This window comes from Aythya marila (genome assembly GCF_965140915.1).
Source record: "Aythya marila genome assembly, chromosome: 3".
In the NCBI taxonomy this organism is placed as follows: domain Eukaryota; kingdom Metazoa; phylum Chordata; class Aves; order Anseriformes; family Anatidae; genus Aythya; species Aythya marila.
Window position 1 is genome coordinate 8155048 of NC_139044.1, and position 69762 is coordinate 8224809.

The 69762-nt window shown below is 49.9% G+C and overlaps 3 protein-coding genes across 7 annotated transcripts; 1 reads left to right on the forward strand and 2 right to left on the reverse strand.

Annotated features, from left to right (window-relative positions):
- Positions 1–2378: 2378 nt before the first annotated feature.
- Positions 2379–14483, forward strand: NAPB (NSF attachment protein beta; the record flags this gene model as incomplete). 3 transcript variants are annotated; one of them, XR_014317144.1, is made up of 12 exons in its annotated part: positions 2379–2476; positions 5104–5183; positions 5876–5992; positions 7341–7387; positions 7540–7617; positions 8437–8492; positions 8992–9076; positions 10025–10129; positions 10744–10812; positions 11192–11242; positions 11768–13569; positions 13724–13750. XR_014317144.1 is itself a non-coding variant. In XM_082756391.1 (11 exons), 11 exons carry the CDS (start codon positions 2379–2381, stop codon positions 11870–11872), a joined length of 891 nt encoding a protein of 296 aa, XP_082612517.1. In that variant the 3' UTR covers positions 11873–14483. The 3 variants fall into 3 exon arrangements, 2 of the variants coding, with proteins under 2 accessions (XP_082612517.1, XP_082612518.1); XM_082756391.1 differs by having other exon boundaries at positions 11768–14483; XM_082756392.1 differs by having other exon boundaries at positions 5882–5992; positions 11768–14483.
- A 9668-nt stretch (positions 14484–24151) lies between these two features.
- Positions 24152–41887, reverse strand: LOC309876289 (GDNF-inducible zinc finger protein 1-like). Of its 3 annotated transcripts, none has more exons than XM_082756388.1 (8): positions 41827–41887; positions 36424–37728; positions 33966–34880; positions 32341–32435; positions 31678–31845; positions 31042–31199; positions 25172–25266; positions 24152–24288 (listed from the first exon to the last, which is right to left on the reverse strand). In XM_082756388.1, exons 2-7 carry the CDS (start codon positions 37725–37727, stop codon positions 25252–25254), a joined length of 2655 nt encoding a protein of 884 aa, XP_082612514.1. In that variant the 5' UTR covers position 37728; positions 41827–41887; the 3' UTR covers positions 24152–24288; positions 25172–25251. The 3 variants fall into 3 exon arrangements, with proteins under 3 accessions (XP_082612514.1, XP_082612513.1, XP_082612515.1); XM_082756387.1 differs by lacking the exon at positions 24152–24288 and adding an exon at positions 30015–30302 and having other exon boundaries at positions 25211–25266; XM_082756389.1 differs by lacking the exons at positions 24152–24288; positions 33966–34880 and adding an exon at positions 30015–30302 and having other exon boundaries at positions 25211–25266.
- On the reverse strand, positions 25285–29924 carry GZF1 (GDNF inducible zinc finger protein 1). Its single transcript, XM_082756390.1, has 2 exons — positions 29761–29924; positions 25285–28084 (listed from the first exon to the last, which is right to left on the reverse strand). The coding sequence occupies exons 1-2, from the start codon at positions 29761–29763 to the stop codon at positions 26648–26650; spliced, it is 1440 nt and encodes a 479-aa protein (XP_082612516.1). The 5' UTR covers positions 29764–29924; the 3' UTR covers positions 25285–26647.
- Positions 41888–69762: the final 27875 nt, after the last annotated feature.

A 69762-nucleotide genomic window follows, 5' to 3' on the forward strand; every position in this document is an offset into this window, starting at 1 on the left:
CTGGTGGGGAGGCTGGCGTGGGGCTCGCCGGGAGCTGTAGTCCAGAGGCACAGAGCCAGGCTCCCCGTGGGGATTCCCGCTGTGGAGTGGCAGGCGGTGCTCCCAGCCCTGCGCTGTTCCTGGCACTGGGCAAGGGAAGGTGGGGTAAGGATGGCAGGAGCCAGCGCTGCACCAAGCAGCTGGCTGCAGGGCCGCTGTGGATGGAGTGGGTCTGCCCCGAGGCAGGTATTGTTCAGATTTCACCTTTTTAAGTGCTGTAACCATGTGTCTGTGTGTGCACACAGCCTGGCACAACTTCACAGAGCGCGTTTCAGCAGCAGCCCTGGGATCCAGCACACAGTGACGTGGGTGCCAGTGCAGCGTGTTCCCAGCACGAGCCCTGTGCCAGGGCTCAGAGCAGTAGTGCGGCTCGGCGGCAGAAGAGCAGCACGCCGTGCCTTGGGGTAGCAAAGTCGAGCCCAAATCATGAACCCTGCCGGGACCTGAGGTGAGTTGCTGACCCATGGCAGCACCAGCCGCTTTCTGTCATGGGGAAGAGGGAGTGGGATTAACAGGGGACCTCGGTGAGGCTGGGAGCTGGAAGGACGGTGTTGGTTCTTGCTCCCAGACTGAGCCTGGATGAATTTGCCACTCGGCAGCTGTTTGGTCGCCTTTGCAAAATGAGTGGATGGGCCTGAGTTAGGTTTCAGTAGCTTCATGTCACGAATTAGTGCTGTCTCAGCCCACTAAAACACCTGGAGCAGATGGACCCCGGGAGAGAATTCTCCCTTCCCAAATCAGCCTGGGGGCCGTGGTGGAGCAGCTGCCGTGTGGACTGACAGAGCCGCCCAGTCCTGCCACGGGCAGCCATGTGGTGAGGGCACTGGTGCTGAACCAAATCAGGAGGGACTCAGCTGTAGTTTGGGGGTGGGACACAAATGTGTGTGAGACAGAAAATGGGCACGCTTCCTGCCTATGCTTCTGTTTTTTTCTGTATCCCTTCGCTTGATGAAGAGTGGCCCCAGGAAAAGACCTTTCTGCCCAGAGCCTAACCTTCAGCTTTACCTCCTGTGTTAAAGCTTCAGTAATCCTGTGGAAACTAAGAGAGGAACGTAAAAAAGCAGAGTCAAATCTAAAAAACAAACAAACAAAACAAAAACAAACAAACAAAAAAACTGAGGTTCAGGTTGGGATGAATCAACTTCTTTCTGGCACACTCCGAGTGTGCAGCAAACGTGGGAGGGGGTAAGTGCTTTGACTGCGGAGTGATAAGGGCTGATCCTGGTGAAGATGCAGCCATCAGCAGTGTGCGCTGTTAATGAACATCCAGCTAAGATAGTGATGGGCCTGGGTTTCTCTGTCTTGTTAGCACTTCATCCCAGCGGTGGCTGAGTTTTCCTAACACGTAGGCATGCTTTAAGCAGGCTGTGAATTAAACCACCCTTATAAATGGTGCCTGTGGGGTGATGCCTGCTGCCCCCTCTGCGAGCTCACCAACCCCTTGGCCACAGTGGGGCACAGGAGGGCCTGTTTGGGTCTGGCCCAGAAGTGCTGGGGTGCAGGGTGCTCCGGCAGGGTCCAGCTGCCCTGAGCAGCCCATCACCACCCTCTTGTTGTGCAGCTTTACCTGCTCTATAGCAGAGCACTGCCTTTTTCCAGAACATTGTTTTCCTTAGTTCTTTCCCAGAGCTATATGCAAGAGTGAAATCCCTTTCAAATACTCTTTTAACTATTCTGATTGTATTAACTTTTAACTATTCTGGTTGTCTTGTATTAACTCTTTTAACTATTCTGATTGTTTTTAACTCCCTGCACAGTTCCCCCTTGTTGCAGAAGTGCAAAAGGTGATTGATTGCAGCTACTAAGACAGGTGTCGGGATGCTTTTTTAGAAGCAGTTTTAAGAGTTTCCGCATGTCCTCACTGTGCCACTGTAATGCACCAAGCGCACGTTGCAATGAAATGCAGGAGGCAAAATCCCTGGAACCTGCCCGTTTCCTTGTGTGTGGGGTGGGCATCGTGTCCCTGCTGCAAGAGCTGCTGTGGGGTGGGGGCATGCAGCATGGAACATGCGGTGTGCACGGTGTGCAGCGTGCGCGTCCTGCAACAGGCGTCCCGTGCATTGTGCAAGGTGCAACGTGCATCAGGGGCATTGTGCACGGTGCAACGCGCACCCTGCACGCTGCAGCAGGTGCCCCACGCAGCGTGCATCCTGCACGGTGCCGCGCATCCCCTGTGCAGCGTGCATGCCCTGCAGCACCCTGCGGCGTGCAGCGCGCACCCTGCGCTGCCCCGTGCACGCGCCCGCCGGGGCCGCGCCTCCGGAGGAGGAGGAAGAGGAGGAGGAGGAGGAGGAGGAGGAGACGGTGCCGGGCCTGGCCTGGCCTTGAGCTGCGCCGCGATGGACAGCACGGGCAAGGAGCGGGAGGCCGTGCAGCTGATGGCCGAGGCCGAGAAGCGGGTGAAGGGCTCGCACTCCTTCCTGCGGGGGCTCTTCGGGTGAGCGGGGGGGGGCGGCGTTATCCGGGGGGCTCGCAGGCCGAGCTTGTGCAAAAAGGATGGCGGGGTGCGTGCAAAGAGCGAGGGGGGTGCACGGCGTGCAAACGGGTGGGATGAAAAAAAAAAGGGGGGGGGGGATGCGTGCAAAGCCAGGGGTGCAAAGCAGGGACGCGAATACCCCCCATAGCGGGGGGGGCGAGCTGGCGGCCCTAAGGTTGGCCCTAAGGGCCCTGGCCCTCCCCAGGATTTGCCCAGGAAAAGGACCGCTTCTCCCCAGAAACCATCCCCGCGCCATGGGCAGCCCGAGGGGTGCCCCCGAGAAAGAGAGACGAGCTCCTTTGCAGCAGCGCTGCTGCAGCGCTGCTGCCGAGCAGGCGTGAGCGGGGCTGGCAGCACATCCCCTGCTGGGGTTGACATCCCCGGCCTTGTGCCCAACTCCAACGAGCTGGAGCCCCCTGCGCCGGCAGCTTGGCTGTTCCGCAGCCCAGAGCCATATTTTGCTGAATAATTCCCCATCCCTGTGCGACAGTGAGGGGCAGAGCCCTCGGCCCTAGAAGCTGCAGCGCTCGCCGGGGGCTTTTAGGAGCGGTGTTACTGCAGCAATCCAACCGAGAGAGGGGCTGCAGCTCGAGGGACCCCCAAAGGGCACGGTACGGGGGGTTTGAGGGGTGCCAAAGGCATCCCTCAGTCTAGAGGAGCTCCGGTGTGGGGAATCGCCCGAGGATTTCATGTTTTCAAGGAAATGAGTGCTGAAATCGCAATTTGGAGACTTTGTCTTGAAAGCAGGACTTGGCTTGAACTTTGCTCAGGGATGATACCGGCACAAAAAGACGGGGGAAAATTGCAAAGCTTCCTTTTTTGCTGCACCCAGCCTTGCTTTTCTTTTAGAGCAGGTATTTGTGGGGGCGAGAGTGCTGTGTCTGGAAGGGCTTTGAAAAGCTAGTAGCTCTGTCTCCCTCCAGCTTTATTCCGCGTGCCATTTTAAAAATAGTTACTTAAAGAAAGGAGCATTTCTGGTGATGCTAGCATGGAGGCTTTGATGTTTTTAAACCACAGCCTGGAAAAATGGAGTGCCCCCAGCCCAAAAGCAGAAGTTGTACAAATAAATTCCTCGCTGCCCTGAGGCAGATGCAGCAGGCGGGGCAGGCTCCTGGCGTAATCCTGGCTGCCCTAAAACCCTCGGCGTGAGCCAGCAGATTCGAGAGACAAATTTCTAATTTTCTTTGGCTAAAAATAGACTCGAGTGATTCCTAAACATGCTTTGGACGGAAGAAAAATGGGCAAACACTATCCTGGCGTTGCCCCCTCGTGTCTGTGCTGCAGGGAGGGAGTCGCTGCCCTTGGAGCTTGTTGGCAGGGCAGCGCGGTGTTGTCTCATGGTGCAGCTGGATTCACCTGGGTTTCTCCTTTAGGCTTTGCATTTAAAATGTGAGAGGTTCTGCTTGGGCTCTTCTGTCCCAGCAGTCGTGGTTGCTTGGGGTTGTTCTGCATGTTGGCCACTGCCTGCATTTCAATTTGGGTTTAATTCCTTTTTCCTTTGTTCTGAGACCAGAAAGCGGCCTATTTTGGATGTTTTGTGGGGGTTTCCCTTTACCTTGTGCCTCTTTTGGCTTCAATTTGTGCAAAATGCCTCTTGCAAGGGCAGGAAAAGTGGGCCTAAGAAGCTGGCCGTGCTTAGGAATGAAATGTGATTGTCTGTCAGGAGGAGGAGGAGGAAAAAGAGGCAAAACCAGGGCTTTTCTCCCTGGCTTCCCGCCAGCTAGGCTGGCTCGACCAGGGTGTCAGGAGGACTCCATGTGAAAAGAAGGCGGCAGCAAGCATGCGACAGTAAGCCTATGAAGAAACCTGCCTTTAATTAACAAAAGCTCCCTCTGGGGATGAACTGAATTCTCGTTAATTGTCCTGGTCAGGAGGCTTGGTTACAGTGCTAAAACCCATCGGTTGTTCCGAGTGCTCCTGGGCAGAGCGAGGTTGGAAGCGGGCGGCTGTGCTGGTGTGAGCCCCCTCAGCTTCTCGTGCTCAGCTCTGACAAACGCCTGCTTGTTCCGCAGGCAGTCGGGCAGACAGGAAGTTTTTAATTGTTGGTTTGCTGTAGGTTACCTAAATAACGCCTGGTTTGTCACGTGCAAGGCTGTGTTTCTGCAAGTGTTCTCACCTGCTGTGTCTCATGAGGCTCGTATGAGCCGGCTCCACTTGGAGCTGGCTCCACTCACAGATGAGTCAAAGAGCAGATTGAATTCAAGGCTCCAAATCCTTCAGGAGCCTGCAAAAACCATAAGGTGCTGTTTCAGGACTGGGCTCCTGTTGGCTTTTCTGTCCCTGCTTAACACCGTGAAGATGATCTGCCTCCCCTTGTGGCACCCGTGCTGCAGCAGGAGCAGGAAGGGCTGGAACTGCTCCTGTGCCCAGGTGCTGGCGTGAAGCGTTGTCTCTCCCTGCCCCAAAACACCTCTCAGTGTTGCAGGAGAAGGTGGAGGCAAGCCCCGAGCGTGGCACAGCTGGGCAGCCAGCTGCAGCGTAATGCCCAGCGGGCCGGGTCACCCCAGCGAGCCCTGTTTGAGCTCACGGCCCTGTTTCACGGCCGTGTTTCACTCCAGCACGCAGTGATGGGCTCTACTCTCTTCCAGGGGCAACACCCGTGTCGAAGAAGCCTGCGAGATGTACACCAGGGCTGCAAACATGTTCAAGATTGCCAAAAACTGGAGCGGTGAGTACAGCCCACGCCGCTCATCGCAGCCTGCCTGCGGGCCCAGCTGCCCCTGGCAGAGGGAGCCAGAAACTCCGTGGTGTAACACCTCACCCTGCTCGTTGTGGCCGGGAGAGCCTGCTCGGGGTGTCTGTCCTGGCTGCGAAAGGGATGCAGGGGAAACATTTCGGCCCCGGCTGAAATGTGGAGATGTTGGGGGGGTTGGGTTCATGGTGAGGTGACCCACGCGTGCCTGAGCGTTTTCCTGCAAATTCTCGTGGCGCAGCTGTGCGTCCCAGGCTGTCTTTGTGGGGATTATCACTGTGGCAATGTGATTTCTAAGCTCTGCCCAGTGATTTAAAATACTGGGAGGGTGGGCAAAGAGGGGTGACCTGGAAGTTTATGTTCAATTACCCATCTGAGTGTAGTTTATCATTGCCAAACCAAAGCTGGTAGCCTGCAGGGAAGCCTGCTAAAGGCTCACTCCTGGGCTCACTCCTCTCGTTGTGGGACTGGATGCTGATTTCATGGGAGGAGGCTGGCGTGAACCAGAGCATTGCTGTGCCGAAGCAGGCTGAAAATACCTTTTGGGTGGTTGCACCTCCAAAACTTGCTGGGTCCTTGGGGAGCGACAGGTTTTGTCATTTTGCTGCAGTTCTGCTCGCTCCACAGGAGCACAGGGGTGCAGCGGGTTGTTGTGTGATCTGTCCCAGCTGCAGGAAATGCCTTCTGTCAGGCGGCCAAACTGCACATGCAGCTGCAGAGCAAGCACGATTCGGCCACCAGTTTTGTGGACGCTGGGAACGCCTACAAAAAAGCAGACCCACAAGGTAAGAGGGACAAAATCCGGGATTGTTGTGTGCAAATCTTCTTAGTTGCGTAGGATCTAGTGCGCCGAGGCTTTCGTAGTCAGCTGGTCTGTGTGCCTGCAGATCCTCATTGCAGGCTGCTGTCAAGCCTTAATATCGCCTGGGCCTCTCCTTCTTAAAAGCAGTCAGGAAAGATAATTACTAAAATTTAATGTTACTTGCAGAACTTGGCTCTGCAGCTGGGATGGCAGTCGTGGTAAGGAGGGAAGTCAGGAGACATCCTCAGGGGAAAAAGGGATATGAGAGCCTGGGGAAGGGATGCTCTGCGCCTCTCCGATGCAAGGAGATGGCACTGCATAATGAAGCAGGAGTTTGGGGACTATTTTGGATGATGGGACCTAGTCAGCATCCCCTCGATCTGCTGCCTGGACCAGCACGTGCTGAGCTGTCCTCTCCTCCAGCTGCTCTCTCGCTGTCTCTGATGCTGTCCTTGATAAGCTTTGGAGAGACCCCAGGCAGAAGCGTGATGAGGGACGCGCTGGTGCAGTTTGCTTCCTGCTTTAGCTTGGTTTTGGAGAAACATTCACCTGTCCAAGGAGGGTCTCAGTTCTGGGTGGCAGTGGGAGGTGCTGGAGGTCCCAGCACCACTTTGGGTGCCACCACGTGGCAGAGGGGAGGCAGGAGGGAAACAGATGGACCTCTGCTGGGGTTGGGATAAAAGGATAAATGGTCTGTCTTGCTTCAGTCTGGCTGTGAAGAGCAGGGTTGTGGTTTTCTGGGAGCCTGGTATCGTGGCTGAGTGTGCGCAGACAAAGCAGCCCAGGAGCGTTACTGGTGCTTTCCCATGTCAGAGAGCTGTTGCAGAGCTCTGAAGAAACCACTCAGGGCTGATGTCACTGTTCTGTAAGTGTGGGAGGAAAAAAAAACAAACCAAAACAAAAAACAGAAAAAAAAAATCCTAGAAAATAGCAGCCCCTGTGTGTTTAAAAGCCTGGTGTTGTGAGTTTTGCTGTGTTTAGGGATGCAGCCTGGTGATTGAGGGCTGCAAGTTGTTTGTATTTTGCCCATCCTAATCACCAGTTAGCACTCGCTGTCAGGGCTTCTGCTGGGTGTTTGGGGTGGGTGAATTGGGATGGGGTTTGCAGAAAGGTGAGGAACATAACGTGCTCAATCCCTGGTGAATGCTATGTCAGTCATTCCACATGCACACACGTACACGTGTAAGCAGGTATTGATTTAAGAAGCTGTGCTGTGATCCCGTGAAGAGAAATGTTCCTGAGAGCTGGCTTTGGAGGGGGGAGGTGTTGAAGTGGGGGCTCTAACACGTTGGCTGACTTTGTGTTGTTTTTCCTGAACACTCATGCTGCAGAGGCCATCAACTGCTTAAATGCAGCTATTGATATCTACACCGACATGGTAAGAAGCTGCGCTGGCTGCTTGCGGGTGGATGGGTGCTGTGTGTGTGGTTGAAAGAGGCACAGCTCGCCGTGGCACGGTCGTTCTGTGATGGCGTGTGTGCGGGGCACCGAGGGAGCCCCCCTCTCACGCGCACCTTTTCTCTTCCCCAGGGGCGGTTCACCATTGCTGCCAAGCATCACATCACCATCGCGGAGATCTACGAGGCCGAGCTGGTAGACATTGAGAAGGTGAGGATGGCAAGCCCTGCCGGCACTGCTGTGCAGGTGCTGCAGGCGAGGCTGCATTTCCCTGCCCGGCCAGAGCAGCGCCGGGGTCAGCACGGCTGCCAAAACTCATCTCCTGTCAGACAAGAGGCTTCTCTGGGTGCGTGCAGGTCACCCACAGTTTGAAGTTAGCTGAAGTTAGTTCCCGTAACGGAGATCCTACAGCAGGAAGCCCGCACCTGGATCAGGATGTGATGTGATCAGGATCACATCAAGCATCCAGCAGCTTGACCAGCTGCAAATCTTTCTCTGCTTGAAGTTTTCAGGACAAAAATTTACAGTCTCTAGGTTCTGTGTTCTAGAAAATCATTTGCCTCTTCAGCTCCACTTCACTGGGTCCTATCCACCTATCTTAATGATTCCAGCATTCACTGTCCATGTGCAGCACCACTTCAAGTGAGCACTGCTGCGTGAGGACAGTTCTGCTAAGATATTTACCATATCGTGGCAAAACCGGCAGCAGCCTTGCTGCACTGTGGTTTTAAATGCCTGGAGTCAATACCTCAACAGCCTGTAGTCAATACCTCAACAGCTGTGTCACCTTTATTAAATGTGCTGCGGAGCTTGGAGCCATTAACAAGTATCCAGTCCAGTTTTCAAGGGCAGCCTCATGTTTTGAGTTTGGTGGGTGCCTCGCTTCACCAGAAGTGCTGCAGCATGCTGTCATCTTGCTCCTTTCATCTGCAGAGTGGAAAAGCTTTTATGAATGTGGTCACTGTACACTGATCTAACCCCAAACTTTAATTTAGAAGTGGTATTCAAGCGTAACATTTCTGTCCCCAGGCGATCGCACACTACGAGCAGGCTGCGGACTATTACAAAGGAGAGGAGTCCAACAGGTAAGTGGTCTTTGTGAAATGGTCACTTGGAGCCGGGAGGGGTCAGAAATGGGGATTTGTCCTAGATTGCACACTTGCTTACATGCCTCACCCAACAGGCCCTTCTAAAATGTCCTTTGATAAGATGCCCAAATTCTACGTAAATATTTGAAGCTTTGCAGCTTTGATACCTTGGGGTGCCCATGCCTGCTTCATGCCAGCTGTTTCTAAAGAATTTCTGTGTTCTCACCCCAAGATAAGACTTGTCTGGCTTGGGATGCCCATTTTGGGTGCACAGAAAGCATGGAGGGGTTGAACAGTGTCTGAAATATGGTCCATGCTGAACAGAAGGTGTTCATCCTTTTCCTGTATTAATTTCAGCCATAAAAAAAAAAATCTCCTAATTTGCAGCTTCTGGGTCCCGCTGTTCTATATGCTAAGTAACAGAGTGCTGGGAGATAGCAGGGCACGGATGCTCTCCCACAGGAGAGCACTTAGCAGGTGATGGTATTGATTGCAGTTCTGCCAACAAGTGTCTGCTGAAGGTCGCAGCCTATGCCGCGCAGCTGGAGCAGTACCAGAAGGCGATAGAAATCTACGAGCAGGTGAGCGCGCGTTGTCCGAGGGGCGGCCTCATGGCTCTCCGTGTCTGCGGCTCCTGGCCCCCAGGCTGGGGCTGGAGGGGTCCTGCCTTGCTCCAGTCACAGAAATCTCAGAGCTCTGCACTATAAAACAGAACTGTGCCTGTTGCTCACAGCTAAATTGTTAGGGACTCTTCCACACCTGGGGCACTTCAGGTTTGCTCAAGGGCTGGAAGGCTTTCTTGTTTAAATGATGCCACAGATCCTGGTGAGAGAGAAATTGGAGAAAGTGCAGAGCAAAAAGTTACTTGAAAATGAAAAGCCGATCAGTGCATCAGTCTTACAATATTACTGTGACCTGGAAGCTTCTGCTCTTGCTTATTTCGGAGCTGATTGTGCTGTGTTGACACAGATTGCTCCTTGGCTTTTATGAGTTGATCTAGCTTATTTTTTTTTTTCTTTTCTTTTTTCACCTCCTGAATCCATCTTTTTCTAGAGAAAGGCCAGGGGGGAGGAAGTCTATAAGTACACTTCTGATGGCATTCAGAAATATGTTTTGTCACAGAATTTCCCCCTAAATCCACCAACTTGGTTGCTGCACTTTTGTGTCCAATATTGACCTGGGAATACCGGCAGTGGTGCTTTTGTGTTTCTGGGGGGCTAACAGTGGAGCAGGCTTTCACGGAGCGGACTTTGCTTTCCCCGTTCTGCCTCAGATGGGCAGCCCCGAGGTCCCAGGGTGGAACCCCGAGCCAGAGAAGCGCAGGCAGTCAGCCCTGGGCTGCCTGTGGGTCTCAAACTGCTCTTTGGGGCACTTGAACTCTGGCTGGCTGCCCAAAAGCTTTCTGCAGCCACTGACGTTTTGCAGACAGCTGTGGGGTGCTGTCTAATTTTAATCAGCTGTCATGTTTTTAATTCAGTTCTTAACAATGCAGTTTTCTTTCCTGACTAATAATGTCTTTTTACACATAGGTCGGAACAAACACGATGGATAACCCTTTGCTCAAGTACAGCGCGAAGGAGTATTTCTTCAAGGCCGCTCTGTGCCACTTCATTGTGGACGAGCTGAACGCCAAGGTCAGTGGGCTCGGGCCGTTGCCACCCAGGCCGTGGTTTTGCAGGTGCAGGGGTCTGCGTGCCTCTTGCCCAGGCTGCAGCATCAATTCCCGTGCACTTGTTCTGTTCTGGAAGAGCAGCAGGGAACAACTGCACAGAGCAGGGTGAGGGCGATGGCCAGCATGTAGCTGATGCTCTCACCTGATGTTTGCTGGGGTCAAATGGCCAAAACACCAAAAAACACCAGTGTGGGCAGAATTAAGGGTGAGCCCCAGTGCTTCTGGATTGGGAGGTGCAGAGGTAAATAGGGGCACATGTTGCAGATTCTCCTTGTAAGCACCCGGCTCAGAAAGCTGCTGTGTTGCATGCAGGGAGTTTTCCTTATTTCTGCTCTGCTTTCAGTCTGTCTGTGTCCCTGCTTTGTTCATACCTGAGTGATATCTCAAACCAAAGCCGCCTCTGGTCAGATTGAGGCCAGATTCTGAGGTTGCCTCTTCATTTCCCTGCATGCTTGGATTTGCTGTGAATACTTTCTCGAGCTCTCTCTGTGGTTTTAGGACTAGAAGGTGAAAATGGAAATAAAAAGCAAGGAACTGTGTGTGAAAAGAGCTTACGGGTGTGCTTCTCTCTTTCAGCTTGCTCTTGAGAAATATGAAGAAATGTTCCCAGCGTTCACAGATTCACGGGAATGCAAGCTACTGAAAGTAAGTAAAGCCAATGTTAAAATAACACTCCCGTGTTTGGAAATGCATACTGCCCTTTACTTTGTGCTTTTTCACCTTGCCATGTCTTTGGTCTTTTACTGAAACATTTTAGAGGACATCAGGCTCGCTTTGCATGGGATTTATACCAAACTTGTGGGAGTAGCAACAGTAGAAATATGATATACTAGTTAACTTAAAAAAAAAAATAAAAAAATCTGGGTTGGCATTTTAACAGGTTACAAAGGTGCTGCTGCTGGACATATGGGGCTGGGGAGGCAGTGTCCTGCAGTCCCCTTTCCTGGGTTCAAGGAGCAGCTCATGCACCAGCTGCACGGAGCATGCAGTAGCATTTTCTAAGTTTCCTATGGTGTTTTCCTAGAAACTGCTGGAAGCCCATGAGGAGCAAAACTGTGAGGCATACACCGAGGCTGTAAGTACTCGTGTTTGGGTGTTGTGTGGCTGGCTGTTTCTGAGGCTTTGTGATGTGGCCTTCCCTTTTGTCTTGGTTTTGGTGTGCTGTGTTACGTGTTTGGTAACTGGAGGCCTGAGCTCTGAGCACAGTGACCTTGCTTGAAGCTGAGAGTCCAGGGGGGCAAAACAGCAGGCAGGCTTCCCTGTCCTGCCACGAAATGTCCAGGAGGAGGAGGTAGAAATTAGCAGAGCTGCTTCCAGCATGTGCTCTAGCAAGTCCCAAACGTAGTACTTTAACTCGGAGCGAGAAACAAATCATTTTAATAAAGATACCGCCACTTATTCATGGGGTTTGTGCCAACCCCTTCCTGTGCCTGACAATGGCTTATAGTTCTTTGTGTATTATATTTATTTTTTTTACCTTGGGAAGAGTAAAAGGTTTAAAAGAACATGATTTGAGAAATGCAGAATGCGCCTGTTGCAGCAGTATAGCATATGTGCTTTCTAACATGTTACCTTCAGCTGTTCCTTTTTTCTTTAATAGGTGAAAGAATTTGATTCAATATCGCGGTTGGATCAGTGGCTTACAACCATGTTGCTTCGCATCAAAAAGTCAATTCAAGGAGAAGGGGATGGGGACCTGAAGTGAATTGTTCGTGGTATTTGTGGCATGCAGCCTAAGTAATCTGTTCTTGTGTTACAGCCAAGGACCACTATGGGATACGTGATAAAACAATCTAGCTTAATTTTGTTGCTTATATGACAAATGAGTTATATGTTTCTTTAGTATCCTGCTCTTTGTTGTGATAACATGGGTAGATGAGAGAGGTTGCTCTGGGTATCGCTGGCAGATCTTTCTAGGGTGAAAGAAACACTGCTGGCAGAAATCTTTGTTTTTGGTTAGCTGATGAGCCCAAAGTTTGCACTTGAACTACTTTTTCCCCCTGCTGTTCTGTCTTAAGGTTCAGTACCACTGAGTTGAGCATGTAAATATTTCGTCCATGCCCGTACAGTACAAATAATAGCTTCAGTTCTGTTGCTGTGTTGTTACTGTTTCCTATTTTTAAATGGACCTCTGCCAGATACCTTTGGATCTTGTTTTTTTTCAATGATTGAGCTTTTTTAATGGTGCTAGTGAAAGGCTTTGTGACTCTTAGGTACGATATGCATGTGTGTGTATACATCCTATACAGATACATGTGTGCATGTATAAATACAGCATACGTAACAACCTAGTGCTAAATGCGTTACACGTCGAGGACAGGACTGCTTAGATTGGTGTCAGCCCTCTGAAGAGTTGTCAGGAGTAGAGCTAGTTAATTGTGTATTTTGTATCTAAGATCTAAATATGAAATGTAAGGCTCTTCTATATTTTCTTGGATCTATTTTTCCACTTATTTATTTTGTGGTGCACCCCATCCCTCCTACCCCAAGATGACTAGACCCAAGTAATAATATATTTTTCTAATTTCTCATCTACATGAACTCCTCCTGCTGTCGCTGCTACCAGTCTTCTGTGTGTGCCAGGCAGTACCCCTTAGTTTCTGACCCTTTTGCTGTTGGCTGTGCTGCGTTGTTGCTGTGACGTGCAAAGGTGTTGAAGGAGACTTGGTATTAAACAGGAATCTTGTCTTCGTTGTGTGGGTGACCAAGAAATTGAGTGTGCTTTGAAAAGATGGAGACACTAAAAATTCTTGTAGTAATTTTAGAAACATGTTTTAAAATGTCTGCAACCAAGGCTCTTCTGTGCAATGCTTTGTTTAACTAGTGGTGGTGAAGCTACCCACTTCAGGCGTGTATGTTGAGGGACTTGTGATCCTATGCAATTTGTCAGTGGGAGTTGTCACTTAGTATTTCTCTGTCATGAAGTGTGTTTCAGTTGCACTGCTGCTGTTCTAAGAGTAAAAAAGGGCTGCTTAGTTTGGCACAAATGCTGTTTAAGTGGGCCCTCCTCCCCGGCCAGCACAGGACCGATGTGGTAGCCCCATGCACAGCTTTGGTGGGCACTGCTGGGACTCTGCTCCTTTTTTGTCCCAATAAAACAGTTGGCTGCTTGCACTGCGGCAGGCAGAATGCTGGCTTTCACACTTCTCTTCAATTTGTTTTGTATCTGGAAACTTATTGGAGTACAACCTTTGACTGACCTGTTGACCTAAAAGACTTTTAGTGTGATTGAAGTGGTACTGTTATCTACTGCTTGCTTATGCAAAAGAAAACCAAAAATTCTCCTGGTAATGCCTTCTTTTTTTTTCCCTGACTGATCTCACCAGTCACTAATTTTTTCATAGACTGTTCTGTGCATCAGAAAGTGAAGACAAGACCCATGAACTCTGCAAAACTGGCAAGGTGAGTGCATTGAAGAGTTGGGAAGATGCTCAGTCTTCCACGCAGCTTCAGTTTGCTCATTTCTCAGATGCATTTTTACACAACTAACCTCTGCTTGCACCAAAACTCTCTCTACAATTTGAAACAAATTGGTCTGTGTACATCTATTCCACAGACTTGGCAGAGAAATATTTTGAATTCCATTTAGCTTGTGGTCCTGGTCTGTCTTCACCTGAGATGCTTAGCTCATCAGAAGGAAGAACTAAGTGTTATTTTCCCAGCATGTCCCATGGCTTTACCAGTTCTTCACATGTTTGTGCCACAAAACACTTGGCTTAGGACACAGCTAGCGTGGTAGGTAGATAATCTTATAGCAAAAGTTGGATTATTTGCATATATGGTCTCATTTTGTACAAGAGGACCCAAAGCTGTAACTGCTGCTGAACTTACATGTAGTAGGACAGGATCGGAACCCTTCTTGTTCAATTTGCTTCTTTCCTTGGTAAGCAAAAACCCCTTGTATAGCGAGATTTGTCTTGACTTGGATCCAACACTGTGGGAGCCCCAGTGAGGGCACGCTGTGGTTGTGAGGTTTCACTTTTGTTAATGTCACGCTGAACCAAGGCAAGCATTTTATGCCTTTTTTTTTGTTCATTTTTCCAATTGTCAGTGTTGTGCACAGCTGTGGTAAGATGCTTATGTTGCTGGTGGACCAGAAGACTGTAACCATGGGGTTATGTGGTCTGTTACTGTGCTCTGGAGTAAATATTAGAACACAATTGTTACTTCTGTATAAGTAGGCTACAGCATGTCCTCCAGCATAGCAGTGGTAAATTGTGACAGTTTTAAAATGACGATCTGCCAACCTGCTGTATTCCCCCCCGGTACACAACTCTCTACTAAGAACACTTATTAATGAAATGGCCTTAGCAAGAATATAATGTTTTGTGTGAATCTGTACATTAATAAAGTGAAAATCATGAACAGAAATAGCAACAAATGTCCTTTACTGGAAAATGCAGAAGGCAAGCTATAAAGCTACAGCCTGCGGTAACACGGTAGGGTGTGATGATGAAAGCCAACGTGTGCAGTGCTGCTCTTTGTTTTGTTTGATGATAAAGGTGGATGCTCACAGGCAAGTGTGTGAGCTTGTCACACCCCTTAGTCACTTGTTGTACATCACTTGCAGCAAATAGGCAATGTCCCAAAGTGTCACACTATTTTTTCAGGATCCTATCCTAAGGCTTAGCTCAAGTTAAGGTCCAGGACACGCAGCCCGGGGCACGGTGAGGTAAGGTGGAGCCCCTCAGGTGCTGCTCTGAAGCATGGGGCATCTCGTGCAGGGTGATGGGCTGGAGGAAGAAGAGCAGCACCCAGTGCCTGCAGCAGAGCCAGGTTCTGGCTGACCCCAGCGGTGGCAGTGCAGGTGGCCGCACGATGCTTACAGCGACAGAGATCTACGCATTGCGCGCGAGGTGCAGAAACATTTTATATAGCAACCAAGTCAGCGGAAGGTCAGTGTTAAGATTTCAACATTTTAATAAGAACAATTCATACGAGTAACTCACTTCCGTACATTCATGGAGTACAAAAGCTTCCCTGGCTACAGAGACTAATGTTCAGACTTTAAATATATCTACAAACTTTTACATTGGTCACTGGGAATACTGAGCTTCAATAGGACATCGTGCTTGAATAAATATTTCAAATATAACCTCTTGGAAACATTATCTTAAAAAAGAAATCCCTTTCTATAGATTAAGTTAGGATTCTATGGAAACACATCAGACATCCCTTTAGGGTTCAAAAATAGCTCTCTGCCACAGTTTGGATATCTTTATTGCTTTGCCAACCCCTAAGCCTTAAAATGAGCCCTAATAAGGCTTGATTGTGCTTACCTTTACACTAATGTAATCTTTCAGAAAGTTTTTCTCACAGCTTCAGATGAGAAAGCATCTGTGGAAATACTATACTGATATTAAAATAAAGAGAAACAGGATAGCAAACCAGAAAAATGAATTAGGAGAGCTCCAGATTTTTAACATGGGGGGCACTGGGAATCTGGTTCTGAGTTGGAAGAGTTAACCAAACCAGCAAATTGCCTTTGATTCACAGCTTCTTCCAAAAACCAGAATCATCCCAGTGAAATGCTTCTTTGTCAGTGCCACCTTTTTCCAAATTTCCATCCCTGCACCTGGAAAATAGCCCCCCCTTCTAGAGTACTCCAGTGAGGTTAATCTGAGGTCAGACAAATTAACTTTAATTTCCGTTCAGCTTCTGTGTTAGCACAGACATCCATGCATCTGGAAACACAGAACATGCTTACCCTGGACAGAAACTCTCTGTTTTTCCCAGCTATTGGACATGATGGGAGCGAGCCCAGGGCTGAACTCCTTGGGGAAGAGGAGGAGATACTGAAGGAAAGATCTCGCTGTCTTGGTAAGACATGCCCAAACTGAAGCACGATTCTCATAGTGACTGGTGGTGGTGGAGGAATACAAACACAGCAGATGTTGGAGCAGACTAGGGGAAGTAGAGGTTTTAAGCATATGGGTTGAACAGAAAGCATATTTGTAACCCTCAGCCCCTGTGCTCACTGTGTCACGTTCCTTATTAGGCACCTTGTCACGGCTCTAGAAATTGCTGCTGAATTTTAGTGATTAGGAAAAGCCCTTTGAGCTGCAACTTCATTTATCATCTATGTTTTTAATGTCTGCCCCTTAATAGCTATCTTTGGACAAGTTAAACAAATATCAGCCTAAAACTGCCCTTCAGATTCCCACATAATCTTACAAACGCGGTATTTGGAACCTGGAAAATCAAGGCCTAACTGCCTTGAACACAGTTCACTTATTTGCATGTGTTAATGCCATTTGTCATAGGAACACTAGCTCCCTCCCATTTTCAACTGAATTTACCTCAGGAGACTTGTACTAGTGGAATTAGCTGTAGCAACTTGTCAGCAAACAGTAATTAACTTTTCCCACCAGAATTTCACTTAATTTACAAGGAGGTCTGCAGTTCTGCACAACAGCGATGCTTAAGTGATAGTGGAGAAAAGAGCATTGCTGACGTAACTGGACCAGCAGCAAAGAGCTTAGGTACAGCTCAACAGGAAGAAGCCAGTAAGCTGCCTTTCTACAAGGGGTTTTGTTACGCTGGCTTTTCCAGTAGAGATCAAGTACCATTTTTATAAATGCTTTTACAACAGAGAATTTGTTCTCTTAATAGCCAAGTTTTATGTAAGCTGGAGCAGCTGGAAGATAAAGACTGGCTGAATACAAGTGTCAAACTTCACTGAGTCTCACTGTAAAGTAAAAATAATACCACCACCTGTATGACAAAGCACTGGGCTTCCACTTGCCTATTTTGCAACTAGAGAATCGTGACTTCTGGAACTCCACATCTTTCCAAAGCTTGCTCCCACTCAGAGTCCCAAGGAGTGAGCTGGCTTACTGCTTAGCTCTTTGGAGAAAGCAAAGAGAAACCAACATTTCCTGAAATGCAATTTAGCAAAACTTAATTTATATCATTATTTCCACTAGGGAAAAGGCAGTTTGCATTGCTTAGCTACCAGGCTGAGAAACGCCACATCATTTCTCTTGATTGTACAGGTGTGATCAAACCAGCTGCAACTCAAACTTCCACCTTCCTTACAGCCTATCTGAACATAGGTACCTTCACCAACAAACCTAATCCAGTTGAAACCAAACTGGATTTGGTGTTACTCTACCCTACCTTCAGGGGATGGAGCCGTACGCATTGAAGTGAATAATTTTTTTAAAGGAAATTCTGGTAATCCAGCATATGCCGTTCATGTTTAGTCCTGCTTCCTTTTTGTAGCTTCTCCTAGCTTCCTCAGCAGGTTATTGGCAAAGTCAAAGGACTGTACAAAGCGTGCAGCTTGAACTGGATCCGTAACACCAACTGTGTTGGGTCTGTCTGAGCTGGAGTCACCTTTTCCCTGCAGCAGCCCGCACAGTGCTGTACTCTGCACTCATAGCTGGAACAGCACTGATATCACTCCAGTGTTGTGTCTATTGCTGTGTAGTGCTGGCAGTACAACCACTACGCGTTTGAGGCCCTGCTTCCCAGGACGTGGCCGAACACCGCTCGTTGATGGGAAGTAGAGAATAATTTTTTTTCCTCTCTCTCTGTGCTTCCGCGCGGACTGATTGTTTCTTTTGTTTCTGTTTTTCCTCCCCATTCCCTTTCCCTTTAATTAAACCTTTCTCATCTCAAACCTTGAGTTCTCTGTGTTGTATTTTCTCCCCCTTCCTCTTTGAGGAGAGGGGGAGTGAGAGAGCGGTTGTGGTGGAGCTCGGCTGCCCACCTGAGTAAAACCACCACAGTCCTTTTTGGCGCCCAACATGGGGCTCGAGGGTTGAGATAACAATAGCATGGATTGACGTATTTACAACTAACATATTGGTAGTCATAATGCTCGGTTTTCTGGTAATACTTTTCTGTGTGGATATGTATGTAGCCCACTCTCTGTTTTCTTTTTTCCTTTACATCCAATCGGAGAGTGTTGAAGTCTGTGCTTGTTTTTTTTTATCATGTTGTGCTGTAACATACTGGCCTTCAGTTTTGTTTGGTATTCAGGCCCGGCATTGTTATCCTCCTGGTCTCATGGAGATGATTATCTTATTGAAAATATTAAGAATTACAGCGCCTTCTTTTTTGCCTCTAGCAGTCAATCAGTGAATAATATCGGGTGTGGTGCCTTCTACTTTTCTCCCTGTGGGTTAATTACAGCAGCCCTTCAGTATCTTGGATACCCTTGGTCAGATATTATCCTCCTATTACTAGGTCTAGTGTTTGTCTTCTTTCCCAAGGTAAAGCAATTTATTAAGAATATTATCCAAGGACCTGTCCCCAGACAAAGTTGTGGGTGGCAAGGTGTGTGTGGGGATTTGGGCAGGTACCTATCACGGTTTTCTCCTCCAATGGTTCTAAATTTCACCCCTGAACAAGTACAAAATCCAAGAAAACTGGTAGAATGTTTGAAAGACGTATGCCCTGACCCTGGCATTACTAGAGAACTCCACCAGCTTGCTGCACTCTGCTGGGGTCTGGCTTACGCCTATCAGATGTCAATTAACATTGCCCAGCACCCTCAAGGGGATAGGGAGGTTCCTGAATTTGATGATGAGACAGCACACACTGTGACCACCCCAGAGGACCGACCATCTATGGTATCAGTCGCCCCTGTAGTAAAGACAAAATAGTGGAAACGGAGATCAGGTCATTTAGTAAGGGAAGAAGCTCCTCCTACGGATGAGGGAGAAGAGGAAAATGCAGGCAGCTCTAAAGCAGCGTCATCACGGCAACATCATAGATGAATCAGAAACTACTCGGTCTCTATCCTTGAGTGAACTGCGAGAAATATGAAAAGACTTCAGTCGTCATCCAGGTGAGCACATCCTCACTTGGCTGCTTCGATGCTGGGATAGTGGGGCCAATACCCAACAGCTAGAAGGCAATGAAGCCAAGCAGCTGGGATCCCTTTCTAGAGAAAGGCTCATTGATAGAGTAATTGGAAGAGAGACACAAGTTACCAGCCTCTGGAGGCGAATCCTAACAGCTGTGAAAGAAAGGTATCCCCACAAAGAGGATATTGTACACCAAGTAAACAAATGGACCACTATGGATAAGGGCCTCCAGCAGCTGCAGGAATTAGCTGTGCTGGAGATGCTTTATAGTGATTTACACAACGCCCAGGCACCTAAAGACCCTGATGAAGTCCAATGCACAGCGTCCATGTGGCGGAAATTTGTACGGGCTTCACCCCCAACACATGCCAGCAAACTGGCAGTAATGGGTTGGGAGGAGGGGATGGGGCCAACTGTGGACAACGTGTCCAGTCAACTTCATAAATATAAAGAGAATCTCTCTGCCCCGGTACGGGGCTGCATTTCAGCTGTGGAGAGACTGTCCCAACGGTTAGATGAACACATAGCTTCATCCTCACCTAGACGGAAAAATCTTTCGGCCATCAAGCGCCAGCAGTCCCCGGCTCAAACAAGGGAGAATCCGGGATGCACACCGCGAGGTACCTTGTGGTTTTATTTACGTGACCACAGGGAAGATATGAGGAAGTGGGACGGTGAACTGACCTCGGCCCTAGCTGCTCGGGTACGTGAGCTACGGAAAGATACAGCAGCAACAAAGAGGGCCCCTAGGAGGATTGCTGCCCCAGTTTCTGTTGGACAGTCCCCCAGAGGCAGTAGAAGGGATAGTATTACTCCTGACCCTGACGAAGAGACTTCTGCTTCACATTTGGAAGAATTAATTGATAGATACTCCGACCAGGACTAGTGGGGCCCTGCCTCTGGCCAGGTAGAGGAGAGGGACAACCGGATTTACTGGACTGTGTGGATTCGATGGCCTGGCACACCGGAACTGCAAAAATATAAAGCTTTAGTGGACACAGGCACACAGTGTACCCTAATGTTGTCAGGCCACCAAGGGGCAGAACCCATCTCTATCTCCAGAGTGACAGGGGGATCCCAAGAGCTAACCATATTGGAAGCTGAAGTGAGTCTAACTGGGAATGAGTGGCAAAAGCACACCATCGTGACTGGCCCAGAGGCTCCATGCATCCTTGGCATAGACTACCTCAGGAAAGGGTACTTCAAGGATCCAAAAGGGTACTGGTGGGCTTTTGGCATAGCTGCCTTGAGCACAGAGAAGATGAAGCAGCTGTCTACCCTGCCTGGTCTCTCACAAGACCCTTCTGCTGTAGGATTGCTGAGGATTGAAGAACAGCAAGTGCCAATTGCGACTACAACTGTGCACCGGCGGCAATATCGCACCAACCAAGACTCCCTGATTCCTATCCATGAGTTGGTTCACCGACTGGAGAGCCAAGGAGTGATCAGCAAGACTCATTCACCTTTTAACTGTCCTATATGGCCAGTGTGAAAGTCCAAAGGTGAGTGGAGGCTAACAGTGGACTATCGGGGCCTGAATGAAGTCACACCACCACTAAGTGCAGCAGTGCCAGACATACTAGAACTCCAGTACGAACTAGAGTTAAAGGCAGCCAAGTGGTATGCTACAATCGATATTGCTAATGCATTTTTCTCTATCCCTCTAGCAGCAGCATGCAGGCCACAATTTGCTTTCACTTGGAGGGGCATTCAGTATACTTGGAATCGACTGCCCCAGGGGTGGAAACACAGCCCTACCATTTGCCATGGACTGATCCAGACGACACTGGAACAGGGGAACGCTCCTGAACACCTGCAGTACATCGATGATATCATTGTATGGGGTAACACAGCAGAAGAAGTTTTTGGGAAAGGGAAGAAAATAATTCAAATTCTCCTGAAAGCTGGCTTTGCCATTAAACAGAATAAGGTCAAGGGGCCTGCACAGGAAATCTAGTTCTTGGGAGTAAAATGGCAGGATGGACGTCACCATATTCCGACGGATGTGATCAACAAAATAACGGTTATGTCTCCGCCAACTAGCAAAAAAGAAACACAAGCTTTCCTAGGTCTTGTGGGATTTTGGAGAATGCATGTGCCAGGCTATAGTCAGCTTGTGAGTCCTCTATATCGAGTGACTCTTTCCTCTATATCGAGTCCTCTATATCAAGGAACTCTTTCGAGTGGGGCCCCGAGCAACAACAGGCCTTTGAACAACTCAAACAAGAAATAGCTCGTGCAGTAGCCCTTGGGCCTGTCTGTACTGGACCAGCTGTGCAAAACATACCGTACACTGCAGCTGGGGAGCATGGGCTCACCTGGAGCCTCTGGCAGAAGACCCCAGGAGAAACTCGAGGCCGACCTCTGGGGTTCTGGAGCCGGGGCTATCAAGGATCAGAAGCCAATTACACCCCAACTGAAAAGGAAATATTAACAGCGTATGAGGGGATTCGAGGACTGTGGTGGTTTTACTCAGGTGGGCAGCCAAGCTCCACCACAACCGCTCTCACTCCCCCTCTCCTCAAAGAGGAAGGGGGAGAAAATACAACACAGAGAACTCAAGGTTTGAGATGAGAAAGGTTTAATTAAAGGGAAAGGGAATGGGGAGGAAAAACAGAAACAAAAGAAACAATCAGTCCGCGCGGAAGCACAGAGAGAGAGGAAAAAAAATTATTCTCTACTTCCCATCAACGAGCGGTGTTCGGCCACGTCCTGGGAAGCAGGGCCTCAAACGCATAGTGGTTGTTCAGGAGGAACAGCCCCCTCCCCCACGAGAGCCCCCCCTTTTATTGCCGAGTGTGACATCAGGTGTTACGGAATATCCCTTTGGTTGGTTTAGGTCAGCTGCCCCAGCAATGTCCCCTCCCCATCACTTGCCCACCCCCAGCCTGCTGGCGCTTGGGGGCTTGGAAGGAGTCCTGATGCTGTGCCAGCACTACACAGCAATAGACACAACACTGGAGTGATATCAGTGCTGTTCCAGCTACGAGTGCAGAGTACAGCACTGTGCGGGCTGCTGCAGGGAAAAGGTGACTCCAGCTCAGACAGACCCAACACACCAACTTATTCTATATTCACCAGAGCATGAAGCTGTGGCTGAATAGAGTCTGTCTGCGTATGCATTACTGTCAGCTCACTTAGGGTGGTAGCTACAAGGGCTTCCTGGGGGCCGGGAGTCCCGTCTGACTTACAGTCTGTACCTGGTGCAGAGCCACTGTCATGCAGTGCAGTCACGCTCCCTGGGACAGCAGCCAAGCTCTGATAGTGGCCATTTTCTGAGAAAGACAGCAGCTTCTCTGGCATTTTAGGTGACATGTTGTAGTCTTCATCTGGGAGCTCTGTTTTGTGACCTTCATCGTTCTTAGATGCTCCTTCAACAATGACGAGGAAGGACTTCCACGGTGTGTTTTTATCGTGTATCTGAAAACAAACAGCAGAAGGTTGAACACATGATGAGAGGCAGGCAAAAGCCTGAACCCAGCTCTGGTAGAAAAGGTCTCCCTTTCCATACCCCAGAACTGTCCCCAGGCTAGGGCAGTGTACATCAAGGTTCTAATCCCTGTCCCTGGTGAGTTCGTCTGATTTTGTAAAGCATTGAACTGGCCCAACAAAAAGCCTGGCCCAGAAAATGAGTTCTCCTGTCACTTCCCAGCTGCATGGGGAACACGCTCAGAGGACACAGACCAAATCTGCCACCGAACAGGCTATGGGTGTGACCTACATGGGCCATGCCCTAGTGGATCGAGAATGGCTTCCCTGCAGACTGCAACTACTGGGTTATTTTTAATGCCCTGTCAGAGAGGATGATGTGCTAAAACCAACAAAAACTTTCAGGAATCCCCTCCAGGCCTGGCAGAGCAGAGGTCTGGCAAAATACAGACCCATCAGAGTGCTTGTGAAAGAAGGCTCGAGGGCAGAAGGCAGGGGAAGGGCAGAGCCTTACCGATGTGTGCCGCCGGAGGGTGGACTTGTCCGTGAAGGTTCGCCCGCACGCGTTGCACATGAAGGGCTTCTCCCCGGTGTGTATGCGGTGGTGCCGCTGCAGCGCGTTGAGCTGGGTGAACTGCTTCCCGCACTGGTCACAGCAGTAGGGCCGCTCGCCTGGAAGCGGAGCACAGCAGTGGGAGTGACACAGGGATGGTGGTGCTGCTCCCCGGTAACCTCATGTAGCCCCTGCCTCCATCAGCGCTACCGAGAGCACCTTTGGGAAACACCGAGGTGCCTCCAGGATTCTCACAGGAGGTTTGGCTTTGACACACAGATCTGTGCAGCCACAGAAACCACCACAACTTCTGACCTATCTATTCCACTAGCAACTAAACATCCTGTCCCAGAATGAAATTCTGCCCATTTACAAGGCAATTTGTGCGAGCATCAATATTAGAGCTTCTCATAACCAGCAGGTTTACTCCAAATATGTCTTAAACTGTCTCATTACACTTGCTGTATTAAATGCTTTTTGAAACAACCACAGGGTTACAGAGGCTCCTGTTTCCTACTTTCCTGGCTAAGGGAAAAACGATTCCAAAAACCTTTGAAACAGAGGCAAGTGGTGTCACAGAAATAAAAGATGCCGTTCCAGAACAAGATGATGTTCCTGTCAGCATTAATTATTTACCGGTAATGCCCCCTGCTCCCCCTACAGTTACGCCACAAAATAAGGAAAGAGCAAGGCACAGCAGCCAAACAAAAATTTTGTTAGCATGGAGAACACGGGCAGTGATGCTGCCTATAGGGTGGGGCTGGGTAAGAAAGCACAGGACTTACTACACAATCAAAATAACACAAACAGTTGCAACCTGTGTTATTGCTCAATGATGGGGAGTTTGAGAAGGCAGACAAGAAAAAAGCATTTCTGATTCCCCAAGCAGGGATGAATATTTTAGAGATTGGCCCTAAGAGTCAGGAAAAAGCACAAGGAGGTACTAGCAGAAGCAAAGTGAGTGAAAGAAGCATCAAGATTCTTGATTCTACATCAAGAATCAAACCTAGCCCTTACTTGAGTCCTTGCTGGGTAGGAATTCAAGTAGTGGGAAATCCTAACTGAGAAATCCCTCATGTGAGTTGTGCAGCTAGGAGATCTAAGTCTTTACACCGTGGTGGTTTGTTTCAAACAAAAATAAAGAGCACCTCCTACCTGTGTGAACCTTGATATGTTGGTAAAGCGAGTTCCTCTGTGCAAATGTTCTGAAGCAGACTTCACATTTAAACGGTTTGGATCCAGTATGGATTCTGTTATGGTGCTTCAAGTACTCCTTGGAGGCAAAGCTCTTCCCACACGTTTCGCACATAAAAGGCCTTTCTCCTGCACCAAGGGCGAGGAGGAGAGTTAAACCAAGGTAGCATTTGCGAATGGTACATCGCATGCAAGAACTGAAAGCTCCTGGACACAAATAAACCACGTGCCAACCTCACAAAGCATCTGCACCCACTGCGACAGCAGTGATCTTCACACAAAGCTCAGAGATTTCTTCCAAGAAGCCTGCACAAAGCATGCCAAGTGCAAGGGGAACCACACCTCTCTAGATCAAAGGCCCCCACCTGTAAGCAGCTATTCACTTCTGGAAAAGCATTCTTGTAAATACATTTCTTTGTCATTTAGTGTTTTCTGCCAGCCATGTTCAGTTACTAGTTAACCAGCAGAAAGCAGACTAGTTTTAAGAGGATTCAATTAGAGATGCACACATGTCACATACAGCTCACCAGCGGGACACAGCATCAATTCCAAACACCAATTTAGGCTTCAAAAGCTACCCAAGAGAAGGACACACGCTTTTAACAAGATTGCTTAGCAGACCAGCAAGTGCCAAGACAAGTTTTACATCCCTTGGGCAACTCTTCCAAGGCTTACAGGGAAATCCTTTTTTTCTTAAGAATCCAACCAGACCTGTCATGGATGCTAGATCTTTGGATATTGATGAACACCCAAAGTGGTCCCAGTCCACACTTAGGTGCCAGATCGCAGGCAGCAGGGAGTTTCCTTTCTCTTTAATAAGCTGCTTTTACTCTTTCCACTGTCTGCTCATCTACTTGTAAGAACGTTTCTCAGAAAAACTGTGTCTAGGGACGAGGAAGTCTAGTTTTGCATCAAAACCAGAAGGGCATGCGACTCTGGAATGAAAATCAGACCTCCTGGTTTCACAGCAGGCTGCCTCCAATACACAGCACACTGTCGAAGAAAGCCTTACCTGTGTGGCATCGTTTGTGATATATTAGCATGTGATTCTGAGTGAACCTGGCACCACACTCATCACAGACAAAAGGTTTTTCACCAGTATGGATTCTGAAACGAGAAAGCCACGTTAAAAGACCAATGTCTATTTCTCTCCTTTGCAGCACAGCACAAGCTGTCTTTACTTTGTGAAGAATTGCTGCGTGCCTGCACAAGGCTTTACTGTCCCTTGGAAATACCTCTGGCCAGGCCCAGTTCTGTGCTTCCTGCAGGGCTGCTTTGATGGCACTGGGCTGCGTAAGCAAGGCCCAGATCCAGATTTATTTATTTATTTATTTTAAGTAAAAGCAAATTGTTAAGGTTAGAAATTAAGTAAGGTTTAGAAAAGCCTACATTCAAATTGAGAGACCGCAAGAAAGATGTCATCATCTTGTGACCTGAAGAGCAGATCTGTGCCACTGGCAGTACGGGTACACTGCTCCGTGCAGCATGGGATTGCTGCTCCCGCAGGGCTGTCATCAGGAGGTGAGTGAATGGCCACAGCTGGAAGGAGCAGCACGGCATGCCTCCTTCCTGACCCCCGGGAAGCTGAGTACAGGAGGAGCAGTGCACAGAACTGTCGCCTGTGCCAGTCTCCAGGTCCCTCTAGCTTAGATTTTCACCCCCTGGTGAAAATCAGGGATCCTTTGAATACTGCTGCAGGACCTCAGCCCTAGATGTAAACATTTCTATGAGAAGATGAAGAACTCTCCCTACGGACTGTCACAACACGCGCATTAGGGCAGCCCGCAGCTTCCTGCGCTCAGCAGGCTTACTGAATGCTCACAGCAGCACTCGCTGGAGGAGGAGCTCAGCTGTGCCAACCACCTGGCTGCAAGCAGCACAAAACCATGACCAGTGGTTGGAGAAGGACACGTGATGAGCACGAAATCCCACCCAGCTGCACCAGCCTTGGGACACTGCTAAAAGCAGCGCACAGGCCTTAGAAACACAGAAGCAATGCCTCGCTAAAAAGCCTCTCCCAGGAACTCCTGAGACCGCGTGTTTGTGCTACACCTGACCCCACCGGTTCTGCTCTGGGTGCCTGCACGCAGCGCCACACTGGCCTCTTCCCAGTCCCATTTCAGTTGTTTTCTAGGCTTAGCACCCAAATCTGGTGTTCTTCCATGTAATACAGTATTTTGGTACTTACTGCATAACATTTTGCTACTGAGTATAAAGAGGCATCAACATAGCTGAAATAATTATAGCCCTGAGCACACAAATGATTCAGCACAGTGTTGCTTTCCTCATGGGAAGCGTCCCTCGATAGGTGCACTCCCACAAGAAAACTTAGCTGCACAACAGCAGGCCTCAGCCCGTGCACGTCTACTTGGCTGAAAGAGAATGACAGCAACTCCCTTAACCTGAAAAGCAGGAGAAAAGCCATGAAAAAGGAAAAACTGAAGCTTTCCAGTCAGTCACGTTTCACATTCCCACTTCACTGGAAGGTTCAAGGTGTGATCCAGGGGATTCTGCTTCTCCCCCCAGAATCTAGCAAGGCCAGGTAAGTCTGTTCATACCTCATGTGTGTTTTAAGTGCTGAAGGCTGAGAAAATTTAGCCTCACACTCTGTGCACCCATAAGGCTTGTCGCCTGTATGCGTCCTTTCATGGAGCCTCAAGGCAGTTTTGGAGCTCAACCCCTTTCCACACTGCTGGCACTGATGACGCTCCCCACCACCCTCATGAACCTGGAGAATGTGCCTCTTGACGTCCTTCTTCCTCTTGAACTTCTTACCGCAGAGCTCACAAGGGAAGTGGCGCTCGCTGCTGTGGACATGGCGCTGATGGCTTTTTAGGTTGCACCGGTTGGCAAAGGTCTGACTGCAGGTGTCACACCGATAAATAATTTCGGCTGCGATGCCGTGGCTGTGTTTGATGTGCTTGAGGAAGCTCTTCTCGTACAGGAATTCCTTCTCACACGTGCTGCACTTGAAGTTACTGCCTCGTTTCTTCTTATCCTCTTCGGATTTGTTCAGGCTTTCCTCCGATTCGAAGTTGCCATCGCATTCTTCACTTTCGGGTTTGATGGCGTTCTGCGCCTGCTCCTCTTCCCTCTCCCTGTCACACACCTCCGGGTCCTGTGGGTAGCTGTCCTCTTCTGCAGCACCCTCGGCATTCTTCTGCTGCTCCCTCAGCCGCCTCGTGTACTTCTTCTTTGGAATTTCCACAAATACTTTCCTCCCAGCCAGCCTCCCGCTCGCCCTCCTGATTTTGGCATATGGGGGCTTCATCATTTCCTTCTTTTTGTCCATTTTCTCTTTGGATTTGGCAGCCGGCACCTCAGGGAGCACTCCATTTCTGGGCCTGTCTGTTGGGGAATCTGGAGGATCCAGAGGATGGTCGGCCCGGCCAGCTTCTGCCACAGCAGCTGCTTTGGACTCCTGTGAAACACTCAGCTGGGCTGTACTCTCTTCCTCCGAGTTCTGTGATTCAGAGAAGTTTTGCAGCTCCAAAAGCACTGACTCAAGCATCTGCTTCTTCAGTTGGAAGCAGGTTTCTGAGAGGTCCAAGCACTTCAGCTTTTCGGCTATCTCAAGCATCCGCTGCACTCTGTCCTCTTCCACCTCTACCTTAGCAGTGTAGACAAACTCCAGAAACGAGGCAAAGTCAGCAACCTGCACCTCATTCAAGAAGACATTGGTTCTCGGGCCGTCCACGCTCTTCTCGTTAAGGAACACTTCCTTGAAGAACTTACTGGTTGCTGCCAGCACAGCCTTGTGAGCCACAAACTCTGCCCTGACGCCCTGGTACTCCACGCTGACTGTCACGTCACAGAGGTGGCCCAGGAGGCGCAGCTGATGCATCTCATTCAGCAGGTTGATGGGCGACGACTTGGACTCCAGGAGAACCGCGTTGCTTTCCATCTTGCTGCTCCCTGCAAAAGGCTGTTAACAACACTGCATGTTAATTAGCAGGAAGCTGATCAAACCCAGAGACCTGAGCAGCCACAAGTCCTGTCCAGACTTCTGAGCGCGTTTCATGACAGATTCAAGCACCTCAGGTGCCTGAGCATAAGCAACCAGGCTGTCAAAGGAGCATGGTCAGAAGTCTGTCTGGAAGCACTGGCAGGACTCCCAAAGCACCCCCCTGAGCGGTAATGCCTAAAAACACTCTGCCAGTCACACACAGATTTCTCGGAAGTTAATTTGATTTTAAATCTCAACTGTAACTTTACCTGAAACACCAGATAGTATTAGAAAGCATAACAGGGACAAAGCAAACAGAGAAAAATCAAAAGGAATGTTTTCATTAAGACATGCATAACTAAGAAACTGTTGTCCCTCCTAATCAGGCAGTAGGAGAAAGGTGAGTTTAAGTGACCTACAATCCTAATTAAATACTTCCTTAAACAGCCTTTTCCGGTAAGACTTTTAAACAAGATTTGGATAAACTCCTGAAATCCTGCCTGACTCAGGCAAAGGAAACCGCATAAATATATTGTCAGACTGTAAACCCAAGGAACCCCAAACCTTCCCAAAGTGGTGTCTTTTGTGAAGCAATCCCTCACTCAGACTTACAGCCCCCACTTTCTGAATGCCCATTTGCAGTCCTACCAGGGCTTCACCATTTCCAAAACCACTTGGTTGGTACTTTTTTTCCAGCCAACGTTTTAAGTTGCTCCAAAGTTCTCAAGGGAACTGAAGTGTTTTTTTCTGTTTCACAGAAACAAACAGTGTTTGCAAAGCCAGCAAAGCCTGCCGGGCAATACACTGCCTTTCATTGTCTAACTATGGATGGCCGCATTTTGTATCTGAAAAAATTCTTTCCACTTCCCAACAGGAAAGTTTCTTTTCCCTGTCCAATCTCAGGTACAATAGATTTGCAGTGTTTTATACATGATACACTACAAATCTTGCTCAGAACAACAGAACCAAGTTTTCAAGTGGAGCACAATTTATATTAACTGTAATGAAGCTCTACTATGTGATAAAGAGACAGGAGAGCAGTATTCGGAGAAGAGCACACACAATCCACCTCAGGTGCCCAAACCTCCATCCTGGATTCTACAGAAAAAGATAATCCTGAGAACCACAGCCTCCTTATTTCCTAACCTGTGAGTCTTTAGCTCTGTAAGTTTAATATTAAAGTTTTGAAATAGTTACGCTGACACTATTATAACAAATACCTAAAAAAACCTGTTACCGCATTAGGCTTACTAGACCTCAACAGGAGACGATGATGACAGAGAAGGCACTCTTCTGCTCCACTAGCTCAGAGCACGGTGAACATCTCAGAATGTCGCCCACTTTTACAACCCAACGCTATGCTTCAGTTTTGACTGACTTTTTTTTAAATGAATGATGTGATGTGCCTCCTGGCTGAAAGGATGACATGTTAATAATCAGAAAAGAACGTTTTTAAAGTTAATTTCCCCTCTCTGTACCTATCCATGCCTTTCCTTCTCCTGGTTATGTGACACATCAGCATGCATTGCATGCCTTACCTGAAATAACCAGCGGTGGTGGAACTTCACCTTTTTTTTTTTTTCTTCCCCCCCCCCCCCCCCCCCCAACACGATTATTTTAACTATTCACGAAGCGTCTATCGTCTTCCCACCTACCATCACGTGCAGACACAGCGCTGCGCTGCAGGGAGGGCGAAATCAAGGCCCAAACTTCTCCCTCTGCGAGGAGCCAACTCCTGGCCGCGCTGGGGGGCCGTTGGTCCGGGGGGGCCGTTGGTCCGGGGAGCCATTAGCTGGCGCCTCACGCCGCCGTGTGCCCGTTACCGCCACCCCCGGGGGCCGCCCCTCGGCGTCAGCGCCCCCCGGCCGCCCCCCCAGCCCCAGCCCCAGCCCCCCGGGCCCCACCTCACCTGTGTGCGGGACGGTGCCGCTCCGCTCCGCTCCGTCCCAGTCGGTCCCGGGCCGCTCCTCAGGCGCGGGCGGCGGCCGGAAGCGCGGCGGCGACGGCGGAAGTCGCGTCGGAGGCGGCGGGCCGGGCGTCGCTAGGCAACGCGGGCGGCGCCCGGCGCGCGCTCGCTCGCGCTCCGTCGTCACGCGCGGGCGGGCTCGTGCAGCGGGCGGATGCGCGCCCAGTTGTGCGCGCGGCGCGCCGGCGGGCCCGCCAGGAAACTGCGCCACGGGGCCGCGCCGCCGTGCACCTGCGGGGGGAGGGGGGGAGAAAGGAGGCGGCTCAGCGGGCCGGGCTGTGGCCATGGCCGTGGCTATGGCTATGGGTGTGGTCACGGTTATGGTCACGGTTATGGCCGTGGCTGTGATCTGCTCCTGCTTGCAGGCCGCCCGTCGCAATCCCGAACAAAGCAGCTCCCCAGAACCCCCCGCCTGAATAAACCATCTCCATGCTTCCCCCGGGATCCAGCCCCCAGCCCTCGTCCCCCGATTTCTTTTTCTTTCTGTGAGGAACGTTTTAACAATTTGTGTCCATAAAGAACAGTCCTGTCTGCCTCTGGGCCCTGCACTGGCAATTTAATTCTTGAACCACAGATGCAGTGTGTCCCAGTCTCCCCCTCATTCTAGTCAATTTATCAAGTCTTCAGAAAATACTCCTCAAATTTATGAACCTGTTTGCCTTTGTTATTCCGGACTTCTATTTCTAACAGTTACAGCCTTTTTTTTTTTTTTTGTCTTCTTCGAGATTAACTTAACACTGCTATAGGTGTGACTGTCCCTGTGAATGGCTGGTGAGGAATGTTTTAATTACTCATGAGGTGTCAGTAAGAAAGCTATTTGTGTTTGTATGAAGTCTTTCATGTCTGGGGGTTTCAGAACTGATAACAACTACTGACTGTTATGGGATACTATGCAAGCCTCTGATATCATTTCTAACATTTCCGATCAGCACCAGCACAGCCTGAGCGCAGGCAGGCAGGGCGCACGTACCGCCACGTGTCTGCGCAGCGTGGACATGTCCGTGAAGGCTCTCTCGCATGCCCGGCACTTGTACGGCTTCTCCCCAGTGTGGATGCGCTGGTGGCGCCGCAGGGCGCCCTGCTGGGTGAAGGTTTTCCCACACTGCTCACAGAAGTACGGGCGGGTCTCTGAAAAACAAGGGAACTGCAGTCAGAGACCTGGAAGGCTGGCTCTTCTGGTCTGGATTTCAGCACAAAAAGAAAGCATACAGAAGGCTGGAAAGATGAATGCTGGGATAAAGCTGCGCACCTAGGGCCCCAGCTATGTTTCTCCTGGCTTCTAAGGCCATGTGATAAATGTTTCTAAGCCTTCCCTGGCTGCGATGCAAAGCCTAAGCACAGCTCTTGCAAGGGGAATGCAGCAACTACAGTCACATTCTCCAGCAGCACCAAGTTGTCTGTCTGCTGTGCAAGCACCATTCAATATGGCAGCACCTTGCACTTTTTAACAAGTCAGGATCGTGAGGAGTCCTGCTTCTCCTCACTGCCTAACTCAAGGAGCTTATAACAGTGTTTCTGGAATAAAAAAGTCACCATCCCAACTGTGAAGTACTTCAGACTCGAAATTCTGTGCCGTTCATTTTCCCAGCCCCGACAGTTTCGTTACCTGCATGGACGTTGCTGTGCTGAGCCAGCGAGGCTCGCAAGCCGAACGTCTTCCCACAGACCTCACACTTGTATGGCTTCACACCCATGTGGCATCGTTTATGGCATTTTAGGTATTCATTGGTGGCAAAGTGCTTTCCGCACACGTCGCATTTGAAGAGGCGCTCTCCTGAGAACAAGGGAAAAGGCACTCTGAATTCTCGCAGCAGTCTGCACCCAAAACTCCCTCCTGGCTCAGAGCTGCAGAAGGTTCCCTTCTGCATGTTTAACTTCCTGATGCTTTTTACTCATTCAAATATTTTTCTCCCCAGAATTACTTATTTCACAATTTTAAGCTTTTGTTTATTTGAGTTCCTCGTGGCTTTGTTTATCCTTTGATGCTGTCCTTGGCCCTCTGCGTAGGAAGTCCCTTGGGACCATGCTCCCTCACTCACTCTACCCTTAATTACGCTTTCAGCGCACAAGGCTCCAGCCCCACCCCGCCACTTCCAATTCTCTACCTCAAAGTTAGTTTTCATACGCCTTTCAACCCCTGTACTTCCCAGTACTTGGAAGTTTCTTCTCTGAGCTAGTGAACAAAAAATCATGCACCTTCAAATCCCTACTCTCTCTTTTCAGGCAGCAGCAGGAGGCAATGGAAGGAACACAAGTCTTTAATGCTCACCTGTATGTGTCCTTTTGTGGCCAGTGAGTTTCCCTTTATCAGCAAAGCAAGCCCCGCAGTCTTCACAAATGTATGGCTTTTCCCCTGTATGGGACCTAAATGAAGCGAAACACAAACGCCTGTTAATAAAATGGCTCCCACAGGGTGTTTTTAAGACACCCTTGCTGCTTGAAGTTATGCTTTACACAGTACAGGATGCACGCTTCGTTTTGTCAGATGAAGGTCACTGGGAAAAAACACATTCTGCTCAGTCAGGAGAGAGAACATTTACCAGTACTGGTGCTATGTAAAGCTTTCTCGTTTAAGGATTTACCTTTTTCCTCACTCTAAGGCCCTTGAAAAATCCACCTTTCTCTCACAGGTTGCAGTTTGCAGTGTAAGTACTGGAAAGGAGACAGCGGGGAAGACAACAGGCTGCTGCCGTGCTACCATCTGAACGCATCCCAAGCATCCCCAGCACGCTGCCAGCAGCAGCTCTCTCCAGACTCTGCGGGTGGCGTTCTCGCCCTCCGTAATCCCTCATAGCCCTGTGCCTCTGGCTTGCAAGCTTCCAAATGGAATATCCTGCCCAGTTCAAGTCAAAAGGCGCAAAAGTCAAGCAAGTTTTTCCAAGCACGTGCTGGATGCCTGATTTTAAACCAGCTCATACCAAAGAACGTCTGAGCCAGAGGTCCTGACTTATCATCTTAACGTTGTGCTGACCTTCCTTACTGCAGCCCACGCAGCACGATTTGCAAAATCACGCCTGATTTTGAGTTGTTGGGCAGAATGCTGCAGATATGAGACAGGCAGTTACCCAACACAAATCCCGTGAATCACTGTTTTGTTGCAATTTGTCCCAATTTCAGGCCTCGTCTTACCCTGTGACAGCACAGCCCCGCTGCCTTTCAGCTGACACAGCCCCGCAGTTTATCACTCTGCAATCAGCACACTTCACAATTTTTAGATCGTTGTAAGAATGCTTAGGAGACAGAAAAACGTTACCATCCCCACCACACGGGCCCAGTCTCAAAGGATGGGATTTCTCTCACCCAGTTTAGCCCTCCCGCAGTTCACCTCCTGTTCCGAGCTACCCGCAGGCTCTCTGGAAAAAGATGGGAAATTCCATGGGATGATTCATTCCCTCCCGGGAGAGAAAACATCTAGCACGGACCCCACCAGGGAGCAATTCACCCGATCTAGTTACGCTGACTACAGAGGGAGCCCAGATGAGAAGTCCAGCTCTTGTATCACACAGAAGAAATTAAATCCCATACCAAAAGGCTCACTGACACAGAAAAAGCAGGGCTCTCCTTTCGGGTCTCCAAGTCCTTGGCTCATTTTTCAGCTCACTTCTCATCAGTGAGGGCCATCGTCTGATTTTGAAACCTGTTTCAAGTGACTGGCTTTTGCTGACAAGTTCGGATAGAGCATCTGTTTCAAAATCCCTGCCAAAACTGATGCAATGACCAGATGCAGACAAAGCCTTAACATAAAACAATTAGTCACAGATTACAGATCACATCCTATCCCTGCACTCTTGTCATAAGGACACGGAGGGAGAATGACTCAGAACTGGGAGACAGAGGAGGAAAAAGAAGTGCGCTGGGCATGCAGTAATGGGAGAAGCAGGACTGGAGGCTGACCTGGTATGGATCTTAAGCTGTGATGGCTGAGCAAACTTTGCATGACAAACGCCACATTCGTAGGGCTTTTCTCCTGTGTGTGTCCGCATATGAAACACAAGCGCTGTCCGGGAGCTGAGGATCTTCCCACAGACGGAGCAGAGAGGGCGTTTGACTCTGCCCTCATGCTTCCGCACATAATGCGTCCTCACATCTCTCTTCCTTTTAAAAGCGGCATTGCAAAGGGTGCAGGCAAACTGCCTTTCTTCACTGTGGACACAAGCTCGATGCTCCTTCCAGCTGTTGTAGCTAGCAAACGACTTGCTGCAGACATCACACTGATAGACTTTGCCGGGCAAGCACTGATGGACATCTCTGCAGTGATCCACATATTTTTTCCGGGAAACGAACTGCTCATTACACTTATCACATGTTATTACATAGGCAGATTTCTTATTCACCCCATTTTTATTTACCTTCTTCATTTTGAAGTCTTTGTCTGATTCACATTCTTCAGCATCCTTCTCATTAGAGCATTCTTCACCCCCATCGCCCTCAGTACAGGGATCCTCATTACCATCTTCAGCTTCTGAATACCCTGCTTCATAACCTACCCCCTCCTCTCCCTTCACACTCATTTCACCTGCAGCTTCATCCCCTTCTTCATTCAGTTTTTCCCTTCTTGCTCCAGCTTCCTTATACTTCTGCTTCTGTTCTTGCTCATTGCTACCGTCTGCCTTAGGAACAGGTTCCTCCTCATGGCTTGCAGCCCCTCTGAGCTCAGCACACTTCTGTAGTTCAGCCTCTGAGGCCCCATTCCACGTCCCCCTCTCAGGGTCTTCGCTGCCGCCCGCTGCACTTGGTCTGCATGCAGGTGGAGCTACCATCCAGCAGACTGGCAAAAGTTTCCTCTCTTGCCCAGATTCATGGATTTTTCTGTTGAAACAAACAAACAACAGGGCACAACTTCAATAGGTTTAATAGTTTCAATTCAGGCATGTTTGTCTTGAAGGAAGGGTTGTTTCCTTTTAACCTCTCCTCACATCATTCTGAGAATTAACAGCACGGCGGGAGAGCCACACAGGGAAGTTTTGCAAGGAGTTGGATCTTGCAATTAAACAAAACCAAAATGTCTCAGAGTTCATCAAAGTTGGAGTCTCTCAAGTACACTTAGTTGTCATCTGACCAGCAACCAAGGATGGACTGTAAATTTTCCTCCAAGACCATGGTGGGCAGCATAAGACATTGACGACTGAAAACAAGGGAAATCTAGAGTAACCACCCACATGGAAAACCAGAACAGAGCCCCTCATAAGCCACCAGTCAAGGCAATTAACTCTACTCACCACTAGTCAGGACATGGACCATGAACTGCCAAGGTTCTCAAAGCAGGTCAGGCATGAATCTGCCAGAAATCACGTCAGGACAGCAGACAGAGCCTTACAGTACATGGATGTGCTGGAGAGCCTCTTACACCCCCTATGAATTTAGTCTCCAAACATGGAATAAACACGTGCTTTTTTAAAAAAATCAAATACAGTTTGAGGTACTCTTGGTGGACCTTTGATTATTAAATAACAAGACCAGATACTAGCAGCTCTCTTGCCTCGGAGAAGAGCAGTCCTTATGGCTCGCTTACCTGAAACCAGGATTTGGCATGAGTTAAAGCGTGCCCTCAATGGAAGGCCGAGCCTACGCTTGAAAGGCTAACAGGTACAGGTTTAAAATCATTTGACTCAGGGCCTATGGCACACAACCTGTGTTACCTTCAGCACTACAGATAATCCAAAATGTAAAGCACAGTCCCAACTTGGATTTACTCTGGAAAGCACAGAGCAGAAGTGCAGAAGAACAATATGGAACAACTTCTAACACTTTATGACACCAGGAGTTACCCGGTCTTGTAACTTCTTTTATCCCCACTTTCTCCATTTCACCAGATTTTTGATTGATCCGATGGTATTTTCAAATAATTTAGCTCCCTTAATCTTTATTTTGGAATCCATCCTGGAGTGAATTACTAGTATTACCATTTTTTAGATAAGAATTAGATATTAAGAAATCTATTGCTGGAGAATTAGATATTAAGAATCAATAAAGCACTGGCATTAGAGAAAGAGGAAAGACATTTTTTGTGCATTTTAAACGGGTGCTGGTCCTTTCCAGGTTCCTATTTAAAAACTGAACTTTGAGGCTTCCAAAATCACTTGGGAGATCCAGTTGCACAAGATGTCTTTGATTCAACAGGAAGCGCTTGCCTGAATTCCCAGTTCGGAAACCTCAATCCCGTAACGCAGACTGAGAGCCCGGTGAAGTAACCCCCCAAAAATCTATGCCGATTTCAACACCCTTCTGATCAGCTCCAAGGAATTCTGGAAGTGAAGCATTCAGCAGCAATGCTTTCATCCTGCTGCCCAGAAACAGCATGCGTTTTCCTCTGCACACACAGGCACATGCACACGCTCCCTGAACACTGTACCTGACGTGGGTGTTGTAAGCAGACCTCTGAGCAAAGCTGGCAGGGCAGCGCTCGCATTTGTATGGCTTCTCCCCTGTGTGTGTTCGTATGTGGACCGTCAGGCCACACTTGGAGCTGATGACCTTGTCGCAGTACGGGCATGCCTGCGGCTCCTGCTTCTTCTTGTGTACCCTCCGGACATGGTCGCTGATGTCCTTCTGGCGCTTAAACCTCTTGGCACATAAGAGGCAGGAAAAGCCCCGCTCCTCACCGTGAATGGTGAGGTGATGCTGCCTGAGGTTTTGGTGGCTGGAGAAGAGCTGCTGGCACATGCTGCAGCTGTGCTTGACAGCCAGATGCACGCCGTGCTGGAGCTCCATGTGTGACCGGTACTGCTCGGTAACGCAGAACGATGCGTTGCACTTCTCACATGCCATCTGTGGCAAGACTTTCGCCACGCGCCGCGGTGATTTCCTACGTTCTGTTTTACTGCTAGATTTGGAAGTTAAACCGTTCTCATCTTCCCACTGCTCGGGCAGCGTACTGCTAATCACTACGCAGGCTTCCTTTGACTTGGTTTGAGTTGCAGGAGAATGACTGTTGTGTTCGGGACTAGTGACACCCGTGCTGAGGCTGCTTCTGGCGTCTGTCTTGTTACATTTTGGTGGCTTTGCTGCCCTGGATTTTGGTTCTGGAAAGGCAGTGCCCTGCTGCTCCAGACTTGCTGGTTGGCCTTCAACGAGCTCGTAACCAGCCAGCAGCTTTTTATGTTTTGGCCTGTCCCAGAGTTTCCCCTGTATGGGTACTGCCATCACTTGGGAAGAGCTGCTCCCTCCGCGGTCCTCTTCCTGCTGGATGTGAGGCCACTGTACTCCACCATTTTCGCATGGCCAACCTTGCAGATGGAGGCTCAAATCTAAGCCCTTCTTGCCCTCTGCTCTCACTTCTTCACAAACATCAAGCAAATCCTTGCACTCAAGTCTTTCGGCTATTACCTTCATTCGATGCAGTTTTTCCACTTCAATCTCTACTTCTGCGGTGTACACGAACTCCAGAAAAGAGGTGAACTCTTCCATGCAAATGTCTTGTAGAGTCACCGTGCAATTCTTGGTGTCCAGCATCTCATCACGCAGGAAAAGTCCTTTGAAATAATTGCTGGAAGCTGCCAAGACAGCTTTGTGAACCAGAAACTCCTCCTGAGCTCCCAGATGCTGCGTGTGAATTGTCACGTCGCAGAGGTGACCCGACCGGTACAGGGAATGCAGGGCCCTCAGGAGGTTAGGAGCAGCAACCTTGGATTTCATCAGAATTTTCTTCTTCTCCATCCTGCCAGAAAAACAGATAAATGTTTGAATATTTGCTCTCCTTCTTCCATGAGTTTTCTTTTCACTCCTATAAAACAGTCACTTATATACAAAGCTCTGTGTGGAGCTGTGTCCCAATTCCCCATATAAAAGACGTAGCAAGACCTCAAGATTAGTTCTGTTAATGTAAATGTCATCAGCAAACACACTTCAAAAATGCAGGTAATTGACAGGGACAAGTTACATATCTAGAAACAATTTATATAAATATTTTTTGGACAAGGTAGTATCACTTTATTTGAAAAATATTTCAAAACTGCTTGCCCCTTCTCAGTCGCCAAACAGAAGGGTCAGAAGGTTTTTTTTTTTTTTTTTTTTTCACATTCTGACAATTTGTCAAAGAACAATTGGCACTTTCCCAGCAGCTCAGGGGCAGAGGCTGCATGTCCTTACAAAAATGCACCTCTGAGAGCTCCATGGCTTTCCTGTCTCAACTCCCACACGCGTGACACCGATAACTCTGGAGCAATAAATCTCACAATGGACAATGATGCCAGCACCCTTACTGTGGTCTTTAGATGCTCCCCTAACACAGGCTGTTCCGATCTGATACTGTAAACTGATATTCCTGACGCAGCAATTTCTGAATGCCTGTTATTTAGCACATGTTTGCAACAGATCCGCAACCCAGGGAGGAACACTAGGCCAAAATAAATAGACCAAGTAGCCTGCTATTGCTTAAAGGCTCTGCTTGGGCTTGGCTCGCTGTGCTTGCTTTCACTTCTCATCTGAATTATGTTTGACATTATATTAAATACATTCCTGGCAGATATAAAGTGCCTGATTAAGAAGACAAATGCATCTTCAACGCACAGCACCAGGAAGCTGAACACAATACGTAGCCTAGAGTGAATAGGTTTGAATAGCAGGCTTAAGAGGGAGCCTTGAGAAGCTCTTCCTATTACAAGCTGCTGCAGGAAGCACTACGGAGGATAATCATCTTCTAATCTGCCAGGAGTAAGTAATTCATAGCTAGTGACATCCCAAATAACGCTTTAAGAACTGCATTTAAAGGTTTAAACTGTTCTTCTAAAGACCCCTCTAAGTGTCACAGGAACGTGCACTGCCACGTTCATGGGGAAACGGGCGTGATTTCTACTCAACCTTAAGTGCCTGCACACCTGAGTTATGCAAAACCTCAACATTTGTACTCAGCTGGGGTTTGATCCTGAGTGCTCTCCTCTGTGAGCTCCTGTGAAAAGCCTCACTCAAAGCAGGGGTCTGCTCGGGATCCCAGCTTTCTCATCTCACTAGTGTGCAACCTTCTGTCTCCCCTGCTCCTCAAAGATGTTTACTCAGAAAAAAAGAAAACAAAAATGTTATTAAAGGAAAAAGACTTCGGAAAAGTAGCTAAAAGAAAGAGTGAAGACAAATAAAGCAGGTGCTGAAATAGACCACAGGAGCTGAAAATGGGGAGATGTGCAAAACAACACCAACTACATTCTGTCAGAAAGGGTCTGCTCAGATCCAGATCCTGCAAGTGTCCAATAATTATCACAGTCTCTGCCTTAGGATTTCTGGGCAGCAAAGAACCTTGTCAGTAAATGCGCAGCGCTGTTGTTTTGCACCTCATTTTGGCTGAAATTTTGCAACCTGCTCTAAGCCCTACCTACTACTTTGCATCTACCCCGTAGCAACAGCAGGGGCCAGCAGATCCCAGCCTCTAGGTGACCACCCAGTCCCTGCAGACCAAGCAGGCTCCTTCCAAACCCACCAGCTCTCCCATACCCGCATTCACCAGCTCTGTGCTGGCATTCTGTGTATCAGTGGCTCCCATGGCACACTTGCAGGCTGGGGGAACAAACACAGACCACAGACTAATACCTACACCCAGACCACAAATTCACCAAAGCTGCCACTCCATCTGTGCCTGGCTTGCCCTTCTTCATGTTTTCCAACGCGATATCCTTCCTCCCGTCTGAGAGCTGACCCCAGAGCTGAGCAGCTCACTGATCAGTAGCGCTTAAGGCAATCAATGAGCATTTTCTCCTACTCCTTTTTCAGATCCCTGTCTGTGATAAATTCTCAGTACACACTGATGTGAACCCAGCTAACGCTGATATCTGACACTGAGCCAAGCAGAGGTATGTTCCAGCACGATCTCTTTAGCTCAGCTGGTTCTAGATTAAATCAACGCCGAAACGGCTTTCTAATGGAAACCACTACAGATCGATCAGTTCTCACCAGTTTTTTTTTTTTTTTTTCTCCCAGAAAAAGACGTGACTACTTTTTGTTACTGCTCGGAGAGAACATTTAACTTGACATTTCCGACGTCCTGCTGACTAGCTGGCTTTCCTGTTTTCGTTTCATGAGGTTAAGATTGGCACACAAGGTTCCAGCGGTATCAGAACAGCATCTAAGGGTTGTTTTTTTTTTTTGTTTGTTTGTTCTTCCTCAAAAGTTCAGTCAGTAGAAGGTTTCTAAGTATTTTGTGTTCCTTTGAGGCGTATGGGAGCAGCTGCTTTTCCAGTGGATTAGGAAAGCAGTTTCCTCCTTACTTTTTACACTTCATTAAAACTTAATGACAAGAGAAGATTTGTGAGCAATTCCCCCTCCCCCCAAAACAAGGGCAGCAAAAACAAGGATAACAGATGTAATAAATCATTCCCTTACTGAATCACAGAGAAGCACACATTTTACTCTAAGGATTACGAGTTAACATCAGCTTGAAAGTACAACCAGTAACTGAACAGAAGAGATGACACCAGCACCATTATTAGTATCAGGCTTCATTCTGTCGCTCCATTTACGTGAACAAGACACCCTGGTCTGCACAATCCTGTCTCCCGACTGCATCTATCAAGCAAGCGTTCCTGGAGCTTTACCGTCTCCTGCTTGAGCCGGCCCCAAACTGGAAACAACCAGCACTTCTCCCTGCTGGACTGGAAATGCACCACCCCAGCCCCACGGCGCAGCAGAACAAGACCCCAGGTGGTGACGTGGGATCGTCAGCAGGGCAGAAGCAGCAGTGCTGCACGGGGAGCGCTCTCTGTTACCCTACAGCTGCCTCCTGTTTTCTCACACCCCAAAAAACCCTCTCCGAGCTCCGCTTGAGGGGCGCAGGGCTCACACCCCACTGTCAGAGGCACCCCGATCACCGAGGCAGGAAAGAGCTGGCAGGAGGCTGACAGCCCTACAAAATACCATCCTGCTGCACCCTGAAGCTACTTCTGCAACAAGGCAGCACACTGCTGGCCTGAGGCGCTGACTTCAGAGAGAAGATTTTAAATGGCAACAACTTTTTTTTTTTTTTTCCCACAGATTGAAACTTCAGAGTTTGTTTGTAACTTCTTTCAACTTTTTGCCTGATAATAATAATAATAAAAAAAGAAACACTTTAAAGAGTTTGTAAGTATGCAACATTTCCAGAAAACATAATTAGCCTGAATGAACCACTGCAAAAGCCATGGCTATTCAATTCCGGTATTCTATTCAAAACCACTGGAATAAATCCAGCTGTGCTCAAAAATAAAGCCCAAGAGCAGCCTCCAATCCCAAGGAAGGATTTACATTTGTTCTGTGCCACACCACTTTTGTATGACACAATAACACACTCAATAGCACTGCTCTAACTAAAGGTAATTAACACAGTAAACGAAACAGGAAACGTGTGTTTGTAAGAGGGACAGTAAGTACTTCTATGACAGGGCTGTTTCTTGACTTTCACCGTTCACGCTTAAGTAGAAACTTCAGTGGGACAGAGCCTTAACTGCTGTGACATGGCACAGCCCTGCCGAAAGGAAGGCAGCGAAGGACGCCCATGTATCTGGGGGAAAAAACAACAACATGACAGGTCACAGAACAGAATCCCACAGAACAGGATCCGTCCCGGCCCCGATTCTCCTCAGAATCTCCTCACAACGCCCGAACCCCCCCCCGGCCACCCCCGCGGCAGGCCCCGCCGCCATGACGCCTCACGAGGCACCGCGGCCCAGCCCCCCCCGCAGGGGCGGCGGCTCCCGGGGCCCCCGGACACCCTCACGGCGGGCCCCGGGGGGGGGGGCCGCGCCCCCGCCACCCCCCCCCCCCAGGCCCCGGCGGGGCTCCCCGCCGCCCTTACCCTGCCTCTGGGGCCCCGCTCCTTGGCCCCCCGCCTGGGTAGCGGCAGCCGCGCTGCAGCCGGCCGCGCACCGCCCCCGGGAGGAACCACCTTGCCCCCCCCGCCGCCTCGGCGTGATGGTACGGCCCGCCTGCCCGAAATCAACATGGCCGTGGTTGGCTTCGTCATCTCGGCCTGCCGGCTTTGCCGCCATGTTGAGTGAGGGAGCAGCATGTGAGGAGCCGGCCGCCATCTTGGGCGAGGGTCTTTTGCCCTTTCCCTGTCGTGTCTGGGAGGAAGAGCCGTGCTGGGCAAGGACAGCGTGTCCGCAGCCAGCAGCTGAATAACAAACAAGCAAAAACACAACCCAACACAACCAGGCAGCAACAAACCACCTGATGGGCAGGGAACAGGGACAACGTGCCCCAGGCTCACCTGCCTGCTGAGACCTGCCCTGCTGCATGTCCCATCCCCAGAGGTGCCTGCCTGCAGCAGCACCCCAGCCGCACTAATTAGAGAGGGGCTTTATTGGTCTTTAGCCAGGGTCATCAGGGAGGCCTCTCACCGCTCAGTTCAACACTGAGTGTTACATGCTCTGTGTGCCTCCCGAGCATGATGCGCCAGATTCCTCAGAATGGCAGGCAGGGTCAGTTTTAGCCATTCATTGGACTGCTTCTGCTGTTAAAGTATTTCTGCACAAGAATGTGCCAAGTCTCACCCCACAAGCAGCCCCACAATCAGGGCTATCAGAGTAAGAGGCACCCCCTGCTTGTACATATTTATACAGACCAGCCTACAGATTTATTCTGCAGAAAGTACCTCAGTCAAAAGTAGGATTTTGAGGACCAGAGCTTACTTATTTCTGGGCTGTTTTTTCAGGAAACTGACTTGTGGAAAACGGACTCCACAATCAGTAAGATTGTAAAGTAGGTATGTTTATGCAGTGCTGGGCAGCACGGGGGGTAGTCCTGCCAAAGTCATGCTCACCTGACGCGGCAACTTGCCTTGGTTTTATGCAGTAAAGAGTTACATATGCATGAAGTTTCACACTATGCCTATACATAATCATAACCTGTCCCCGCTTCGTATTAAAATTAGTTCCAATTTCTCCCATCTGCACTTGCGCAGTGTATTCTGATGGCGGTCGTCAGGGGTCGTGGGGATGAAGATTGATGACTCTTCCTCGTCACCGCTCCTTGACCTCTTGTCTTTGCGCACTCAGTTGCTCCCTGGCTCTTGTCCATCTGCAGGACCAATTTCTACCAGTTTCTTAAGATGGGCTCACACTCTTATTAGGAGACTGACCTTGGTAAAGGGGCCCAAAGCTTCTTGCTTTAATTAATTTGCACCATCCTAATTTCATGCTGTCAGCACTCTATCTCTACTTGCCCCTAACTCCCTCTCTCAGTTCCCCCTTTTCTAAAAGTTAGTAAATTCTTTTCTAAAAGGTTACTGAGTTATTGTATTCTCCTAACTCCTAAACCCACCAATGTCTCCTTTACTTCTGTTCTGGTTTTCCTCATATAAGAGAGATTCACAGGTGGCCCTGGTACCATCTTGCTCAGGGAAGACAAGAGATGGGAGATTTCTCCTAATATGGGTAGACAACAGGGAAATGAGGAAATAAGTGGCTTTAAAATGTTTTCTGACACTCAAAAAGAAAATCTAAAATCTCAGGGCAGCGCGTTCATGCAAGTTGTGTGAAAGCATTTTGTTCCCGTGAGAAAGCAAGCCAGCTTTGTTGAAATCTTCCAGAAGATCAGGTTTCAGGGCCCCAGTTCTGAAAATGGTTTCAAGCTGGCTGCCAGGACTTCGTTCGCTTGCGTTTGGTACTTTACTGTCCGTCTACATCGCCAGGCTGGACAACAGTGAAACAAACAGTTTCTGTGGGGACTTTGTTTTTCCAGTGATTCATATATATCTTCACTACCAAGGGCTGGTTGAAAAAAATACATTAATTTACATAGCTTTTGTTCAATTCTTTCCACAACACGGAAAAAAAATGCAATTGAATCAAAAACAATTTGTTTTCACGTTTTCAAAATGAACTGTTTCACTGTTCTTGTCCAAACACATCCCAAAGACTGCATCTGCCATTGAAGGCTATTAGTGCTAAAACCATTAAACAGAGAAAACACCCGAAACTGAAAAGCAGCACCTCAGCGAATGTGTTTTGTGACTGGATTTGAAATCGCCCATGACCGTCCAAAGGGCACTGACCTATCTGGAGCTGTCCGGCCACTGACAGGCAGGTAGTCCTGCCTGGAGGCCCTGTCAATGCATCTCTTGCTCCGTTGCAGAAGACACAGCCCTGTCATGAGTTACCTCTGGAGAAGGCCAGGAAAAGGTATCTTTGTCAAGTGGCTCTGGGCCCTAAGGGTCTCTGTTTTCACCCAGAACTCAAGTAGGATCTGGTTAAAGTGCTCGCATTGCCAATGGTTCCTCATGCTGTTCCTCGGAATCAGTAAATGCCTTCACTCATCTCACAGCCCAGCTTGCTCTGCCAATGAGATCCAGCCCTTCCACACCTCCCAGTATGGATAGCTGCTGATTATTTCCAGTGATTAGAGTTTATAACGGCTGTGGATCTAACTTAAGTGCTTAAGCTTTGGTGGGGTAAATCTGGGCTTAGCAGAAGTACAAAGAGAGGCTTGCATCTCACACAACCACTGCTCCTGCAGGGCAAGCCACTGTTTTTCATCCATAACTCAGTGTTATGGTCATCTAGACAGGCGCTAGCACAGCAAGCTGTCCTTTATCACATGAAGTGATTTTAAACAGCTGATGGACATGACAAGTCACTCAGTGGGCTGCCAAGTACTAAAACACACAAATCTTTTCTCCAAGACAAATCACAGATAAAGTCCTCCTGGAAACCTTATTTATTTATTTATTTATTTATTTAAATCTTTACATTTTAATGTCTTTTAAGAATGTTGGATGCTGATTGTAATTCCTTGAGGTAACATAAAATAAATTCCTCAATTAAAAATCTCACCAAGATGCCAACATCACTGGAACTTATCATGCTGTTTACCTTTCTCTTCTGTACTTCTATCACACAAATTTGAACCTGGATCCTATAATTATCAGGCTACTGGCCAGATATTAGAAAATATTCACACAGTTATGTGGAAACAAGACTACCGTAGGAAAGAAAGAATAAAAATATTTAGAATAAAAATAACTAACGGAAATTCAACTTGCTCAGGCTCATATAGGCCAAGAGGTAAATCTTGCCTGACAGATATTTCCCACTGAGGAGTGCGTGCTTCCACCACGAATTTGGTTTTCAGCACTGATTATTTTGTTTGTACTGGGAGAATGTTTCTATTGTCAAGATACAGCTCTTGGAGCGGAAAGAATGAGCAGCAATATGAGTGATCCATGCTAAAATGTCAGGATAATATTCCTGTATCTTAGCACAAGGGAATGGTGTTTGCTTTTACTTTATCTGAAACCTGGTCTGCTCAACAGTTCTCACCCAGAGGAGTTGGGAGAGAAGATGAAGTACAGACTCCTGTCCAATTTAGCCTTGCTTTCGCAAGGATTGAGTGAATTACTACAAAAAGTTGGCAGCGCCGTTGCACAGGGTTGTACTGTGTGTCAATCTTTGTGGGCCCACTTTGGAGGAATTCTCTGAAGGCTGCTTTCACACGCTGGAGACCCCCGGGGAGCAGGGCAGGCTGGATTTCATGCTGCCAGTGGTTTGTTTCTGAGGTCGGAGGAAAGGGCCTTGACCCTTCACATGTCCTGGGTGCTCTGCTGCACTTTGGGGTTGCTCATGCATGTTTCCCCATGGCTTCTTAGAGCAGAAGATCAAGCCCCATCTCCCTCATTCCTGTTGAGCATCCTAATTGCTGGGGAGAGAGAGAGAGGACAGGTGACTTACTCACCCTCTCTGAATCACAAACCATTCTATGCAGTGTTTCAACAGGAGGGATGAAACAGCTGGGAGGTGGGAGAGAGGCTTCTGGATCCTCTCGGCCTGAGGAAAACACTGAACTCAAGTGCCCTGTGTGGGATGAGAGATCTCGACACAGGGCTGCTGCAATAAAGCAGGACACAGACATCCATTTTGTCCTTTTAAGCCTAAACACTGCAATGTCCAGGAAAGAATCACAGCCTGGGAACCCAGATTTTATCTACCTCCTTTGCCTGGGAGTGAATGACGTGGGCTTTGACTGTGGTGACTAAGAGCAGGAAGAAGGGAGATGTTTGGAGCCAGGTTACTCCCCTGTGAACACCGGTCCTGACCCTCGGGCACCAGGAGGTTTGCAGACACTTGCCCGAGGTCATCTCCAAGCGAAGGAAGGAGTGGCAGCACAGTCCCCCCAGTGCCAGGCTAATTGCTGGGCTGCCTCTTCCTCTCCAAAGCCCACAGGGAGCCTCCTGCACCAAAGGGCAAGCACGTGGAGGGAGCCGGGCTCCGGACGCTGACACAGCGCGAGGTCAGACACAGCGACTGGCCACGAGAAGCCATTCCTAAAATCTGGGGCGTGAATGAAGGCCCCCACAGAAGACTTGTTCTTAAAACTCTTCCAAAGGTCACGTTGCAGATCAGTGACACTGCGGCACATTTCAAGAGGCCCTAAACTGTCCCGGCAATGCGAGACAAAACCTCATCGCGCCTCTCCCCTGGGCAACAATCCTTTCCTTGCAGCTCCGCCAGAGGATGCTGCAGCCTTCAGAAACAGCCCTGCAGCCCTGCTCATCGTTCCTAGGGTCCAGAAGTCCACAACCGGTCGCTCACTGACATAATCCCAGCCTCCTGGCACAGAAGATGAAATGACCGCTGTGCACAGGCCATTTGAAGCTAGCCCTGCGTCTCTGCTGGGGCTCAGGTGCACGATCAGTGCACACTCTCGGGTGCACTGATAGTGCTGCTGGATTTGCAGGCAGGGAGTGGGGCTGGAGCACGTCCCTGAAGGGTGTCCTGAAGGGGCGAGGTCTGTGCAGGAGCACAGTCAGTCCTGGGCTGCCCCTTTGCCATGGGGAGAGGAAAAAAACGAATTCAATGGTGAAGGAGTCAAGGGTGAGAATATACTGGGAAGGACAAAAAAAGGTCAATTTGAGTAGCTTCCTTGGGGGACAGATTGATCCCCCGTCTATTCAACTGACTGTGACATCAGGAGGAATCCAACCACGTGTCTGCTAGAGCCTTTGAGGAGAAGAGGGCTTCAAAATGAATTTTTCCCAAGTTTGGAGCTGATGAAACTGAAGCTCTCCTGAATGGGAGCCAAGCCACCACTCTGCAAACCTTAGTGCTGTCCCCAAAACAGAGACAGAGCTTTCAGCACAGTCTAAAAATGCAAATTCCAGACAAAATCTTAATGAGAAACAAACAGCAGACTCTGGGTCTGTATGTTAGTGGTAGATACTGGTTAACCTCGAACACAGTTCTGCATAATACGTTCTGGCATGTGATTTTGCTACAAATCAAAGATACCATATATTCTCCCTCACACTGCTTATATGTTAAATTGCGAGGAGCTGGAGTTATGTACATTCTAGCAAAAAAAAAAAAAATCCAAGATTGGTGCCACTTGATAAGCACACGAATTGATAAAAATTCATCTGCATTATTTTTTTTCCTCAAGGAGATACTACAGTCCTAAAGAGAAGCAAGCTGTGGTTCTCGGTGAGCCGTGGTTAGTTTTGCCAGGGAGGCTGGAGCACGGCAAAGGAGACAGGGGCTCCTGCACCTCCAGCCGATCCCTAGCGCCCTTCCACCAGGGCGGCTCGAGGAAGCCACGGGAGCTGCATTCAGGGCTGGGGTACTGCTGCATGGGCGGTGATAGATGGGAGACCAGACGAGATGGCCTGACAGCCCCTCCTGGCTCAAGAAGTCTGAATTATGGAGAGCGGCGCTTTTTCCATCTACTTTTTCTTTCTGGCTCACCCCTGTGCTCAGGCGCTTGTGACACGATATATTCCCACGGCGCTGGAGGGGCTGCTTTTGGGTTAATTCACTACAAAGCTGACACCACGCTCCTGACAAGTGGCGTGCTAGGCGGATGGAAAACAAGATGTAGGAGGTGAGTCCCTGGATGGTTCGCTGTGTTACCAAATAAATCCCCCGCACAGCTCATCCGTTAGGTGCCCTTGTTTATTACACATATTTAAGCCGCTGGCACATTGTAACCTTCTGCTTCTCCCTGTACCTTTGAGAGAAGCAAAATATTTTAACCCATAATAAACTACAGGCAGCGACACCAGCAATTGCCTTTGCGAGCCTGTGATTTCCTATCCTGCTCGAGCAAACACTGAAGGTCTGATGTAGCTCTGGAGACCTCAGCCAAGTTCTCCCTCTGTGTGCAAGCCTTTTTTTTTTTTAACTCCATAACTCTTCCTGTTTCCAGTCAAGCCTATATTTAAATAGTTTGCTGAGTCTGGGGCTTGGTGAAAGGATATAAAGATCCTGTGTCTCTGTCAAGAGTCTAGAAAGCAGGTGGATGATGTTTAGTCTCTGGCCAACAGACACTGCTGATAGCTGCAGGATGCTAGTGTTTTCCCCTCTTGGAAACAAGCTGCCTCCTGTTTAGTTACAGGCTCTTAAATATTAACAAAAAAAATGTAATCAGCAGAGGGGAAAAAATATATTTTTTTTCTCCCTTTTCTCTCCTACATAAAGTCAAACAGATTTTAGAGTAAATTAATATTAGCACCTTGCCCCCAGCCAAAAGAAATAAAGCAGAAAATCAAAGTTATTCTTAACGCCAGCAAAACTGCAATTTCTCACCAGATTTACAGTCCCAGCCTTGCGCTGCTCATGTTATCCTTTATTTTGACCAAGACATCTGTTAAAATAGCTGCCGATTTGAAGAAGTTGGTGCCAGACAAACTCCACCTGATCCCAGCTGTCGACTGATGGGAATTTTAAAGAAAAAAACAGCAACAACAAAAAACCTGAATCACTGAAATCAGTGCAAAAATGCTGCTGTGAAGGCCAGGCAAGCAGCAAGGCACCCCCAGTGCCTGCAGGCTGCATCTGGCATCGAAATTCCCATTCTGCACTGATGCAGTTCGCCAGAAATTGTGCTACTGACTGTAATTCAGGTGGGAAAACACGACCAGAAGAGCAGACCAGGGGAAGGGGCTGCCCCCACTGCATCATCATAGCTGAGCCCCTTGACTTGTAAATGTCTGAAGTAGCCTGTGCTACTTTTTTTTTTTTTTTTTTGATATAAACATTTCCTAGCTTCATGGTGATATCCTGTTGTTTTTTATCATGTTGCTCATACCTCCAGCAGCAATCGTTTGCTCCCTGCCCGGGCTGAGAAAATACCCTTTCGATCACCAGATCGGGTGCGGAGGCTTTGTGCGATGAGTAAACATGCAAATGCAGCTGCCTGGAGAAACAAACACCTGGCAAAATATTTTTGGAGACGCGGCGATTAGTCACTGCCTGCATGCTCTGCGAAGGCTGTGCCCCAGCTGCACACCTGGGGAGCCTTCCCGGCCCTAGCCCAGCGGGTGCGCTCCTGCCTGCACCACCAGCTGGTTTTCCAGTACGGGTGCTGCCTGTCTCCTATCACTGCCGTAGCTCTGGGGGACAAACCATCATGAGAAACACCTTGATAGAGCTGGGGGATTGTTGGTCAGAGCACATGTGTGACTTTATGTTCGACTGAACACTGAATCCCGTAATGAGGTGAGGATGGGCTCCGAAAGGTGCAGATACCTGAAAACATATCTGCAGGGCATCTTGCAGCCTGAGAACAAAGCACCGGCTTGAGGACATGCCAGTGCGCGCCAGGTGTGATCTCTGTCACCCGAGGGCTGCTCCAGGTTTCCAGCAGCTCCCCTGAAGCCAGTGGCCAGTCTCCTGTGGAGGGTGTCTGCCGGACGGCCGGACAATCCCTGCTTGTAGCCGCCGGGGTCCCGCAGCACCAGCTTCTTCCTGCAGCGGGATCTTTCCTCTGGCCAGAAATCTGGGTTAACGTCAGCACAAGGAGCCACATGTGGAGCTCTGGGATTTCATCCAAGAAAGTTGATACGCATACTTTGAAATACGGATAAACAAGCAAAAACACTGCGGGAAGGAAAGGAAGAGGGAACGCTGGGGGGGCACAATGGGAGAAAGAGGTGCTAGGGCAGAGAAGGAAAGCTGCAGGCAGGGCTTTTCAGCTGCTGGGCCAGTGGGAATAGGTGACAGCAGCCACAGAGGGTGATGAGAGCCCCTGCAGCTTTGGCTTAAGGGATCAGCTCCATACATGTATTTGTAACCCAGCATCACCTCCACATGCACTTGCCCCTCAGTTTTTAGTGATGTGAGACATGGCTGGATCAGATAAACCATCTCTCATATGGCAGTGGCAACTGCAGATCAGCAGCATTTGCTGTCAGGCTTGGGGAATGCTCTTCCCAGGTGCAAAGTTCCATATAAACAGGCTCTCACCTTGTTTCGCACTTTAGAGAGATGATTTTCCAGCAAATTACAGCGGCAGCACAGGGAAGGATGCAGGAACACTTGGCAGCAGCTACCAAACAGCAGCACCTTCCTAGCCTCTCTTTCTGTTTCCTACAATTTATCAAGTTATCTTCCAAGTCTAACAGAAGTTCTGCATTTTGCAAGATCTCCTCTGATACTATCAAGAACTCTCCAAATTATCTACCAGCTATCAGAAAAAAAAAAAAAAAAAAAAAAAGAACAAGAGACATGAGAACATCTTTAGACTACTTAAATAACACCGGCTTTATGCTTCCCTTTGGGTTATGAGATAGCAGACCAACATAAAGGGAGGCGTCAGACACGGCTGGTCTGGCTGCAATAGCTCACTGACGCGGACACCTGAGTCGGGTTTCCAGGGTGCAGAAGGAGCGTGAGGCAGTTTTCTCATCCGCCTTTACCTGCCATCCCATCATCCGGAGCTCCCTGCTGCTGGATCCCAGAGGACGGCCACACCACCTGAGAAGGGGGCTGGTAGCCACCAAGGGGACATAGTGATCTCTGCACGGTCTGCAGCAGTCTCTGCAAAGGGAATGTCTGAGCTCGTTAAAAGCACAATTAATCCCTTTTCATCCATCTGTATTTGTTCCCAGCATGGTCATTAAACACAGAAACGGAGGAGGGAGGTTTTGCACTGGCAGCTAACTAACTCGTTATTTTTGGAATCCCACCAAGGAGTTCTTCTTTTCCATTGAGTCCCCCCCTTGCCCTCTCCCAGTCCTGAAGGCTCTGGGAAACAAGGACTTATTTAGCTGAGAGAATCACAGCAAAGAGGAGCAAAGGAAACGGCCGGGAGCATCGCTCTGTTCTGGGGCTGGGGCTGCGGTGCCCTGCCCTGTGCCCAGCACCACTGATGCCTTGGGAGGCTCCAGGCCTGGGTGCAAAGGTGCATTCAGGGACCCACGGGGCTCAGAAGCGTTGCCCAGGGGCTTTCATGCATGGGGGAGAAAAAAGGAGACATGGGATGGGGCATCTGGAATAGGGAAAGCGGACAGGGATAAAGTGGGGAAGGAAAAACGCTTGTGTGCACGTGGGGGCAGCATGGTGAGACAGGGACATATTGTTACGGCCTGCGTGCATGCATAATTAGGAAAAGGGAGGGCTGATCTGTATAAGAAGATTAACAAGGGGTCAGTGAAATGAAGCGTAGTCTGCGCAGCAGCTGATGGGCTGAGCAGGCAGAACGACAGCCTGAACTGAAGCCTGCTTTTTGCATCTGTTTTTGCTTGCTTCTCATGGCTTGCTTTGTAGATAGTGAAAGTCAAAATTAATCCATGTCCATTCAAAATTAAGTCAAAATTAATTCACGTTTCATTAGCTCCTGCTAAGGGAACAGGAGAAGGGCTGTGAGGGTGTTTGCCGAGGTCACAACTTGCCAGGTCTGTGCTCATTTCCAGTAACTGTGTGGTGCTGTCTCAGAGCCAGCTATTCAGTTCTTGCTGCTCATCATATGGGCAAGCGATATAGGTAGAAGTGTCACCAGACAGCCTGATTTGTGTTTTTTCCCTTTATTTTTTTAAGAATGTGTTTCCCCAGCAACCATTATAAGAGGATAACAAAGTGTTCCTAAACAGTGGGAGGGCAACCGAGAAGCCACACGCCTCTGGGTACAGCAGTGGTGACTTCTGCTCGGGCCATGAGCTTGTTAAAAGCATCTGCTCTTACTTTGGGATATCAGAGGATTGCAGAACACCAGAAATGTGCAAATTCAAGAGCTGTAGAAGTGCCAGTGTGGAGAAAGTAAAACATTCCCTAAGGGGCATTTGAGTTTACAGAGTTTTACTTCACTGTAATGAGAATCCCAGCACATCACCCACCGAAGGGCTTTTTCATTGGTACTTTATTATTTTATATAACGTTGTAAGTGTGTGTGTTCCTTTCTTGACCCTGCAGAGCAATGCACAGAGAAGTAAATTTGACGTAGATCATGCTGGCTGGGTAACAAGCCCATGTCACAAGCCCACGGACACCACATCCCACGAGGGGGGTGAGCAGTGCTGCAACGCACAGGAGACAGCACGGACGGTGCAGGTTTTCAGGCAAAAACTCAAAATGCACAGAGAGCCAGAATTCCCTCGTGACGAGGACCCTTTGGTACATCACCCATGTCCATCTGTCTGCGGCCTGGTATTTCACACAGCACAGAGCAGCAGTACCTCCAAGTCCACAAAGGGCTTTACGTGCACCCTGGCCCTGCTGCAGCCACTGCTCAGGAATGCCTGCCTTTTCCACTGGTTCAAGAAAAACACCGGTAAATCACAGTGCTGGTGGGGCTAAACTGGCTTATATCCTGCTGAGGCTTCTGGTTCGGTTTTCTTTTGGGGGTATTTTGTTCCTTTTTGTCAATGCGCATTGCCCTCTAGCACCAACATTGCTTCATTTCCCTGTTATTGCTTTTGTAAGAAAACAATGATGGTGCCAGTGATGACAACAAGCTGCAGCCCCCCCTGTGCTTCCCCAGCACGACTGCACCCCTTGGCTTCGGCTCAGCAAACACATGCAAACATCCCGGCCCTCGGCATCATCTCTCCTGGGTTTGATTTACTTCCAAGTGCTGTGGTTTTAGAGAAAAATCTTGGAGAGCAGAGCGGCAGGCTTTGTAGGCAATTGGAGAAGTGCACTGCAGCCTGCTAACGTGAAGGAAAATCCATGGTGATGGAAAACCACCCAGAAATCTCAGGCATTGTCGCTGTCGGAGCCTTTAATTTATGCAGGCGTTATGTCTGCAGATGGCAGTAAAGAATGCCTTTCATTCCTGGGAAATTGGGCAAAAGTGGGTTTCCAGCTGAGGGCAAAGAGTTCCCCTGGCACCAGTCCTGTAGCACGGGGACTGAACAATGGTTGGTGCCCACTGCTGCCCCTCACCTCTTCAGCAACGTGAAACACAATCCAGGGCTCAATTTCCTTGTCTTCAATCCATCCTGGTGGTTCAACCCCTCCTGGTGGTTCTGAGCAGACCTTCCCCATGGATGCTTTGTGCATTTGCTTGTTGCCCCACAGGGCTGGCTGGCTGAGGGCTTTAGCTGCTTGCTGCCAGCAGCAATCCCCCTGCCTGGCCATAATGCTCCCCCTGCAGCTCTCCTGCCCCAAAATGTCACCGCAGTGCCACGGGCAGAGACCTTTGGGAGCAGAGGAGCTGCCCTGGGAGCGTGCCAGGTGTTGGCCCTGCTCTGTTAAAGGCTTCGTAGCCTTGGTAGAATCATTTCATCTCCCTGCACCTCAGCCTTTTGTTTCTGGGAAGCCCATCCTGGCTGGGTGCATAGATGGGTGATTTTTGGCTTTGTCTTCCCCTGAGTTTTCATTTTCCCTCTTCTGGCCCAAATTCTTCCCTGCCTCCCCAGGGGAACATGCTGAGGGGTTGCTGTCCATAACCACATGAGCAGCAAGTCTCATCTTCCCTCCTCCAGCCCCAAGATGCCACAGACGCGAACCTTGACATTTAAATCATCCCGGAGGAATCGGACACTCGAGGGCAGGGGTTAGGGCGAAGCTGTTGTCCAGGTCTGTGTGAGCACAGCTCCACAAATAGCATCTGCACACACACCTAGAGGTCCCTAAATGCCAGCCATCATGTGTCACGGAGGTTTCCTTGCCAGAAGCCTCCCAGATGGCCTCGCACCCTTGGAAAGAGCCAAGCCCTGCAGTAAGAAAATACCAACCAGCTCACGACATTTCCTTGCACTTGCTTATGAAATGTTCCCAGCACTTCCCAGGGCAGCACTCTGCACAGCTACCGGGCAGAGGGGTGCTGGGGACCTGACCCAGCTCCTCCAACCAGCACCAGGGGCTGATGCACTCCCCCAGCACTCCCCTGAGAGATATTTGCCACCACGATAGCCTTTAAGGAGTCCTGGAGCGCATCCTAATTTCATGTTTTTTTTCCGTCTGGTTTGCCAGCTTAAAGCCATTTTCACACATAGCCAAAAATAACTTCATTTTTCTCACATGAGCTTTGGAAGCTGGGACTTGTGCTGGCAAAAGGACTGGAGCAGTGGGAACATTAAGCACCCGTGGGATCGGCTCGAGATGCAGCGGGTGCCTCCGTCCAGGGGGCAGGGGACATGCAGGGACAGCCAAAGCAGCTCAGCAGCCTTGGGAATGCCGGTGGTGTGGCTCAGGCATCCCAGAATAAGCCCTGTGCCATCCCCTCACCTGCTGCATCCTGCGAGGCAACCCTTCCCCAAGGCCCAGAGGTGCCCGAGAACCGCCCCACTGAGTCACCCCGATGGGTTTCCCACCTGGACCGGGAGGGCCTGGACAGGGTGTCCCTTCCTCCAGCCCGGGATTTGGGTCCCCGCCCGCCTTTATCTCTGAGCCCCATTGTGCGGGCAGCTCCCAGCACAAGGCCCCATGCAGCACGGCTCCGTTGGCCGCCCTGCGGATGAGCAGCACCGTGAGGGACGAGGCAAGGTGCCGGGGAAGGCAGGCGAGGTGCCGTGAAGGCAGGCGGGCTGCACATGCTGACCCCGCTGCTGATGTCAGACCCGGGCCCTGCACTTGGTTTCCATAGCAATGGAGCACGGACCACAACATGCATTTTCTGGCGTGATGTCAGTGGCTCCCGGGGAGCATGTTCTCACGGGAGCGGAGGCCTTGCCGTCTCCGCGGAGGCTGCTCACTGGCGGCACGCTCAGCCAGCACCCTGCTGCAAAGGCTCTGCGCTGATGGAGAAATTCCCAGGCAGCTGGGTCAGCACCCACTCTGCCCTCATGTGGGGCTGGGGGCAGAGGAGCAGTGGCATAAGGGGATCTGTGCCAGCACAGCCATTTCCACCTCCCCCGAGGGCTCACGGGCTGCTCGCACCTCTGCGGCCGTATGTACTGCACGCAGGAAACAATGGCACAGTTGATTGCAACTGGCACTGGAAACAGCACTAGTGTTCCTCTCTGATGGGTTTACGGCCACAATAAATGTGTAGGATGATTTATACTGAGTAGGAAGCCGCATAGTCCATCAGCCTTTGGCCAAGCCTCATGAGCCGGGAGAAGAGCCAGAGGTTTAAGCGAGCACACGTGCGATCGATCAGCAGGGTGTTCTTTCGGGAGGCTGAGTCACAGGCAGCTCACCCGTCTCGCACTACATCCAGCACTCCCAGCCAGCCCCAGCGCCAGCCCTGTTGGGTTCGGCACCGTTCTTGCCTGTGAGCAGCAGGACCTGTGTGCAGCTCCTCTTCTCCCACCTCACCAGGGAGTGCCTGTAGCTGGCACAGACTGCGGGGAAGGTTTACGCCCTGAGAAATGGGTTTGCTGCCAGAAAACCTGCCTGTTGTAAACCTCAGAGCGATCTGGAAGGAACATCACAGGAGAAACATTTTAGTTCTCCTCTTGGTAACATTGCAGTCCTGTTCGCAGGTTCCTCCCCAAACATCACCTCACCATTACCTCCTGGTAACACAAACCAGTGTCTGCTTTCAGCCCCGGGTACTGTGCACGAGTAAAACTTAAGCCAGTAGTTAGAAGTGACAGCACACATGGCAGGAGCTGACAAACAGGCTGAGAGGGCAAAAGCACCATGGATGTTTAGAGGAAAGCAGGGAAACACTGAGAAATACCATGGCCCTGTGCCCACACATAGCTTTTTTATGGCCTCATTGCAGTGCAGAGTCTAGCTTGAATTTTTTTTTATTTTTTTTTTTGGAAAGAGTTTCTCCAGATCTCCCCAGTTCCCCTCTAGATGAGCTCTACACACAACAAGTTGCAGCCTCTTGGCTTGGCTGAGGCCACGGTGTGCTCGCCACAGCAAACCCACCGGCATTTCTCTTCCTCCCTTCTCCGCTGCATTTGAGCAGCCGCCGAGGAGCTTTGTGCCAGCAGAGAAAGGCTCGGGCAGGGCTTGGGCTGCCATGTGGTGCTGGACATCCCTGGAGGATGCGTGCTGGTGCTGGCAGCGAAGTACTGCCACTGGAGCAGATGCCGGGATGATGCATGCAGACTGCTCGTGCAGGAAGAGGAGGTTGGTGCCAGCACCGTGCACTCCTGCAAAAAGCAGCTGCACCATGGGGGGGGTGCATTGCCACCCGTGCCACTTATAGTCTGATGTTTTATGTCCCACCAATGCAGAACTGCAATAAGCAGCTCTTTGGTTGCATGATCGGAATCCTGTTCTCTTTAATCTCTGCGCTGCCCCATGCAGGGCTCATGCTGCGTGTGGCACGAGCTGCTTCCCACCTGCATGGGCACAGCTCTGCAGGAGCAAGCTGAGGGTTCAGGTTTGTGCTGGCTGCCGTGATGCAGCCCTGCTGCTCCCCCACACATGAGAGCGGAGCCTCCCAATGAGCTTTTCCAGCATTTCACGGTAATTTGCTGAAAATGACAACAAACCACCCAGGAGATGTTTACCGGAGATGAAGCAGCTGGGTTGGGATGGGTGAAGGGGAACTCCAGTCTTGGAAGCCCTTTCCCTCAGTGCAAAGGGCAGCCTCAGGGGGCAAAGAGGATGTGAAGCATGGGGCAGGTGGTCATAGGGCATCCCACAGCCACCGCCAAACCTTTGGGTGCAGGCTCCGTGCATTTTGTGACAGCCCAGGGCATGAATTTTTCCTTCAGTCCTTCTGTGTATCCAGTCCTTAATTCCGCACTCCTTTCCTTCCTGCAAAAACAGGGGGAGGGAATATTTGGGGAGTGAGGTCAGTGGAAAGGCTGCACTTGCCTCCAGCTGGGCTTGGATGAGGCCAGGGCACGCAGGTGGCTGTGGGGATGGGCTGTGGGATGTGCCGCGAGCTTTCCCTTCACACCCGCTGGTGAGCAGCCCAGCCAGGGCTGGGGGCTTGCAGTCATGGTGAAAGCGGGCTGTGAGAATCACCACTGCTGTGCTTCAAGCGGCAAAATCACTGGTCATGCTCAGGGAAAAATCACTACAGGCTTGGAAAAAAAGTCTGCAAAATTTTTTCCTTGTTTTGAAGAAAAATGTCTATCTGGCTGTGCTGATTGTAGCTCACTCAGCAGTAAAGCTCCTGCCACTATTGGCTTCGGAGGAGCAGGAGCACAAGAAGCACCATGGAGGAGCGAAGCAGGGTGCAGGGGAGGTTTTCTTCTCAAACAACTTCTAGCATGATCATTTTGTTTTGCAGTAACACAATGATTTACACCAGGATTGTTATCAACACCAGCAACCATTTGGTGTGGTTTGGTCTCCTGGCTGGCACTCCTCATGAAGCTAATGGCAAATCCTCGCATCCTGCACAAGCCCTGTTCCCCTTTCTGCTCCCCTCAAGCTCTTGAGCACATAGAGGCTGTGGTTTCATGACTGAGCAGGGCTGCCTGCTCAGTGAAAAAAGATAACTTGCAGCTGGAGGTTTTGCTTTGTGCAAGTACAATGGAAGGGAAAAGCAATATTATCCAGCAGCGAGAAAACTTGTGCGATTGCTGAGAGCAGAGCTGGAATTTTTCTCCCCCTGAAAGACAAACAAATCTGCAAAATCTGCGCCTGGGCTGTCCCGTGGCCCCTCGCTGCCCTGGCTGCTGGGGGGGGGACCATCTTTCACTCCCCACCTTTCTCCTCCCGCTGCTCCTTTTCGGATAACAATGGCAGGATCCAGATGCTTATCTGCAGAGATTATTTCATGGGAGGCCGTGCAGCAAAATGGTGCAAGGACTTTGTGTGTGAATGGTGGCGATGCAATCCCACACCAGCCGCCGCCCTGGTGAGGCGCGCACTTGTGTTTCTCACCTGTTGGCAAATCACCAAAGTGCAGGAAAAAATTAAACGCTGCCAAGGGGTGGCGGCATCCCTCGGCACAACTCCAGAGCAGGCACCTTCATCACCAGGGTAGCGTGCGCCCCTTGCAGCCCCGGGGCTGCTCCCCAGTGCCAGCAAGCCCAGCAGTGGGTGCCTGCAAGAAGAAAATCAAACCCAAACTGATGGAGCTGAAACTTTTTTTTCTGCGTTTCCTTTCCCCATAACCCAGGCCCTGAGGACTGGCATTTCCAACAGCCACATACTGTGAGAACGCATGCACCGAGGACAGTCTATTTCCCCCCAAGATAACCAGAAACCACACAATAAAAATCCCCATATTTAACTGGCAGCCACAGCAGCCCTGAGGATCTCTGCCAAAGGAACCAAACAAATTTTTGGAACCAGATTTTCAGAACAGCACAGCCCCAGAGCAGCGCGTGGGGACAAACCCAGCTCACATAATACGGTGACGAGGCACAGAAAGCCAGATGTGGTGGAGATGGGCTACACAGGTTCCGTGCTGTGCCGCCTTCTGAGTCACTGCTCTTAGCATAAGGTTGCATCACTACATAAATAGATTTATGGCAGATTTTGCTGGAAGAATGCCTGTGTTTTGATTGTTCTTGGTCTCAGACTGATGCTCAGCAGGGAGGTTTTGGAGCTGTGGTGATGGCTAGGAGGAGAGCTGGTGCACTGGGCACCTTTCCCACGGTGATGAGAGGAGCGAGACGGGTTTTCCATACCAGCATCCTCCTCCTCCGAGTCCTGGTTGCTTTCCAGAGAGGGCATTTGTGTTTGCTCTTTATTTTTATTTATTCTATGTTCATACACAGGCCATGCTTGGGCTCAGGCAGCCCCTGGCCCCAGCACTGTGGGGTGATGTGGAGGCACGCACTGGATGTGGCAGCAGAGCTGTCTGAGGCTGCCCCAAGGGCGCGATGGCTGCAGAAAACTGCTGATGCTTTCCTGTATTGCGGGGTGCCTCCCTGCAGGAAATAATGCATTGTGGCGTGGGGCGCTTCAGTTTCCTGCATGGCCCCAGCAGGCACCGCTTTGCTGGGAAAATGGGTTTTGTGCCCCCACTGAATGGGAAAGACAGCGTAACATCCCCAAAAGCTCTGCAGGGTTTCAACAGACAGCCCCCCTAAACAAAGACGAGTTTAAGGACACGATCCCCCAATGCTGTCAATTCACATGTCATTCTGCTCTGAGATTGAACCATTACATGCTACAGCAGCAGAGGCATGGCTAATTACTAATTGCTTTACTATTCGGTAATTAATGCCACAAACACAAGGCTGAGGAACTGGGGAGGAGGAAGGGGGCTTTGGGAACCAGAATGATGCAGCTGGGAGGGGGGAGGGACCCTGCTGCCACAGCGACCTTCAGGTGGGATCTGTTCCTCTCCATGAATGTCTGCATTGAGGTTTTTCTGTGCCACGTCCTGCCAGGGACCACCATGCTCTCCTCTGAGCATATTTCCCAGGACAAGTACTGCAGGGCCAAAACTGATGCTGGAGCAGAGAAAGTGCCCTGCAAACGTGAGCGTTGCCTGCACGTGTGCTTTTTTTAAGGCACAACACGGCACGCCTTTGAATTCAGCCATGGGCGGCTGCCGAACAATGCTGAACATCATTTCCAGGACAGTCTGGCTTTGGTAACGCCTTAATAAACTTTTCCCTTTGTTTGAAATCTTGGTTTCCTTTTTCTGGGTCGTTAAGCCGCTTCCTCCTGTTCTCTCGGGTTCTTCAGATCGAGGTGGAGACACGTTCTGGACAAAGCCACGTTATTGTCTTGGCAGGGAGGTGCTGGGCAAACTCCTTCGCCGACCCTGTGCGCATGCATTATCTGTGTCCGCACATGTACCTATCTGAGTGCAGTTCCGCATACATTTATATGCACATCCATGCATGCACTTGAATATGCACACGTACACCAAGTGAGGGACAAGCAGTGATTGCCCCGCATGCTCTGGAAGGGCACGGAACAGCCACAGGGGCTCCCAAAGTGTCCCCCAGAGGCTCCAGGAGCCTGCAAGGGTCTTGGTGGGACTGCATGTGTTGTCCCTCTGCCAGCCTCAAGGCTCTGCCACCAGGGGCACAGGGACCCCAGCCAAAGGGCTGCTGCATCTCAAGTGGGCCCAGCCCCCACCTGTGCCTGCAGGTAGCTTTTTATTTAAAAACAACAAACAAAACAACAACAACACTGTTTTATTTGCTTTAGTTTAAGTGCAAGGGTTGGGCAGATCTCCAGGGATTTCTGTGCAACGGGACTAGAAGCTTTTTCACAAAATAAAATCTGAAGCATCACGTAACTCCAGGGACTGAGACATGAAAAAATACACCTATATATGTGTATGTATGTATATATATATACACATGGGTATATCTCCACACATACACACACGTATATTTTGGCATGGGTGCGAGTGGATATTTCCCACTTCGCAAATCCTTTGCAGTTTGCTCTCTGCCCACAGCTCCTGTGGCACTGCCCCAGGCTCTGAGCAAGCAAAATGCTTCACACAGCAGGTGAAGGGCTCATTACTGGGGGATACGTTATTCTGGTGCATTTGCCGGACATGGGATCAAAACTTGAGCCCGGCATCCAGGCTCATGGGGATGAAGCGCTGGCCACTTCTTGCTACCACCCCACTGAGCTACGTGCAAGGAAACCCGGCCAAAAGAAGGGGCCATGTCGCATGGACAGTGCTCAACATTTGGCTGCCTTGACTTTCTGTTTATATAAGGTTAGGTTATGAGGCTTCCATGGAATAATGCTAGCTAAAGATAACCCGCTTGTTTATGCTGGGCACAGCCAGCTTTGATGATACCAGAAATGAAGCTTCAGCAGTGCCCAGCAGCTGGCTCCTGCCAGCTCCTTCTCTTGAGAGCCACACAAGGAGTGGGCGCAGAAGCTTGCACAGGGACTCTCAGCAGCGAAGCACAACCCCAGGAGCTCTTCCTGGCTTTGCAAAGAAGCACAAAACCCCTTTCCTCTGCAAGCAGATCTGCTGGCTGGGTCAGCATCTGGCCAAACCTGGGGTCGAGCTGCCTTGCAAATATTTCAGGTCCACGTGGGTTTTCAGACAGAGCCGCAGCTTGAGGCCTCTCTGTTAGAGTGCTCGGGGAAGGCTGCAGGGCGATACCTTGCTGTTGTGCAGGGCAGGAGGATGAGCACAACCCATCGGGGGCACCCAGGCATGGGGCCGGGCGGGAGGGACGTGTCCCCTTGGAGGATTTCCACCTCCGCTTCCTGCCGGGCAGCCACCACCCAGCCCTCAGCTCCGCTCCCGACCCTGCCTGTTCCTCGGGGCCCCCAGCCCGTCTCCAACACATGCTCAGAGCTGGCAGCTGGAGGGACACACAGGGTGTCACCCCAAGCCCAATTTAAGCTGGTTTTGGCCACCTTCATCCCCCCTCTCTCCCCTGATCCACTGCCTGCTCAGCGCTCCCAGGCAGCAAACCTTAGCCAGGAAATTTGGGGAAAGACCACAGACATACAAACCCGCACAGGAGGCTGAGCAAAAGCAGGCAGGAAATTGTGCGCTGAGAGTAAACATTCCATAAGAGGAGGAAATTCGTATTTAATACAAACCCCACCACTCCTGTGGCTCTGCTCCAGAAAGGAAGCCACAGAAATTCAGAGACACCTTCACTTGTGCAGTGTATGGATGTCCTGGGTGTAAACGAGGGATTCCTAAAGTAAAGTTGACCCCGAAGGCCTCACCCCCAGGTCCTGCTGACTTTTCTGACTTGTGCTGTCCCCAGGGCTGGGACATGAGTGATGGAGGCTGGACCTGCAGGTGCAAGAGATGATGGCACTTCCTTTAGGATTGCTCTGCTGGCACCAAAAGGAGAGGGCACCGTGTGGGTGCCCCCCTGCAGCCAGGAGGAGCCCAAGCACAGCCCTAGCTCAGAGCTCCCAACATCCTCACGTTCCCACCTAATGAGGACCGGTTACCCGTGGGAAAGAGACCTTCTGAACCATGAGCACCGAGGGGAACAAGCCCTCACCTATCGCCTGAAATGGTGCAATTGCCTCTGGCCGTTCTCACGCTGCAGGCAGCAACTCGAGCAATTAAAGGTAACAAAAGCTGCATTGCCTCATCTGTGCTGCACCTGGAGGAGCCGCTCCTGTCCCCGGCAGGAACAGGGCTTTGCTCCTCTGCAGCTGCCCTCCGGCAGCCTTTCTGCAGCCTGCTTTTGGCTTCCAAAGCCCAGCCCTTCCCGTGGCACTTCGGTGTCCGGCTGCTGCACGGGGCGCTGGTAACAGACTGAGCGCTGTCTGGCTGCCTGCAGCCCACCAAAAAAAGAGAAAGAAGGGAAGAAATGGGGTGTTTGTTGGCTGTGGCACCGGGGCCCAGCTGAGCCATTCACTCCCCGCGTGCAGACCTGTGGGATGGATGTGCACCAGCGCCCTGCAGTGCTCATGGGGGACGTTTTTCCTCCCAGTCCATTGCAGAAGGCAGGTCAGCAGCTGAAACGGTCTCCAAGGTTTTGGAGCTGGGCTGAGCACCTTCACCTGCTGGTGAAGAACGAGTTGATGAAGAACTGGGTGAATGTTTGCAGGATGCATTGTCCTGGGCGGTTGGTGATGTCCTTCCCCAGCACAGTAGGAGTGCTAAAACCTGCACTGGACTGGAGAAAAGTGAAGGGCCCACGCTGTGCCTGCTATGTGGGGAAGTTCGGTGAGCTCACGTACAGTGCTTGTGAGGCTGCAGCACTGAGCTGCCCAGGTGTGCCCTGCTTTGTTTTCCTCCTCCCGTGCTTGTACAGGACTTTCCTCACAGAACTGAGGATAAGTTCCTTGGAAGGAGGGTTGGTTTACTCAGGAAAACCTCAGCTTTGTGGCTGTGAGTTTTGGTTAAGTTTTCAAGTTTCAAAGGGAACACAACAGGAGCAAAAAATTCAGAGAAAAACATCCGTGAAACCATTTCTCCCTCCGCCTGGATCCAAGATGAGAGCAAGCACATGGGCATTCAATATTTTGTAAGCAAAGGTTCACCTGATTTCAAAGCACAACATGAAATGCTGCAACATCACTGCAGTCACACAGCATCACTTGGTGCCACTGCACGGCTGCAGGCCCTCACCAAGCACCCCGAGGTGAGCCTTCTGACACCTACTATTGATGGGGGACAATCTCAAGCTACACCAACTAAAGAAAAAAGGCATTAAAGCATACTAAAGATGTTTTCTCACACATTTTTCGCCCTCACAGCCAGTTTCCCACAAAGAACAAGCACACCACTCTGGGAAAAACTGAGCAAAAATTTCCCGTGCCCTTGGAACGTGCAATTATCTTTTACCATTTTGTGTGGCAAGGCCAGTAGTGACTGGAGCAGATGAAAGGACATGATTTTCCTTCGTGTAGGCAATGCCTACCTGGAAAGGCAGGTTGCAGTTCCCTCTGGCCATATCGTCACAGCTGCCCAGTGCCTGGCCATTGTTTGGCACATCCTTGCCACGGCCACCTCAGCCACACCGCTACTGGGGGCAGGAGCAGAGGCAGGTCCCCGCAGCAGCACCAGCCCATCCAGCGAGGCAGGTGAACAGCAGGGTTATTATGAGACTTGGAAATAGCAGTGCTAACCTCCCCTTGACATTAAAAGGAAGGTTTTGGTCTGTCCTCCACGATACAGCCTTTGCCCTGCAGCATCGTCTGCTCACAAGCCCCAAGGGACAGCACCTGACTTCATCCTCCTGCTCTCCTCAAAGCACCTCCCACACCCCATTACTTTTTTTTTTTTCCTTTTTTCTTTCCACCTATTGTCACTGTTGTTGCATGACAGGATTTATTGGTTGGCCTGAGGTTACCAGGGACCCTAAGGGGTCCTGTGGCTGCTTGTTTGTGAGATTGAGGGAAGAACAGCCCAGAGACCTGGGCTGCCAGGCGAAGGCAGATCCCCATCCCCCTCCTCCTCCTCCTTCTCCTCCAAAAGCAATAAAAGGGAGGAAGGGAGGCACACAGTGCCAATGCTCCGAAGTGATGTGATACTCGGGTGGGAACGCACCACTCATTTCCTTTCATCCAGATAAGTATTCACTTTACCAAAAAAACATAAGCTGCCTCTGCCGTACAGTTACACTGGGATTTCACAAGGGTTTCCCAATAAAAGGGTGAAAGTGCCAAACGACAGAGCTCCCCGTACGGGCCGCTTCGGATGGTGTGACAAAGGGACAGCAAGGCAGGGAACGGACACAGCCTGTTCCAAGAAGCCACCCCAGCACCTCCCTGTCCCCAAGCTCCTGCTCTTGTCACTCCAAATTACGTTTTTTTCCTTCTGTTTTTTTTTTTTTTCTTTTCTTTTTTTCTTTTTTTTTTTTTCCCTCCTCCTTTTTCCTCCCCCAGCGCTGACAGAGAGCCGAGGAAGTGGCGTATCTGCAGGGAGGAGAGGGAAGGGCCGGGGCTCAGCGCAGCACACCGGGTGAGCGGCTGCCACCCACCAGCCTCCCCCAGCTCGCCCCTGGGCTGCCTGATTTTTAAACCACGAGGTTTTTGAAAAAAAAAAAAGTAAATGTCACGCTGCTGCAGCTATAGTGATATCAAAGCTGTGTCTAGGAAGAGGTAATTGTCACATCTTCTCACAGTTAAATTGCAGGCAAGCATTGTGTAAGTGCTCTGGCCGGAGCCTCGCCAACAGGCTGCACAAACATGCTGAAGTGTGATGCAAACATGACGCTGGCATCTCTGTACAGCTAGGACCCCATCAAGATGCACATCTAGAGCCCCACTTCCCCTGGGCTTTTCCCCACACAGCACACTCTTTGGGAGAGTGACCCCAAATAAGAATATTTTTTAAAATTGCACCTCCACTTAAAGCCCACAGGACATCCTGGGCAGGAAAGGTTGGTTCCAAGGCTACAAGAAACAAACTCACATAAGAGATGTCAGCAGTGACCCCACAGGGTGATTAATATGTTCCTGGACATGAAGTCACCCCTCAGGGAGCAGCACTGACTATGTGCAGGGTACAGAGCAAAGCATGACACAGAAAATGTCCTCATGGCCCAAGTTCCCTGGAGAAATGTGCGCCAGGAGCAACTGGGTAAAATAGCCTCAGCTGAGGGAGCCTGAAGCTCTTCAAGCCCTGATGAGCTCAGCTTTGGAGCTGCTCAGTGGGCTGAGGGCTCGGGGAGTGCAGGCAGAGAGCAAGCAGCTAGGTGTCACCAGGCCACACATGCTGTGAGAGGAAAAAACTTTCCTCCGGCACGACACCAGCAGCTGCAGCCGAAGGGAGAGCAGCAAAAGAAGGTCTGTCAGGCCAGAGGGGAGGAAGCAGCCCCACCAAAAGCTCTCCGAGCAGCACTGGGATGGGGCTGGGGGCCCCATGCTCTGCCTGCTGTGGCCCCACTGCTTCTCACCTCTGCTGCCTGGCTTGCTGCACCACAAGGCATCCCAAGGGCACGGATCAGGTCTGTGGTGCAGGGGGATGATGATGATGAAGAGGAGGAAGATGCTCAATGACAGCAACTGCTCGCAGCCCCTCAGGGGATGCGTGCTGCAGAGAGGTAGCATACTGGGGCAAGGAGAAGGGTGAGAGGGAGATGGCGGGCTGTGATAGATCAACGCACTAAATGGGAATTAGGAGAAAACATTTATCTGCAGAGTATGGGGCGTGGGGAGATGCAGATGTGCAGCTCCATTGTGCTGCAGAGCACGGTACCAACAGAGCGGCCAGAACTTTACACCCTTCTTCAATTGCCCCATTGATGCTAAATTAAATGGAGTACCAGCAGAAGCCTTCAGATGGTGAATGTCCGTCCAGAGAGAACAATTACACCCATCTCCTCTAATGATGTCCGTGCTTTCCAGCAGCAGCACAGCCACGGGGCTCACGGGTGGTCTCGCTGGTGGGACGACTTCTGAACACCGTGCAGATTAAACTTTCCAAAAAACAGCTGCATGATGCTGCGTAAAAACAGGATAGAAACATTTCTGCATTCATTGTATGTGTGTTTTTTTGTTTTATTTTGTTTTGTTTTGTTTTGTTTTTCTTTTTCTCTTTCCCAGTGGACCCCCCACTGCCAAAGAGTTAATTGATTTTTTTATTTTTTTATTTTATTTTATTTATTTATTTATTTTTTTCTGGGCAAAGAGGTCAGGATTAGCACTATGGGCCTCTGTGTCTACGCCCTGCCCTGCTCCACTGAGGAAGCCCATGTATTTTCTCAGGGAGCCATCTCCCCGAGGACACCGCTGCAGTCACAGGCATCAGATGGATGATGCCTGCAGACTGATGGATGCAGCCGGTTCTGGCCCGTTGCCCACATCCATTCCCCAACATTACCCAAGCTGTAGGCTCTGGATCAGTGGGACTTGCTGTGATGTATCGTGGGGCGGTGAAACACCCTGGGGTCAGCAGGTATAGCGAGCTCTGGCCCGCAGAGGATGTGGATGGGATACCTAAACCTGCTGCAGGTATGGCCACATGCTGCACCATGACTTTGCCCCCCAGCTATCTGCATTTTACACTGTGGGCCTAAAAAGGAACTTGCCATGGGCCCATCAGTGCTTTGGGCTGGCTGCAGGGCAGCTGAGGGCAGTCTGGCCTTCGCTGTTTGGAGTGCCCAGGGCTCGGCACCCAGCAGCGCTGGCACAGTCCCGCGGTCCCCCCACGGGTTACAGCATGCCGTCTGTGTTTGCGCACAAACATCCTGATTTTCTGCCAATAAAATGATGGGGAGGAGTGATTCCAGCCCACTGCATTACAGCAGGCATTGAAATGAGGGGATAGATGTGACGCTGAACCCAAAGGGTGCCGCAGTAGGACTGGTGTGTGCTGCCCTCCTCCCAGCACGCATCCTGCCGTGCCAGGTCTTCCTCCCCAGTGCTGCCTTGGAGCAGGGAGATGTTTTCGTTCTCCTCTGTTAATCACAAACACATGGAGGGGAGCGTGCGAGCACTAAGCGCGCATTGCGAGCAGATGTGGAGAGCTAACCTCTGCTTGATGAGCTAGCGCCAAGGCATCCCCCCAGCATCTCGGTGCCTTTTTAAACACGGAGCAGTAAGAGGCTTGGCTCACACTGCTTTGCTGCCAGGTCAGGTCAACAGCACTTTTGGACCCTGTGCTCTTAGATTTCATCTGGCATCCGTCGGTCAAGCTATCACATTTTTCATCTGTTTCCAGACCCCTGAGGTGCTACACCAGAGCTACTGGGGTGCCATGAACATGATTCCACAGATATTTTACATCCAAAAGCACCTTTTTCTTTTCTTTTCTTTTTTTTTTGGTGGCTGCAGCTTTGTAGGGGCTGCAAGCATCCTTGTCCCCCCACCACACACCAGCTGTGCTCCTGCGGAGGCTCGGCAGCATGCTGCAATGGTTCCGTGATGGGAACTTTTAGTTCAAAAGCTCTCCAAGCATTTAGCTCAACCCTCTTGCTGGTGGTGTGGGGCGAGGACATTCACCCCCTGGCTGTAAACAGGGAGCCTTCTACTGAATTTAACCCTTTTCTTCAGAAAAACACTGTGTAGATTACATATATTTCTGAGGGATTTTTTTCCTTGTTCATCCCACAGCAAAACATCCTTGCTTGCTGCCAAGAATATATGTATAGGTTTTCCATGGCCACTGGGGTCACTCCGACACGCGGCAGAGGGGATGGAGCTTAAGAAACCCATAGGAGCAATTTGCCCCCTGAATGGCCTGCTCAACTGGGGAACAAACTCCACGAGAATGACATTTCAGAGCAATTCCCCAGCCCCAAATAAAGACAGATACACAGTTTACATAGGAAACATACCCAGGAAAACAAATGAACGCAATAAAAACAAGTGAAAAGGGGACAGTTTATGAGTTTGGATCCACACTGCCTCTTCCTCCCATCGTGTCCTCTCCACATGTGTTTTAATTTTCCTCCCACTCCCATCTTCCTTGCACTCTTACTCACAGGGAGGCAGCACACATCTCTCCTGGCTCCAGCTGCCAGCGGGAGGAGTACAAATGCACGCACCCTGACCCTGCTTCGGCCGTGTTCCCCCGCCGTGCCCCCCTCTCTGCCACCCCAATGTGCTACACGGGCACAAAGCCCTTGCGAACAAACTTCAGCAGAGCAAAGCAGAGATCGGCAGTGGGGTGTTGAAGGACCTGATGGCACTTTGTGATCCTCTGCCTTTCTGGGCGCGGAGCACACGCATGGGACATTGTCATATGAGGTCACCACTGTCTGATGGTAGTCCCAAGTACACAGCACTCAAAGCAGCAATGCAGAGAGCTCAGTGATTTTCTGCTTGAAAAGGCTGGGGGTTTCTTGAGCTGTTAGCAAAAGGGATGTGATTTCCCCTGTTCTCAGAAGAGAAGGGCATGCCCAGTCACTCCGTGCAGGTATCACCAGCTGGTGGTAAGCCACAAGTCAGCCACAAGAGGCAAAACCCACAAAACTCACCACTTCGGAAGGCAAATGATAAAATCAGCAGACTCACCTGCAGCTCACACAGCGCACACCTTACCTGAACAAGCACAGTACCTAAATGGTGATGGCAGCGGGGTTCAGAGAGAAGAAAGCCAGAGAGGAAGGTGCAGCAGCACGTTGGCCACCGTGCTGCAGCAGGGAACTACGAGGTCTGAGCATCCTCCCACCCTCTCTCCAAATCAACCCCCCCTCTCTTTTCCCTAAGACCACCAACATGCTCATAGCTGTAACCCAAACACCCTCTGTCTCATAAATCAACAGCACAGCACTTTTTTTTTTTTTTTTTTTTTTTCTGTCTGAATCTCCAAAGGTTTGTTAGAGCTGCAGCTGAATGAAGTAAGACTATTTGTACAAGTGCTTACGTGGTGTGGGTGTTATCTGGGTGTGGGATTCATGTTTTGGGCAGTTTTGCAGAAGGCAGAATTTAGATCTGTAACCCATGTCATTAAAATATAGGAGAGAGGAGAGTGTTGTGAGGCCTGGCACCTTTGGACAGATCACCACTTAGGAGGTTTTCATTGTTGCTTGACCCAAAAAAGCAGAAAAAACAACAAAGAGAGGTGCTGGGACTTTCATTGTCCTTGGCATTGTGAGGTACTTTTTGGGAAGACTGTGGCATGAGGACAGGGTCCTGGAGGTGCCACAGGCAGAGGAGCCGTTTGCTCTTTGGCACGGCAATGCTCAGCCAGGGAAGAGGCTCCCTGATGCCTTGCTCTTGTGCATAAACAACAGATCTTCATTATTATGACATAGCAGTGTGTCTGAGCCAGCTTGCATAATTGCAGCAACATTTCAAAGTCAGTGTCACCTTCAACATGATTTCAATTTGCTCTGGCAAAAGTGGCCACTTTGTACAGTGAACTTTGCAAATGCTTTCCTCTGGAAAAGGGGAAGAACATGTTCCTGGACACAAAAACCCACCCGTGAAGGCAGCATGTGCTGCAGCTCTTCCTTTCCACAAGGGTGGCACAGGTGGAAGGTGGCCACCTTGTCCCTTACTCCATGGCTACCTCCTGCCTTTGGCCATGAACAACTCTGTTCCCAAGCTAGCAGAGACTGAAAAACCCACTGCACTTGCAGGACGCAGGAGCTGGCCCCACACTCTCCATTGGCTGAAATGCTGCCAAACTGCTTTTCTGCTGAACCCCCTGGTTAGGTTTCAAGTGTCCATACAGTGACATGAATACTCTCTGTCTCAGTGTTGGAGCTCTGATGGAAGGCATTGTCTGTAGCACAAAGGAAAACGGAGGACAAATAAATAGGAGTGCACAGCACAATGCCAAGCTTCGCACCACACACTGTTTCTTTCCAGCCAGGGGGGCAGGTGGAGGCACTGAGAGATTTGTGGGATCAAGAAGTGCTCGCCTCGTGGGGCTGTCTTTCATGTGGGCTGCTGATAGCAACTTTTCT

Excerpts from the sequence above, each read along its gene's own strand:
- LOC309876289 (XM_082756387.1), bottom strand. The coding sequence starts at position 37,727 with ATGGAGAAGAAGAAAATTCTGATGAAATCCAAGGTTGCTGCTCCTAAC. Across the intron at positions 31,200-31,677 it reads GCACAGCAACGTCCATGCAG|AGACCCGCCCGTACTTCTGT; the intron begins GTAACGAAACTG and ends CTTGTTTTTCAG. Across the intron at positions 30,303-31,041 it reads CGCTGCGCAGACACGTGGCG|GTGCACGGCGGCGCGGCCCC; the intron begins GTACGTGCGCCC and ends CTCCCCCCGCAG.